We start from the raw sequence: 72,089 nt of genomic DNA, 5'->3' as shown, positions 1-72,089 counted from the left end.
GAAAGGAAACTACAGTTGTGTTTAAAGGGAACTGCAGTTGCGCGGAATAGAGGCCATTTCATCCGTTTGTAAATGCAGTTGTGTTGAAAGGATACTGTAGTTGTGTTGAATGGATACTGCAGTTGTGTTGAATGGATACTGCAGTTATGTTGAACGGATGAATGACCTCTGTTCCGCATAACTGCAGTTTCCTTTCAACACAACTGCAATATCTTTTCAACACAACTGGAGTATCCGTTCAACACAATTGCAGTATCAGCCATAACCACGGTCCACCATATAATTTGCGATCTAGTGGTGTGTTTTTTGGTAATGCGTACCTAATGGTGAATATTTGTGTTGTGCATTTCCTAATTTTGAGTGATATATTTTATTTCCTTCTTCATCGATCTTGGGGAAAAGGAATCGTCTACCAGTTGGTAGACATCAAGTAAGTGGCTTGATGAGGATAACTAAGCTGACACGCCGAAGTTGGCTGTTGGCACAACAGGGTGGTGCCTTACCGCACCATAGGTGGACGTGCGGTAGCGTTCGTGGTGGTGCTTTAGGATTCCAATGTACTGCACCCCATATCATGAAAAGCTTGCCGACAGACCACTGCCGTCCCATTCTTGAGTGAGCTGGAGCACATCCATCTTATCTACTGAACTAGCTAGAAGCTATCGCTTCGGGTCTAAGCACTAAAAGAAAAAGACCGGGAAACGCGGCAACATTGGAACCACGGGACCCCTATTAGTAAAGGGAAAACAGAAGTGTGCTCCTGCGCACAAGCGGAAAAAGCCCTTTCCCTTATTAAGAATAATAAATAAGGTAAGCTTTATAGCTCCAACCTAGTAAAGGGGTTTTGATGCCCTTTGTATAGGTTGGGTTGCTGGATACGGGATTCTCGTAGTAGGTTGGACCAAGATCCAGCCGAGAGAGGGTAGTCTTTAGAAAAAACAGGTTGGGAAAGCAAGAGAGCGCTTGGCGTTTTCTTATCTTCTTCCCGCCCTAGGAGTAGCACAAAAAGAGGGATTAGCATTATTGACCCAATGATAAACCACTAACACCTTCCTCGTTGGGGCTTTGCGCACTGGGAAAACGCTCTAGCGAAGGGAAACCGGCCACTAGTTACAAAGCTCCAATAAGGTATCGAAATGGCTATCACAGTCAGGTGTGAACAAATTACCCCTATTTGTAAAGTAACCCCTATTTAGGGAGTTGAGGCGAAAAATAGTTTGATGAACCGTTCCATTCGCCACGCACCAGCCCCATTTACTTGCTTATCGTATAGGCTGTAAGTACACTATGTCCTACAAGTAGGCTGCTTTTTCCAGAACGCAGTCCGAGATAATCGTAATCGTGTATATATATAAATATATCTTTGATGCTGTCATTTCGAAATGTCCGCTTCAACCACGGTTTCACCCCCTCCCCCCCAAAGAGCAAAGTTGTCTTGATTAGCACAGATGAGGAAGCGAGAGCAAGAAAACAAATAATAAACCTAACACCAACAAAGAAACTCTTTCCAAAGAATGTATAGGTTGTTCTAATCTAATAGGCGCAAAGAGAAGCGCTTTTGCTACTGAGAACGCGAACGACCAGAGCGAAGGAACGTAACAAGCAACACTTTATAATAGAGGCTACCGCAAAAGAACAAGCAACGGCGGGAAACAAGCAAGGGCTAACACGAAAGAATAAGCAACGACTTCTAGTTTAGAATAGCGCTACTTAGCTATTCATATAGTTCTTGTTGAAGCCGTTGTGCGTGAGTAAAGTGACGCTACACATCTTCCTTGGTGAAATAAATAGAAGCCGTTGCGCTAACGCGTATCTGTTTTCTTGGTCCGCGAAGCTATATTCTCATAGCGAGGCGCTTTGAGTTAGCGAAGCGCTGTAGTAGCGCCGAAGCCCTATGTGTGTGCTATAATACTGAGTCAAGGACGCTCCGCCTTATCTATAGAAGCAGTCAACTTAGTTATGAACGAATTAGCTCCTTGGTAATGGCTTAATCTGTTAGGAACATATTGTAATAGGTTTTGATGATACCAAATGTAATCCACAATCCCCTAAGTCTCGATATATAGGAAATACTTGTAAGTTCGACAAGTAAACTAAGAGCGAAAATACAAAAGGGTAATTGAGCTCAACTCGGGAAATATTTAAGCTTAAGGTAAACCTGTTTGAACATCTTAGAAGTTTCGTGTTGTAAGTTTATAGATAGATCAGAAGAAGGCACGAGACATTACTGGAGGAATAAAGGTTTGCGAGACATCAACTAAGTCTCGACACATAAGCAGAGTTCGAGAGATGGAATCTCTCGAGACATCAATCTAGTTCGAGACATAGGATCGAGACATCAAGTAGTCGAGACATCATGTTTTGTCTCGATGAACCGGTACTTCTCCAAAGGATTGAATGGCAGTTAACACGCATGGATGAAATAATCTAAGTTTGGAGAAGAAGAATATCATGGAGATAAAATATTAAGGAGGTGCCGAAAGAATATTATGGAACATAGAACAGCTGGAAGTGGATGCCACGTCAGAACTCCACAACAAACGGATATAATGTGCACCAATCCAAAGTCGGTCTTATTCCCTAAAACGAGGAACAATGGGAATTTAAAAAGAGTAACTTTTGCCAAAAGAAGTAAGTGGAGCATGGACTCAAGATAGTGGAATATGGGATATTCACTACAGAACAAAAGGCTCAAGTTACTAGACCACCACTCCATGAAACATACTAAAAATATGCAAGTCCCATGATCAGCATGGGAGACAGATTTCAAACGGAATAATTTTCCCTCCAACGGAATTATTTCTCAACTCTCATATATAAGGACGTGAAGACACAAGTTCGGAAGAGGTGCGAGAATTCTAAGCTATCATAAGAGGTGTCTAATTCATACGTTCAAAGTGCAAGTGCTTAATCTGGAATATCATCCTTGATATTCACAAGTGCGAGAAAACACATCTTAGTGTTTTGAGAGAGTTACAAAGCTTCAACTACTACACATCTAGAAGGTGACCAAAGCTGCTCTACAAGGAAGATCATTCAACGAAAGCTTTTGGTCAGATTGGAGATTGTTACATTCAACCTGTGACAACCGGAACAACCTTGTCTCGGAGAAGGCAAGAAGAGGCGGAGTAACTTGGGAGCTGTCTTGTGAAGATCTTGAGGCTTGAAGTGGGCTTGGTGATCAAAGCTCAAGTGCTCGAGAGGTGGAGTAACAAGAAGCGGGGCGAAAAACCTGAGGCTTGAGGCGGGCTTCGTGATCAAAGCTCAAGCGCTCGATATTGTACTAAAAAGGGAAGTTTTAGTGCAATCCTTCTAGGGAGTTTCTAGAAGAAGAGTGGACGTAGGCGGGTTGGCCGAACCACTTAAAAATCTCTCTCGCATTTACTTTCTGTTTTTATCTCTCGCTAACCTATCTCTCGATCTGCACTGCATATAATAACACCTCTCGAACTAACTCAAACTCGTGCTAATTAAAAAGGGGATAATATTTCCGCTGCGCATAAAACTTTGTCTTCATCTTGTGAGGTATAGGACCTAAACATCCTAAGTCCAATACACACGAGAGGTCGAAGAAGATTTGCAAAATCTTATACAAGTCTATTCACCCCCCCTCTAGACTTGTACCCCATCCCCTTGGGACCAACAATTGGTATCAGAGCAAGTTCTCTGATCGATATAAACCTTTGTTTATATTGCCTAGAGATCCTACTTTGAAAAATCTTTTAAAAAGTTTTCAAAGCACAAGATAATTTTCAATATGGACAGCATGTTGTCGAGACATCTTCTTTTTGATCTTAGCAGGTTTGATGACTGGAAAACACGCATGCTTGCGTATCTATCAGCCCTCCATGATGAGATGGCCGAGGTTATATCAACTGGACCAGTCAAAATCCTGATGGTCAACACCGCCGCAGAGCAAACAAAAGACACACCAAAGTACGTCCTAAAACCTAGGGAAGAATGGACGAGTGATGATAGGAAAAGAAACAACCTTGACAACATTGCCAAGGATATCTTCTTCAGGGTAATAGATGAAACCATCTTCCCATGAGTAAGAAAATGCACCACTGCAAAAGAGGTATGGGACACTTTGATGTTGATTGGTGAAGGTGACGAACAGGAAAAGGAGAACAAGCTAACTGTGGCGATGAAGAAGTTCGAGGACTTCAAGATGAAGCCAGGAGAGAGCATCGACAACATGGAATCTCGGTTCATGAAGCTGTCAACCGAGATTAGTGATCTCAAGAAGGAGATCCCACAAAAGGAGCTAAACCTGAAGGTCTTACGAGGCCTTACCAAGGAGTGGGAGATGAAGGTGATCACAATGCGCGATCACAGGGATTTGAAGAACACCACAACCGACCAACTATTTAGAGATCTCAAAGCCTTCGAATTTGAGATGTTCCCGAGAAATGAGGACGTGGTGGACAGACAGAATGTGGCACTAGTTGTTGATCAACCATCCACCTCCTCAAGGTCAGATCCTAATCCCACAAATCTCTTATCTGACGAACAATTTGCTCTTTTTATGAGAAAATTCAGGAAATTCATGAAGAAGACACCGGAGAGCAATACAAGTTCACCTTCCTCCTCAAGAAGAAAAAATGAAGGATATTCATCCAGAAGAACGGAGGAAGAAAACCAAGGTCTATGCTACAACTGCAGAAGACCGGGACATTTTAAGACTCACTCGCGCAGGGAGAAGCCAACACAAGGAGGCAACACAAGGAGGCTTCAAAAGCTCATCAAAGACTCACTCGCGCAGGAAGGCGCTTGTGGCTGAAGAACTTGAGAAGGCAATCGAGGAGTCCGAGACATCAAGCTCTAGCGAGAGCAGCAGCAGGATGAGAGGGGGCTCATCTGCTTATACACTACAGAAGAGGAGGATCAATGCTTAATGGCTATTAACAATGAGGTAACCTCTACTTCTACATCTCGCTGCTCTATCTCTACTTCTCAATGCTCTTCTTTTAGAAGCAATGAGGATCCCTTTGAGACCATGGAATTACTCAAGAGGGACCTCAGCATCGCTAATAGCACTCATGCTAAAGTAATGGAAGAAAACAACAGACTAATTGCTGAAAGAGAGATGCTTAAGAATGTCTCGAAAGAGAACTCAGAGCTAACTCTTAAAGTAAGCAACTTAGAAGCTGAGATCATCCAACTTAAGGAAGAGTGCAAAGCTCGAGAGACAAGAGAGCTTAATCTTAGAGAGGTTATTGCATCGTTTACTAATTCCTCCAAAGCTGTGGAGAAAATGGTAAATGATCATAGACCTACAAATGATAGAACCGGGCTAGGGTTCCGTCAGAACTGTCTCTCGAGAGATAAGCAGACCGACGGTTTGGGAACTTCAAGTAATGGAGGATCTCAACCCAAACCGAATAAGGGTCATAAAGGACCAACAGGAAAGAGCAAAGTAGCTATACACAAACCGTCCCTATACACCAGCAATGGAAAGTATAGGAAAGCTACGAAGAATTGCCGGGTTAACAATATCGAGAGATCACCTAGCTATCTCTCGCAAGGCCATTCCGAGTACAAGAGAAGCTACATTCCATACAATGCGCCTCAAGGCAAATATGGAAGGTCTGAGATCCATAGAGATAGGAACTCATGGATGGAGGAAGGCAGATACTACCCATCCGATGAGAATTGGTCACAAGAATATGAACCGTAGAACAAACCTCAGTTTCAAAGGTACCACGTGACCAAACAGGCTATCGATAAGCACCAAGGATAGCTTATTTTAGGGGTCATTTAAGGGCTATAATTATATGGTTTAGTACCCATTTCATAAGAATATCATGCGTTTAGACTCTAATGTGACCAAAACCGCTAACAAGAGCTTGGAAGATGCTTTTAAGCTATTTTGCAGCCAAACGGAGGACCTAAGGCCAAAACGGAGAAGAAAATGGAGAAACCATGAAGCAGGAGCCTCCCACGCAGCCTCACACGCGTGTGGAGAGGTGTGGAAACATTCCAGTAACCCCCCACGACCTCCACCACGCGTGTGGAAGAAACGCGGAAAAGAGTCTTCAGGGCTTGACGCGTCGAGCCCCTGGCTCGATGCGTCGAGAATCTGCCGTATGATTTTCCGAGAAATTCCTTGAGGGCTCGACGCGTCGAGAGCCCTGATCCTAACCTAAAATTCTGCTGCGGGGAAAAATTACTATGTTGCCCCTATTTCATTTTCCCTATATAAGGCTCCTTATTTCAGACCTTTGGGGCAATTAGTTTTAGATAGTAGATAGCTTAGGTAGGGGAGGAGATTCCCAATAGTTTTAGATCCAATTTTCCTTTCCAAATTCTAATTAGAGTAGATTTAGATTAGGTTGAAGATGAAGATGTAGATCCAAACTTCCTTGGGTATAAATTCTCTCCTTTCAATTTAAAGTTTGATCTTTTATATTATTGCTTTGATTATATTGCTTCTATTTAATGTTTATCATGTTAGAGTAGAGTAGAAAGGGGATTGGTGGCCCCATGGTAGATCTATGTGGATGTTTAATATTATTGCTAGATTAAATGTGAGCTTTGTGATTGTTGGACGATGATCTTGTGTGGATGATGTTTATTATTGCTTTGTGCCTAAGTGTGCACCTTAGGTAGCAAACTCAAAGGAAGTGAGTGTGTGCGCGATAGCGGCCACTCACGAGCCTAGATCACCCACATCTCCGCTCTTAGTCCGAAAGGACAAGATCCGAGAGGAGTGGTAGACAAAGTGTTCGATGAAATGCCCCAACCGAATGAGGATGTGGGAGTCCAAAGTGTGACGCCACTTGGTGATGTGCTATGAACTCCCTAGTCTATTCCACATCTCTAGCTCAGGAAACCATATAAGGATAGTCCACATAGAGAAGCCTAAGGCCCCGATCTCCGTCTTTACCTTTATTTTTACCACAACCATTCTCAACCTTCCCCTCTTTTACCAATGAATCCAACCCTTAGCAAATCTTGTAACTCTTTTCCTTCAACCTCTTAGATCCAACACACTAATTCGATTCCCATTCGCCATCCTTGAGAGACACGACACTCGGGGAGTCTTGACTCTTTGTTTTATCACCCTTCACCTTCACTCCCACTAAATTACATCCTTCAAAATGGCGCCGTTGCCGGGGATGGTAAACAGTTTCGAATAGTGTTGACATCTTTGAAGTAGAATTTTAAGAGTTCTTGAATTGCTTTATTTTTTTTTGTTATATTTTCTTATTTATGTTATTTGCTTGAAGAAGTGAGCTTTCTTTGTCTTGAATATTTTATTGCTCACTTGCAACTACTTCTAGTTGCATATATTTGTTGTTGGCTAAGCTTTGTGCAGGAAATTCTTGTTAAAATTCATTTGAAAGCTTGCCAATGTATGCTCCAATGAATCCCTATGGTTACCCACACCATGAGGGAAATCCTTTGAACTATACTCCACCCCAACCATATCCAAATTATCCCCATTCCACCCATACTTATATTCCACCAACATATCACTATCCACCTCAAAACCCTTACCCATTTCCATATCACTACTTACCGCACCCAATTTCTTATCCATCGTATATACATAACCATCACCCACCACCATACACACACCCTATCCCACCGAATCAAAACAAATTTCCCCCACAATACTCCACTTATCAAAACGACTCGGTAAGCTCTAAAGAAATATTTCAAAACATAGAGAGTAAGCTTGCACTAATGATGAGAACAATTGACCCAAGCTATACTCCCGAGCCATTTTCGTTCCATAATTCCCACCCAAACAACCATTACCCATCTCCATCACAAATTCTTAAAGGAAACAATCCTACACATTACCTTGAAACACCACCTTCCAATCTGTATTTTACCATACCCGATCCTTGTGATTACATCCCACCGGCCAAGGACGGAATCAAAATCCTTAAAGAGAAAATAGAAGTGTTCACAAGAATGGCCAAGGAGGATACGGCTAACTTGAAAGCTGAAATTAGGAGCGGATTAAAGGATTATCTCGCTACTCTCCGGGAAGAAGGACTTCCATTGGAGGAGATCGAAACAAAAATGCTAGCCATGATGGAGGAGTTCATGAGGACAAGTTCATCACGGATAGGTAATCCACTTGAAGAAAATCTCCCAATTTTGGAAGCTAATCCAAGGATGGATGCACAAAACGCTGGAAAGGAAGTAAGTAATGAAGGGATGGTAGATTGTTATGCTCCGGTGCTAGAAAAAGTTTCGATTTTCGAATTGGAAAATCCAAAGGAGGTCGAGATGGAGAGCGATAATGAGAACATCGAAGTGGTATGAGAAGATAAAGAGCCTACACATGGTAACATTCCTAAACCTTCTTGCATTACTTCCTTCGAAGATCCATGTTCTTTTGATAGATTTACTTTTGACACTCGAGTGGATGACTCCCTTTTACGATGCAACAATGATTTATATTCTCATGATACTGAATGTTTTTATTTCCGGGAGGATGATTCCATAGGCTTTGTTGACAATTTTATCAATGAGTGCGAAAGACTTGATAAAGATACTCATGCTCCTTGTAAAGATGACTCCCTACGTGTTAATGTTTCTACTACTTATGACTATGATTGCTTTAATTTTTGGGAGGATGACTCTATAGTAAATTGTGATATATTGGTTGGAAATCATAGGGATTCTAGTTTGTTTGAAGATGAATATGATAGTTTTAAATTCTTGGAAAATGAATCCTATGATTTGGGACAAGATGAGTTGATAGGTGAGGGGGATATTACTTCGTTATATTCTGAAAAAGAAAAGGGTGATTCTTTTAGAGAATTAGAGTGGGGAAATGAGAATAGAGAGTGTGAGAAAGAGATGATGGATAAGGAAGGAATTTTCACGTTTGAATTGTTCGAGGGAATTGAGGGGGGTGATATGACCTCCAGTGAAGGGATATGGTCTCAACCTTATGATCAAATTGATAAGACCATCAGGGGTGGAAGAGAGCATGACAAAATAGGGGAAGATCACACTACCTTTGAGGAATCAAGGGGAGTGTTTGAGGCCATGAACATTCCAATTATACACCTTGTTCTTCCTTTATTTGCGTGGGAATTCAAGAATGTCCTATACCTTGGGACATTTCTTGAAGCTAAGGTTCACGGGACGCTTGGTAAGGTCCCAAAATCTGTGTGTTTCGAAGGATAGAGCACACAACGTCTGGCCAGGAGACGTTAAACCATGGCGCACTTGGGAGGCAATCCCAATGTTATCCTTAGCTTAGAATTTTACTTCTTGTTTACTTTTTATTTTCCTTCGTTTATTAGTAATTTTCTTTTTAGAATAGCCTTGCTTGAGCTGACAATGCAGGTGATTTTGGTGCTAAGCCATGACAAATGAGCTAAACCGAATCAAACATGGAAGGCAAGAGCCAGGAGACAAGGAAGGAGATCAGCACTGCTGACCACGCCTGCTCACACGCGTGGTGGCAGGCGTGGAAACTTTCCAGTGCTGATCCACGAGGGCCAACACGCGTGTGAGTCGCGTGGACAGGTCCTGGACAGACTTTCGTGCTTTATTTTCTTTTCATCCAATTTTTCATAAGTCTCCCAGGTCTGGCCGTGCCAATAATCACAACTTTTAAGCAAATACCAAAGGCGAGAGGATGATGAGCCGACATCTCAAAGAAATAGATGGGCAACAAACCGAAGATAAGGCTGTAGACGCATCGTATGGTATATCTTTATAACCTTTCTTCCAATTTTTATGAACATATTTGCCTTGGTTCACAAAGGATGAGTCGCATGATTTTGTTATAATGGGTATAATATTTTTAGAAAACTTATTTGAAGCCCATAGCACACTTTTTAAGTGTGGAAAGATGCTTTAATGCACAATCTTTTAAAACCCAAATCCTTTTTCCTCTATTCCTAATGGAAACATCGAGGACGATGTTCACTTTTAAGTGTGGAAAGGATTTATGTTTCTTGAAATAGTTGTTTAATTGAGTGATAAGGTATAGGAACTAGAGGGCGTGTCATTGCCAATACTATCTAGGAAGGCTCCTAACCTTGTGCCAAATTTGAATGTCTTAAATATGCTTTGGAAGTTACACTTTGCACCAATTTGCACAATTCGACCCAAAATTGAAAATTTTTATGTGTGCTTGCATGCTCTTCACCTTGTATTTTGTAATTCGACCCAATACTATCTAGGAAGGCTCCTAACCTTGTATTTTGTATTTTGTCTTAAATATGCTTTGGAAGTTACCCCTTGAGTTTTAGAAAGATAAAAATTGCGAAGCCCGGAAATTGAATTAATCTTAGCAGGACATGGGGCAAAAGGAGAGCCTTAAAGTGAGCATTGAGTGAAAAAATCCCTACTCCCTAGAAAAAGGCATGAGGGGTTGATATGGTAAAACATGAATAAAGGCTTTAAAAAAGGCCACTCCCAGAGATAAAATTTGAGGAAAGCCTTCTCGCTAGGAAGTGTTCAACCATAGTCTTCAAACGCTATATCTGGAGTCGGTTGTTCACTTAAAATGTCCCTAGGAGAAGAGAAAATTGAGAGGAGGTGAGCCGCCTCGCTAGGATTCGGGCACCCACTGCACTGTCTTCGAAAAAGCATGGATCTCCATGTGAAGTCGGGTAGCTCGACGATGTTATCCTAGGAGGTGAGAAAATAGAGTGATCGCCCAAGCCATGGCGATTAGCGGTCCATGTCCCTGCCCTCACTTATATTACGTAAAGGGGCTTTGGCGTTAGGATGGAAATTGGCCAGGGGGTGAGCATCGTTCCCACTAGTCGGATCGGCTGGAGGCCCCTAGAAAATACAAGGTGAAACCCTATTGTCTTTTGCATGCTTGAAAGGTGTAAAACTTTTTATGTTATATCTATCTCCTGAGACTTAACTTCCTTAGCATATTTCTTACATTTGGTCGGCATGAGTTTAGAGGTCTTGGTAGATAGTGTAGGGAATTTCACCCACTCAACTCCGAACACCTACACATCGCTTGATCAATTGACAATGAGAGAACAAACTATCCTTGGTGCTTAGATGATTAAAGTTTAGATAAGTATGCTTGCTTGAGGACAAGCAAGGTTTAAGTGTGAAAAATTTGATAAGAACCAAGGATAGCTTATTTTAGGGGTCATTTAAGGGCTATAATTATATGGTTTAGTACCCATTTCATAAGAATATCATGCGTTTAGACTCTAATGTGACCAAAACCGCTAACAAGAGCTTGGAAGATGCTTTTAAGCTATTTTGCAGCCAAACGGAGGACCTAAGGCCAAAACGGAGAAGAAAATGGAGAAACCATGAAGCAGGAGCCTCCCACGCAGCCGAACACGCGTGTGGAGGGGCGTGGAAACATTCCAGTAACCCCCCACGACCTCCACCACGCGTGTGGAAGAAACGCGGAAAAGAGTCTTCAGGGCTCGACGCGTTGAGCCCCTGGCTCGACGCGTCGAGAATGTGCCGTATGATTTTCTGAGAAATTCCTTGAGGGCTGGACGCGGCTCGACGCGTCGAGAGCCCTGGTCCTAACCTAAAATTCTGCTGCGGGGAAAAATTACTATGTTGCCCCTATTTCATTTTCCCTATATAAGGCTCCTTATTTCAGACCTTTGGGGCAATTAGTTTTAGGTAGTAGATAGCTTAGGTAGGGGAGGAGACTCCCAATAGTTTTAGATCCAACTTTCCTTTCCAAATTCTAATTAGAGTAGTTTTAGATTAGGTTGAAGATGAAGATGTAGATCCAAACTTCCTTTGGGTATAAATTCTCTCCTTTCAATTTAAAGTTTGATCTTTTATATTATTGCTTTGATTATATTGCTTCTATTTAATGTTTAGCATGTTAGAGTAGAGTAGAAAGGGGATTGGTGGCCCCATGGTAGATCTATGTGGATGTTTAATATTATTGCTAGATTAAATGTGAGCTTTGTGATTGTTGGACGATGATCTTGTGTGGATGATGTTTATTATTGGTTTGTGCCTAAGTGTGCACCTTAGGTAGCAAACTCAAAGGAAGTGAGTGTGTGCGCGATAGCGGCCACTCACGAGCCTAGATCACCCACATCTCCGCTCTTAGTCCGAAAGGACAAGATCCGAGAGGAGTGGTAGACAAAGTGTTCGATGAAATGCCCCAACCGAATGAGGATGTGGGAGTCCAAAGTGTGACGCCACTTGGTGATGTGCTATGAACTCCCTAGTCTATTCCACATCTCTAGCTCACGAAACCATACAAGGATAGTCCACATAGAGAAGCCTAAGGCCCCGATCTCCGTCTTTACCTTTATTTTTACCACAACCATTCTCAACCTTCCCCTCTTTTACCAATGAATCCAACCCTTAGCAAATCTTGTAACTCTTTTCCCTCAACCTCTTAGATGCCAACACACTAATTCGATCCCCATTCGCCATCCTTGAGAGACACGACACTCGGGGAGTCTTGACTCTTCGTTTTATCACCCTTCACCTTCACTCCCACTAAATTACATCCTTCAGCTATGAAGGGCATGGTGCGTATGTTTGAGGTCAGGCCTCAACCTAAGCTGATTTATACACCTAAGAGGCCTAGAGTCTTTGCTAGCATTCCTTATGATTATTAATCGTATAATGGCTACATTGCACCTAGGCCTGGAATAATGGGTCCAAGGTATAAATGGATGCCTAAACTCACTAACCAACCAGGACCCAAAGTTTGGGTACCTAAATCTGCTTGATTTGCATGCAGGACAGCAGGGACATATGGTTCATTGACAGTGGATGTTCAAGACATATGACGGGAAATCTAACACTGCTAGAGAACATCCATCCTATCGAAGGTCCCCTGGTAACATTCGGAGACAACGAGAAGAAAAGATGCACAAAGGCTGTTGGTGAGATCCATAAGAATGAGTTGGTGATCAAGGAGGTATCCTACGTTGAAGGACTCAAGTTCAACCTCCTTAGCACAAGCCAATTCTGTGACAAGGGCTACAAAGTTATCTTCACCAAAGACAAGTGTCAGATCATACAAGAGGAATCTCTCGAAGTCGTCCTGGAAGCAGCAAGGAAAGGAAACATGTACATAGTGGATTGGAGATCTGCCAAACCATCTCTATGTATGCTAGCAAGGAGCAAAGAGGACTTATGCTGGGATTGGCATAGTAAGCTTAGTCACCTGAACTTCAAAACTATCAACAAGCTTACTAAGAGGAACCTTGTGGAAGGACTGCCCAAAGTTACGTTTCGAAAGGACAAGATTTGTGAGGCATGTCAACGCTGCAAACAGATCAAATCCTCTTTCAAAACCAAAGCCGAGACATCATCTACTAGACCATTAAGTCTTCTTCATATGGACTTATTTGGCCCGGTGGATCCACCCAGCATGAGAGGAAGAAAGTATACTCTTGTGGTAGTAGATGACTACACAAGATTCACATGGACCGTGTTCTTAACCAAGAAAAGCGAGACAAAAGTTGCCCTACCAAACCTTTTGAAGCAAGTTCAAGTTGAAAAGGATGTCTCGATACTCAAAATTCGGTCAGATTGGGGAGGAGAGTTCGTTAACCAAGTGATCGAGAGCTACTGCAACGAGAACGGGATTCATCATTAGTTGTCAACTGCTCGAACACCTCAACAGAACGGCGTTGCTGAAAGGAGGAACAGAACTCTCAAGGAAGCTGCAAGGACCATGCTCTCACAAGCCAATATATCTCAGGGATTTTGGGCTGAAGCAGTCAACACAGCATGCTACACCCAAAATCTGTCCTTGATCGTGAAAGGAGCTGGTAAGACTCCGTACGAGTTGTGGAACGGGAGGAAACCGAATGTAAGCTACTTCCACACATTCGGATGCAAATGTTATATCCACAACAATGGAAAGACTCAGTTAAGGGCCTTTGACGAAAAGGCAGACGATGGAGTATTTCTGGGATACTCATCGACAAGTAAAGCATTCAGAGTCTTCAGCAAGCGAAGATTGGTGGTTGAAGAATCCATACATGTCTCTTTTGATGATAGAGCATCGACAGATCAACCATCAAAGTCAATAGAAGCAGCTGAAAANCTCTAAGGAAGTTCAGCCGGAAACGATCGAGAGATCAGACTTACCTCTCGATGGGAAGCAGTCGATAGTTCGAGACGTAGCAGAACTCCAGTCAGAATCAGATGATGAAGACACTACAAAGAAGAATGCTACTGACTCAGTTGATCCAATCCAGATCATAGATGATCCTCCCACATCACAACCAACTACCGAGGAGTCAACTGAGGAGGCACAACCCGATCTAAGATGGCTTAGAAGCATCCCGCTGATCAAGTGATTGGAGATGTACGTGACAAGATTTGGACCAGATCAGCATACAGAGAAAGCATGATCGCTTGCTTTCTATCTCAAATAGAGTCTAAGGTGATTGATGAGGCTCTAAGTGATCCAGATTGGGTGTAAGCCATGCAAGAGGAACTTCATCAGTTTGAAAGAAACGACGTTTGGGAACTAGTTCCGAGACCTCATCATCAGAACGTCATTGGAACAAAGTGGGTCTTCAGAAACAAGATGAATGAGGATGGAGTCATTGTTAGGAACAAGGCCAGACTTGTTGCCAAAGGTTACTGTCAGGAGGAAGGAATAGATTTTGACGAAACCTTCGCTCCGGTGGCACATCTCGAAGCCATTCGCATCTTTCTCGCATATGCTGCCTTCAAAGACTTCAAAGTGTATCAAATGGATGTCAAGAGCGCTTTTCTGAACGGACTTCTTGAAGAAGAGGTGTACGTTGAACAACCTCCGGGTTTCTTGATGGACGTGGGAGCTGACAAAGTATACAAGTTGAAGAAGGCACTTTACGGCTTGAAACAAGCTCCGAGAGCTTGGTATGACACTTTATCCTCTTTTCTACTTCAGTGTGGGTTCACCAAAGGCCTAGTGGACAAAACATTGTTTAGAATTAAGGATGGGGATCATATCCTATTGGTGCAAATCTATGTGGACGATATCATCTTTGGGAGCACCAATCCAGTCTTGTGCGAGAAGTTCTCCAGTTTGATGAAAGGGAAGTTCGAAATGAGCATGATGGGGGAACTCAACTACTTCCTTGGACTACAAGTGAGACAGCTTAAGGAAGGTATTTTCATCAACCAGGAGAAATACACTAAGGATCTGCTCAGGAAATACATCAACCAGGAGAAATACACTAAGGATCTGCTCAGGAAATACAATATAGAAGGGAAATACACTAAGGATCTGCTCAGGAAATACAATATAGAAGGGAAATCCACTAAGGATCTGCTCAGGAAATACAATATAGAAGGGAAATCCTCAGTCAAAGTGCTCAGGAAATACAATATAGAAGGGAAATCCTCAGTCAAAGTGCGTATGGGAACCTCTCTACGCATCGACGTGGACAGTGAGGGTCGAGAGGTCGATCAGACTACGTATCGAGGTATCATCGAATCTCTTCTTTATTTAACTGCTAGTAGACCAGATATATCCTTTGCAGTAGGTGTATGTGCTAGATTTTAGGCAAGTCCTAAGGAAAGTCACCTCAATGCATCTAAAAAGATTCTTAGATATCTCAAGGGTACGCAAAGTGTTGGACTTTGGTATTCGAGAGGTGGATCTTTCGAACTTATGGGATATTCAGATGCGGACTTTGCCGGTTGAAAAATTGATCGAAAGAGCACATCTGGGACATGTCAGTTTCTAGGTGGAAGACTTGTCTCATGGTTTAGCAAGAAACAGCATTCGATAGCTACAAGTANGGTTTAGCAAGAAACAGCATTCGATAGCTACAAGTACCGCTGAGGTAGAATATGTAGCAGCTGGAAGTTGTTGTGCTCAGATCTTATGGATGAAGCAACAATTACTGGATTATGGTGTTGAATGTAAAGAGGTTAAGATTATGTGTGACAACACTAGTGCCATAGCTATTACTCAAAATCCAGTGTTACATTCAAGGACAAAACACATTGATATCAAGTATCACTTCATTCGAGACCATGTTGAGAAAAAGGATATAACTTTGGAATACGTTGCAACAGAGGAGCAACTAGCGGATATTTTCACAAAGGCGTTATGTGAAAATAGATTCTCTCAACTAAGGTTAGAATTGGGAATGATAGAATTGGTTTGAACGGTCAAATCTTATCTCCTTGTATTTAGTGCCATGAACTGTTTCGCATGTGAGGGGCAGTTTCATCAACTTTATGNGCCTTGAAGTTACACAGCATTGAATGGTCATTCATTTAGCATCTCGTGACTCAACAGTACCTAAGTTTTTGGGCTATAAATAGAGGTGTTTCCTTAGCAGTTTATGTCATCAACTTCTTCATGGAGAAGAAGAAAGGAAAAGATGATGTACCATTCTGGTATAGAGGAAGGAAATCGGCAGTTAAGTCCAAAGACTTTCAAGGAGAAAATTATCCAGAATCAACTAAGGGTGAACAGATTGCGGAGCTTCCTGATAATCCAAGCAAGCATCCTATTCCCATCCAAGGTGAATGGATCCCCAAATGCGAGGAGATCCACAACGGTGGGATACTGGAATCAGGAGAAGAGTCTCGTATAAGTGGGACTCTTACAGCTGCACATTCCGGAAAAAGATATCCCTCAACCAAATGGAGAACCAAGGGAAAGGGAGAAGGAGCCTGTGAGGAGTGCAGCAGCGGAGAGGTAGAAAATAACAAGAAGAATTAGCCACCTCTAGTTCTGTAACTAGAATAAATAGGACTTTAGATGGCTAGTTCTTGCTCTGACATTAGATTCCTATATGGCTATCCAAGGCCAAACAAAAGTTTCTAGGGAATCTAATAGTATATTGGTTCATATGTAATGTATCTGGAAATCACTAAATGAACTTAAGGAAATGTTCCAAGTGATATCTTTTCGATGAATCAATCTTGTTCTTTTTGCAATCTGTGTTCGAAAGGTAGTTCGAGAGATACTCATTCAGTTTGCCTATATACGATATGTCTCGAAGAAGGGACTCATTCAGTTTGCCTATATACGATATGTCTCGAAGAAGGGGAGTTCTCAGTTTGCCTATATACGATATGTCTCGAAGAAGGGGAGTTCAAGAGATCACTTCGAAAGATAACAAACTGATTCCATATGTATCTCAAAAATGGAGGAATAAGGAGGGTTAGGGATCAATCACTCAGGGGGAAGATCCTTAACCACTTGAACATGTTGCCATGGGTTCAACCGAAGATCCTTAACCACTTGAACATGTTGCCATGGGTTCAACCAAAGATCCTTAACCACTTGAACATGTTGCCATGGGTTCAACCAGATCAAGACGGAGGAATAAGGAGGTTTAGGGATCAATCACACAAGGGGAAGATCCTTAAACTAGTACAGCCGAATGTTCACCTTCGAGAGGTGAACCTGATGTGTTCAACGGATATATGTGGAACGGCTAATTTAGAAATTACTGTTAGCCACGTGGTCTTCGGTTACTGACGGGTTTCCAAGTTTTAAGGGCACTATCTTGTTTAGTGGGAGCATGCTTATAAAGTTATCTTATCTTATAACCCCACTTTTAAATCTTAAACCGTCACATACTTCCCAAAAATACCCTTATCATATCTTATACACATAACCGTTATAGAAGGGTATTTCTGACCTTTCATTTTGTTTAAATTAACCGGGATCCTAATTCTGGTTAAACTCTCAACCCTACCCATATATCCGACCCGAATCCACAAAGTATAAAAGCCAAACACATCTTCCTTACCCGGATTCAAGCTCAAACCGAATACCCAAAATCCCCAAAATTCCAAACATTGTACTCATTCCCTCCAAAACATCAAGCTTTCAACAATGGTGTCCGAATCATCCTCATCAACCTCATCTTCTGAAGCTTACCAAAGAGAGTTGAACCGCATTCGAACTCTCATCAAGCAAGTTAAGGCGGGGAGCATCCTTGACAGAGAAGGTTTCGTCAATCACTCGACGAACCCAAAGCAGGCAGAGAAGGTCCTCAAGAAGTTCGAGAAGGCCGGGCTCCTGAAGTACATGACGCATGACTACCGAACCATCCACGACCTCGACTACACCGAATGGTTCGCAAATGCCAAGGTCTCAAAGGGCAAAATTGAGAGCCGGTTCAACGAGATTGATATCACGACTTCGGTGGGCGACCTTAGGGCTGCATTCGATTTTGCTGCATCAGAGGAGGCAGTCAAGAACCTCTCGGATTACAGTCTGGACAAGCAGGCGTTTTGGGACAAAATCCGATTGGAGAATGCACCTACCAGCGCAACCTCTGCCCTCCGCAAGTACCATTTGAAGGAGAGGTTCGCTATTGCAGCTGATCTTATCATGAAGTTCGTCCTCAGCAAGGTGTCCGGAACCGATGAGATCAATTTGGACATTCTCAAGATCCTCCATGCCATCTGGAACAATGTTCAAATGGACTGGGCTCACATCATCTTTAACTTCCTAAAGCAGCAAGTGCAAAGCTCAGTCTCCAATGCCAACCAGTCGATTCACAAAAAGGTTGGTTTCGATTTCATTGTTCAGTTTTTGTTAAGTTTGAAGGGTTTGCAATTGAGGGAAGGGAGGGAGATTCATCGAAATACCTATATGGGTAGGACGAAATCTCAAGCTCCAAAGTCTAAGGGTGTAAAGATTGCACCCCCTCCCTCAAAGCCTAAGGGAAAGGGCAAACGGAAAGCCCAATCTGTAGAGGAGGATTTTGATGATGCACCACTGGGTGTAATAATTAAGAGGGTTGTTCTACCAAAGAAGGCCAAGAAAACCAAGTCTGATGTTGTCACCAAGACTCGAGAGGTGACACCCTCTGTCATTCCAGTACCATTCGAGGATAGGGCACAGGCCCAGGGGGAACCTCAGGCTTCAATGGCTGTTGAGGTTGAGAGAGTGCCCCCTACCAGGTCCATCTCCGGTGAGATATTTGTTGATTTGCATGATGATGATGGTGCTGGTGCTGGTGCTGCTGATGAGTCTGTGAATATGTCTCGAGATGAGGCTCGAGAGTTTGAAGGCGCTGGGATCAGTGATCCAGTGCAGGGAGATGTTGAGGAACCACGAGAGGTGGTTCGAGAGATGATAGTTTCAGCAGAGGAGGTTCAAAACGTCGCTTGCAGTCTGGAACCACTTGAGACCTCTATTCCGGAGACTGCTGCTGATGATCAGGGCACTGTGGTCAGGGACCCAGTGCAAAGTGCTAAAAATGTGGAATTGACAATAAATGAGTCCGCTCAGATTGAAGGTTCTATAGCCAGAGTGATAGCGGATGTGGAGCCAGATGACGATCTCTCTAATCAGAACCGAGAAATCAGCAAGCAGAATGTGCAGGATGCACAAGTTATGGAAGATCAATCTGCGGAGCAGATTGATGTGGAACAAGTAGAAGCTACTCAGTTGGGCTCCCGAGCTGAAACAGAGATAATTTTGGATGATCTCTCCAGAGTACTTCGATGGATCAATTGGAGAACAGGTCCTTTTCATCAACTAATAGCTCAGGCAGCAGAAATGGAGGCTGAGGAGATCTTTGCACTGAATTGGTTAAACCTTACTGAGATCCCAGCCAACGAGCTGCAAGAGCTAGCCCATGAAATGCATATGACCAAGAGGAATCTTGGACGACATGACAAAGGAAAGGGCATAGCTGCTGATGTAACACCCCAATTTTCAACTCTTACATTTATTACAAAATCCGTAATAAAACGCTGTGGAAGCTTACATCTTATCAGCAGAAAACTGGGTGCTACCGCCACACCTAGAGTTCATTCTATCACCTCTTTGACAACCTCCACTCTAAGTGCACAAGCTAAACTTACAACATCAATATACAACATCAACATCAAGCTTAATACATATGGAAATAATTCTTCCAGGGTGTCTATGCTAGGATAGAGTAGACCTAAACCTGTACCTCCATCCTATTCAGAGCTCATCGGGCTACAAGGGCCCACGCTACACTGCATCTGATAAGGAAAACACATCGAAGTGTAGTTAGCACGACGGCTAATTAAGGGAATCCGTTGTCACTTAAAAGTAGACAAAGGTTTGAAAACACAAATAATTTGGAAGTTCGTAAAGTTTTTACCCATGATTGGAAAACCTACCTGCAACCAAATGATTCATAGATAGTATAGTAGCGTATATACGTTAAATCATGTAAAGCTTTTCTCAAATAAGAATAATGGCATAACTGCCGCTCAAAATCATTTCCACGTCTTTCAGACGAATTTGCAAACATTCTCATTTCCAGGAATTCCATCATTTTCACGTTACACGCGTGAATTTTCACAACCATACTTGACATTTTCACAATATCCCATTTCTCAGACATCACTCGACTAGTTTCTTGGAACTAGTATCGCATATCTCATCATAGTCATTGGTTCAACCATTACTTGTGAAAACTCGACTTAGTTTCATTTCAAAGTATGAGGCCTTATAGGAAATGTTGAATATTCCTTGTCGTTGACCGATTGAACCTGGAACATGGGCTTGCGGTCATTACCCAAGTTCTCTTCTCGGTCCCTTGGACGATGGTTCATTAGAATGGCCCCTAGTGTGGCCCCGCCTAGGTCCATTAAAATGACACCAACCCGGAGACGACGGAGTCAATACGCTTAAGTGTGCACACCCCCACAGTCTAGCCATACATGAGTGACGTAGAGACTCGGCGAATAGACTTCGCCCAAGTACGAATACAACCGTACATATGTCAATGACAATCTTCGGTAATTATAGCCCGAGGTAAAAAGACAACAAGGTCCTCGTAACTCCTTGAAACTAAGGTTTTATTCATTTTAGACATCATTTTCTCATCAATCAAGTAAGGTACACACTCACTAAAAATGGTATTTGCCTCAAAAATAAGGTTTTGGCAACCTGTTCACCAAAATAGCATACGTTCTTCAACGTAAGTTTTCATAAACATTTTTACTTGCCCAAAGGCTTTTCAAGCATAGCTCAAGTACGAGCAAAATTTGGAAGAAAGCACAGCTGAACACGAGCTGGTCACACCTCGGACACTTATATATTCTACTAATACTTCATGTGTCCATTCCCAATACTTACTCCTTATCATGGATTTCAATCCATCTTACAATCCAATCATCATCGGTGATCCATAATCATGGTTCCACCATTAACTAATAATAGATAGCTGTCCTTTTCACTATCGTCATCAACAACTTCCACTATCATCAACACCATTATAACTTAAGGAAATCACACATCCATAATCGATACTTAGTCACCCATAATCCAACAATTGACCTTAATCACTCTTAAGCATTAATTATTGTCATTAGTAACTACTAACCTTGTAATCCATCATCGACAACAAGTCAACAACATTATAACATCATTATTAAGTCATCGAAAGCATTAACACCATTAGATTGTAACTTGAGGTAAAGTCATTACCTAACCATAATCCAAAGTCGTTCAACAACTATTTCCTCAAAATTCACCACATACAATCTTTATCTCAATATTTCCATATAACAATTTCCTTAATAAACATCGTAATATCATCACCACTCAAAATTCCTTTAAACCATAGTATCTTTACCAAAGAGATATTTTAAATCCTCAAGTAAACACCAACAATCCCCAAATCAAAAGAATCACTTCCAAGTTCTTAAAATAATAACCAAAGAGAGAATTCCAACCTCTCCAAATAAATTCTAAAAGAGTAATTCCAATCTTTCAACATAACCACCAAATAGAGAGTATTGCCCATAACAAAGATCTCACAATAATCACCAAAGATAATCCTTCAAATAATTAGTCCCACCTTGATAATATATTAATTACCATTCCGCCTATTCATCCAGTCATTAAACCTTAATAACTATTATCAGTCCTTAATCACTATAATTAGAGCTTAATCACCTCCTGAACTCCATTGTTAATCCATCATTAATTACTAAGTCCTTAATTAAGCTCTAATTACTATCTATGATCATTACAATCATCAGTAATATCCATCCTAACTTTATCACCATTTCATAACCCATGTATCAACATGTTATAACATCATCATCATTCTCATAACCTCTTAGGTTCATTACAACCCCATCATCTAAACATCAATAATAATAATCAAAGTTTATACAATTTGATCTTACTCTCGAACCTACTGGACTCCACTGGACGCGCAGTGGACGCGCGTCCAGGGCCGCGTCCAGGGCCGCGTCCAACACGTTCCGCCTATTCTGGACAGTAATTCAGCTTGGCGCAGTCCGAAAGATTGAGCCGGTAAAAATAGTTCCCGAACTCTTTTTCACTTGAAACTTTTATGGTAGAACCCCAACTCATAGTACTTGATGTCCATAAAAAGTTTTGGTCATTTTGGTTCGTGAATAAACACAGAAAATTCCATTTTTGCCCTTGGCAGTGTGCTGTCCGGAATTTTTCTCTCTCTGGACCAGTTTTGGAGAAAAATTCGAAAACCATACTTATACTACTCCGATCATTATGAAATTTTATATGCGGGTTCTACACTTATAGAACTACATGTCTAAAAAAAATAGGATCAAAATACCTTACCAATTTTTCCCAATAAATCTCGGAAGTTACTGCCAGAAATCTATCTTGATTTTTCAATATTTTCATAAGTAAGCCTATATGGACATAATCATAACATATACAAGCATATACATCCATATATTTCAACGAAACAATCAATTATCCAATTTCAAGTGACTAAACCAACTTAAGGGATTCCTTACCTCGACCGGGTTTCTAATCCTCGTAGAAGACTTTTGGAGTTGATTCCTCCAATTTCACCTTAAAATCCTAGGATCAAAATCAACACCATAACACAATATTTTAAGAAACTAAGCTTAGATTCAAGATCTAGGAAGGGATATAAAGCTTTTTACCGAATAAAATCGAAGTCTTACCGAACAAAATTGACACTTGAGAAGGATTTTGGCTATGGAAATTGATGGAAGAAAATGGTGAAGAAGATGAAAAGATCACCCTCTCTCTCTCTCTCTCTTTTCTCACGAAATGGGAATGGGAAATGAAGACATGAAATTTCTTCATTCTTATCTCAACATATAAATATCCCTTATAAGATAAGATTAAGGGAAAAATAATAAAATAATAAAATATCTCCAACCTTATCAGTTGGGGTCCAAACAGATAAAGTTTCGGTGGAAAATAATCCAGATAGAATAATTTCCGAAACTAAAAATTTATTCCAGACTAACCCTCAAAATTGGGCTAGGTTCGGTACACCGCGAAATTTAGCGATGTACGATCAAAATAAATTTTCGCTGCTATGAGCTGATTTAATTAAATAGGAAATTCAAGAATAATAGTATGGTGTCTAATAATTCATTTCCTAGGACAAACGGGTCCGAACACCCGCTCCTAAAATTTTTACGGTTCGTGACCGGTACGTAGGTTCGCAGCTTAATAAAAACTATACTCACTTATAAAAATTCTTTTGAAATATCTGAAGATCATAACTTAGGAATGTCAACGCCTTAGGATAATGTTAATAAAATACGGGGTATTACAGCTGATGCACAAGAAGACGAGTCTGAAGTGGATCTTGAATTGGATGCAAAGTTTAGAGAGGATATCAGGCTCGCTACTGCTTTATCCTTGGGACATCAAGTCGAAGATACGAGAGGACCAGGAGAGACCTCAGGAGTTGCGAGAGATGAAACCGACAAGCCAATAGCAACAACAGCAATTCCATTGTCCCAAGTGAATGTCTCTGCTCTGGACACACAGGTAGCAGCTTCGAGAGGTGAATTCGAGACCTCTGAAGCACTGGAGGCAGATTCAAATTCTATTCTACTTCTGCCAGCTCCTGAGTCCACACCCTTATCTGATAATGACGAGGCACAAACAGTTCGAGAGGGTGAAATTCCGTTGCTCACACTGCCGGGCTTCTCAATGTACATGGAGCAGGCATCTCCATTCCTGCTACCAGATGACACGGCATCCACCTTTGCAGCCAGAATGTTTGATAGGCAAAGGTGGAGTGCACCAGCTGCTCCCGAGTTCATAGAGATTCCTGACTGTCCTGAGCAGTCTAAGATGCAGCCTAATGAGCAACAAGAGCAGACAACATCAAATCCTGCTAGTTCGAGAGGTGACGAGGAAGAAGATGTGCCCATCAATGGTGGAAACCGGGAAGCACCTGTCGATGCACAGCCTCCCTCCTCAAATCCAATCCCTCCGGCAGATGATCAAGTTCCCAGCTCTAGTTCGAGAGGTAACACTGAGGAGGATCTTCAATTGGATGGAAACCGGGAAGCATCCAACACGGAAGTTCCTTCCTTAGCTGATCCAATCCCACTAGAAGCTGAAGCTGAGGTTCCAGGTTCGAGAGGTGATGAGCGAGAAGTGATCCATCCCTCAGGTGGAAACCGGGAAGCGCCTGGCATGGAGCTACCTTCAAGCTCTGATCCGAGTGTTCCTGCTGACCCTCAGGTGCACAATCGAGAGGTGGACTCACAGTTGCAATCTATGGGTGGAAATCTGGAAGCACCCAAGTCCCCTCCTACTAAAGGTACTTCTCAGCCTTCTTCTCCTACTTCTGATTATGATCGACAGGCCGAAGAAGCTTTCATTGGCGAGGTGCGCAAATTCATGACCGATCAATCTCAGAAGATGGCTCAAATTGAACACACACTTACTATTGTTCACAACGCATCACTGCCTGCTGCTGGATCAAGTGAATCCCAAACCAATCATGAGGAACTTCTCGAACAAGTGGTATGGGCTGAAGATGCAGCAAGACGAGCCACAAATGAGGCTGCAGAAGCCCGAGCAGAAGCTGCTGGAGCAAGGGCAGAAGCTGTTGGAGCAAGGGCAGAAGTTGTAGAACTAATTGTTGAACTTCGAGCCTTCCAAAACTCCAATGAACTTCGACAGGACCTGATCAAAGCCCTACTCGATGACCTGTCGAACCAAGTACCTGCTCAGCTTCAATCGCTCTTTGAAGGTATGTCCACTCTCCTTTCCCGTTTGAATGATGCCAACAAGGGGGAAAATCAGGGGAATAATCAGGGAACAAGAGGGACATCAACCGGCAAGAAAAGGGCAGCAGTGAACCCTTAACCACTGGACCTCCTCCCAAAGTCCCAAAGATAACTAGCAAGGCAATAGAGGAAGCCAAGAGGCAGGAGGAGCTAAGGGTTCAGCGCACACTGGAAATGGAAAAGAGAAGAGAAGAAGACAGAGAAAGGAGAAAAAAGAGGCAAGAACAACAAACGGCAAAGGAGAAGAAAGATGAGCAATTTATGACAGACTACAAAATGGGAATCAAGGAAGACTCTACAGAGTTTCTAAATGGAATCATTGTAAGTCTTCTCAACAAAGCTAGCCTTTCTTCTCACAGTGGCCTCACTGCAAGTGAATGCATCGAATGGTGGAGAGATGGGGTAATCGAAGGAAGGTTCATAAGCGAGGCCTTCATTAACTATCTACATCTTGATGTCTCGGACGATTACATTAAGATGGTAGATGACAAAAACCCCGCCAAGACACGAGCAACTATCAATGAGAAGAGGAAAGCGGACAAGCAGTAAGCTCCCGTTGTCATATATGCATTCTTAAATTTTTTTTTTCTTCTCATGTTGTTCTTTGCTTTCTGTTATCTTTTCTGCTAAGTTCTTTCATTGTAAAACATTCCCTTGGTTTTAATATATGAATATCTTTTACTGGGGGTGTTGTGTGAGTTTGGTCTTCATTTTAGCAGATTAGTCTCTTTGTCAAACTTACCGTATGCGCTGAAAATAAAATCAAAGTTAATTTTTTTTTTCTTTTTCTTGAAAATCAGCCATATAAGTAAGTATAGTGTTGGCATCATCAAAAAGGGGGAAATTGTTAGGAACATATTGTAATAGGTTTTGATGATACCAAATGTAATCCACAATCCCCTAAGTCTCGATAGATAGGAAATACTTGTAAGTTCGACAAGTAAACTAAGAGCGAAAATACAACCGGGTAATTGAGCTCAACTCGGGAAATATTTAAGCTTAAGGTAAACCTGTTTGAACATCTTAGAAGTTTCGTGTTGTAAACTTATAGATAGATCAGAAGAAGGCACGAGACATTACTGGAGGAATAAGGGTCTGCGAGACATCAACTAAATCTCGAGACATAAGCAGAGTTCGAGAGATGGAATCTCTCGAGACATCAATCCAGTTCGAGACATAGGATCGAGACATCAAGTAGTCGAGACATCATGTTTTGTCTCGATGAACCGGTACTTCTCCAAAGGATTGAATGGCAGTTAACACGCATGGATGAAGTAATCTAAGTTTGGAGAAGAAGAATATCATGGAGATAAAATATTAAGGAGGTGCCGAAAGAATATTATGGAACATAGAGCAGCTGGAAGTGGATGCCACGTCAGAACTCCACAACAAACGGATAGAATGTGCATCAATCCAAAGTCGGTCTTATTCCCTAAAACGAGGAACAATGGGAATATAAAAAGAGTAACTTTTGCCGAAAGAAGTAAGTGGAGCATGGACTCAAGATAGTGGAATATGGGATATTCACTACAAGACAAAAGGCTCAAGTTACTAGACCACCACTCCATGAAACATGCTAAAAATATGCAAGTCCCATGATCAGCATGGGAGACAGATTTCAAACGGAATAATTTTCCCTCCAACGGAATTATTCTTCAACTCTCATATATAAGGACGTGAAGACACAAGTTCGGAAGAGGTTCGAGAATTCTAAGCTATCATAAGAGGTGTCTAATTCATACGTTCAAAGTGCAAGTGCTTAATCTGGAATATCATCCTTGATATTCACAAGTGCGAGAAAACACATCTTAGTGTTTTGAGAGAGTTACAAAGCTTCAACTACTACACATCTAGAAGGTGACCAAAGCTGCTCTACAAGGAAGATCATTCAACGAAAGCTTTTGGTCAGATTGGAGATTGTTACATTCAACCTGTGACAACCGGAACAACCTTGTCTCGGAGAAGGCAAGAAGAGGCGGAGTAACCTGGGAGCTGTCTTGTGAAGATCCTGAGGCTTGAGGCGGGCTTGGTGATCAAAGCTCAAGTGCTCGAGAGGTGGAGTAACAAGAAGCGGGGCGAAAAACCTGAGGCTTGAGGCGGGCTTCGTGATCAAAGCTCAAGCGCTCGATATTGTACTAAAAAGGGAAGTTTTAGTGCAATCCTTCTAGGGAGTTTCTAGAAGAAGAGTGGACGTAGGCGGGTTGGCCGAACCACTTAAAAATCTCTCTCGCATTTACTTTCTGTTTTTATCTCTCGCTAACCTATCTCTCGATCTGCACTGCATACAATAACACCTCTCGAACTAACTCAAACTCGTGCTAATTAAAAAAGGGATAATATTTCTGCTGCGCATAAAACTTCGTCTTCATCTTGTGAGGTATAGGACCTAAACATCCTAAGTCCAATACACACGAGAGGTCGAAGAAGATTTACAAAATCTTATACAAGTCTATTCACCCCCCTCTAGACTTGTACCCCATCCCCTTGGGACCAACATAATCTATAGATAGAAAACCCTATGATGGGAAACTACCATGTTAGGTTTGTAGAGAGATGTGACGGGTTATATAATAGGGGAAGCAGATGCAAGCTTTGCTTAAATTGACTTATTCAATCAGTAGCCCAACGACAACATTATATTATATATTAATAAACTCCGATCGGTACAGCTAGCTTGTCTTAATCATATTGCAGTTGTATACAGGTAGCAAAATGCAAGCACTGACTAATTAAGGCTATATGCCTAGGTCAATGCATCCAATGTTTTTTTTTTTAATTTTAAAAATCATCCTATTGTTATATCAATATAATACATTTACAATTAACTAGTATTTACTTATTAACTTGAGTGTGTGGTTCAATGAGAGGAACTCATCTATTTTTAATTAAAGATTAAGAGTTCAATTTTTAATTTTGGGTATGGAGCGGTTGAAATTGTACTATCCCTTTAACTTAAGGGGTTAATTTGGCATTTTTACTTGAAATTTTAATGAATAGATTAATTTCTGAAAAAAAAAATAAAAATCTATTGTTGAACTCTTAACCAAAGGAAGGTGGGTGCTAAGAAATGCATATATACCTAATTTCAAGAATGGAGAAGTGGAGCCCGCATGGACATCTGTTGGTTACAGAGGTGAAATTTGAGAACAAAGACCAGTCCCAGTCCTATCATTTTAATGGTCTGGGGCATTAAAAAAAGGCCTTATATGAACTTAACATATAGTTTTATACCTAAAGTTTAAATTATTTAAAAGAAAAAAAATACTATTGCATGCTTATATAACTTAGAAATAATATTCACAAGTTTTTAACAATTTTACATACACAATAATAAATTAATAATCATGATGATGCTTTCAAAGACTAAGAATCGAGTCTCACCAACGACAGTGTAGGAGCAACCCTTCACCTGAGTCTCACCAACGACACCAGTGTACGTGTAACCTCTCAAAAGTGAGTGGGGATTTAACCCCTCACTTGAGTCTCACCAACGACACTCGTGTATGAACAGCCTCTCAAAAGCGAGTGGGAGATTTAACCCCTCAATTGAATCTCACCAAGGACACTAGTGTACGGGCAACCTCTTAAAAGTGAGGAGGAATTTTACCCCTCACTTGAGTCTCACTCTTCCAGATGCCCTATTGGGCTGTGATTTAACTTTTTGGGATTGAATCTCATCGGCTTCCGTGTAGAAACCTTTTATGCTATTTGTCCCTTATCTTTCTCTGCCTCTTTTACTTTTAAATTAATTGAATTATAAAATATTATTTCCTATATAGTTTTTAACCAAATAATGAAATAAGCTTGTTATTCATTACGAAAATTCAATGGAATATATTATTTTCGTTGTTTATCATTCTCACCAATTCTTGGACCCATACTATTGTCATCCACCATTCTCATTACAATAAAATTAAAGAGTAAATGTCCAAAATGGTCATCGAACTATGACTTTTTCTTAATTTAGTGTCTTGACTTTTAATTGCACCCAATGTAGTTCCCAGACTATTCAATTTTAAGCCAAAAAGATCTTCGTTAGCTTTGGCGTGAACCTAACATTAAACACAAGGGCGAAATGGACAATTTAACATCTTTGTTTTTGAAACCATTTGACCAGTCAATTTTTTCCCCAAATTCTCGACCATCTTTCTCCAAATCTGGGTTCTCTTCTCCCTCATCCACTCCTCGCCGGCCACCACCATCTGTTGCCCCACCGCCACGAGAGTCATAACCTCGACAGAGCAAATTAATGACCTTGGATCCCAAAAAAGTGCTGCATGGATTTTGGATACTGAACAAGGTAAAGTGGAGTCCTTGAGTCCATGTTTACTTTAAGGAAAGATGGACTCAAGGAGTCCATCTTTCAGTTGCCCAAAGAACAATAACACGGCTTTCATTTTTCAGTTGCCCAAAGAACAATAACACGGCTTTGTTTTTGCTTTGTTTTTATTAATACAATTATTTGTTTTTATTAATACAATTATCTATCCAAAAAATCACATCTTTGTTTTTTATAATTTAGATTTTTTTTGCTTGTTCACATATTATAAGAGATGATGAGTCCGTTTTTTTTTTTTTTTTGCAAATCACCGCGTCACGTTGTTAACATTTCTAAAAAAATAGTTTTCATGTACACGTCGAAAAACCTTATCTATTTCCAATATTATGTGCGTGCATCCGACAACGTTATTAACTTGTGGTCTAAATCCTATGCAGTGTGATAGGAATTGTAAAGTCCAAACTCACAGGATCCAATAACAATAACAAACTATGTAAACTTAATAATAAAGCGCATTAATTAATTCAGAAATTAACACAACACAATTGCACGTTTGATTTGAAGTTCCAGAATGTGGTCTCATAGTCAAATTTAATAATTCGTTAGCAACTATCATACAGTACATAATAGACAATCACCATCGGCTGATGACTTCATCCGTGCCTAAATAAAAATTAGCATTAGTTAATTGCACAATATAAAAGCGTAGACAATTCATATAAAATGTTTTACCTTTGGTGTCGGGATCCGGTTCCACAAAGCGGTGGGCGGCGTTGTCTTGTAGGCCTCCTTGTTGGCTGTTGCAGTTCTTGCTCTTCTTGAACATTTGACTGCGACCATTGAGACTGTATGCTTTCAACGCCGCCATGCACGGATGAGGATCCAAATAGGTAGTCGTGGATGGGGTGTTGAAGAGGATTTGAATCGAAGTACGGTCTCGAGTCTTAAACATGGAATAGACCCTAACTTACTTGCAATGTCAACCCGGGCTGTGTAGGATCATACACCGCACTTAATGGGGTGTAATAATCGTCATGCCCAGATTGGCCATACGCTGCGAATCCATACCCCACAGACTGGTGGGGAGTTGATGAGAACTGGCCAAATCCAGAAGACATTAGCGGGTCGAATGTGGTATTTTCCGGAACATAACCGCTACTGCCTTCGCCCCAATCATGCGTCGCGCTACTATGGCCATGTTCAAATGTGGTGAACCCAGGATCATCGCCATAAGCACGTTGCGGGGCGACCACAATAGCTAATGCATTGTGTCATCAATGTTGAATCTTTTTAATTTTTTTTTATCAAAAGAGTAAGATGGACTGATGTAGTTCATCTTACCCTCTTTAAAAACAAGTAAAAAAAATTAAGTCCATCTTGTTGAATATTAAGTCCATCTTCTTGAATATTTTTAAATTTTTTTTAATCAGAGAGTAAGATGGACTGATGTAGTCCATCTTACCCTCTAACAAAAAAAAATAAAAAATTGAGTCCTTCTCGGACATTCTCGGACATGGACTTAAAAAAAATGGATATATAAAATTAGAGTAAGATGGATTGATGTAGTCCATCTTACCCTTTAACAAAAAAAAAAAAATTAAGTCCTTCACTCCTTTACTGACACGGACTGAGTTGGACTTAAATAAAGAGTAAGATGGACTGATGTAGTCCATCTTACCCTCTAACAAAAAAATTAAGTCCTTCACGGACTTAAATAAAGTCTGACTAAGAGTCAGACTTTCGTGAAGGGCTTAAATAAAGATTGACCCACATGTGTTATTTTTATTGTAAAAATACTCCAAATCTCACTATAAAAACTACTAACTTCATCATTTCCTTCATATCTTTCATTTATTTGCAAACTTCATTTATTTGCACTATTCTACATCCAACAAATTCATACCAAGTGTTCTTCATATTTAGACATTACAATGGCAATTTTTGTAAGTTTTAAGAAAGACTTCATTCTTGATAATCAAGGTTATCAAACACACCGTTATTTTGCAATAACTATAGTCGGAAGAAAAATATTGTTTGCAACTGTAAGGCATACAATAGAACATCAATATGTATGTTCTCCAGCTCCGTCTTGGATAAATTATTTGAAAATGTTACGTACAACAGTGCCAGAAGCTATGTTGTTTGAAGAATACGAGGATGCTGAACGATATGCTCAAGATATTCTAATTCGTTTACAAGCTATTAATTACCAATCACGTAAGCTATCCTTATAGTTTTCCACATTTTGCATTTATTTTTCTTTTGTAACTACATTTATCCTCATATGGCTTTTATTTTTTTAAAGCTTGTGCCCAAAGACATTTGCCTGATGTTACTACATGCACTATTACATGGTTTTCAATTACAATTACATCACAAATAACAATGGTAATTATATCTATGTATTTGTTACATTAATTGCTTTAATTTTATCAAATATTTATGGATATTATTTCTTATACATTTCTTTATAATTGTGATGTAGAAAATTTCAAATTGCATGCATCGACATTTAATGCAACATTTAACAACAAGCGCGATTTTGCTTCATGCCCCCACATACGGAATAGAAGTATCCCTTGAAAACATGTGCTTCACTACCAGAGCTTCTGATTTCATGACAGATCATGATTTAAATCTTGGAGATGTTGTTGTATTTAGACATATTGGCTTTTTTACTTTTGAAACATTTCTCTACTCCGCCAACGGCAATAAAAAAAAGGGAGCGCAATCGTCAGGACCAATACTTAACTTCCCGTCTTTGTGAGAGCGGTATCATCACGTAATAAATTATCATATACAAATTATATATTTTACTACAAATATTAACTCTTCTTTTTCATTTTGTGCTAGACCAAATACGGGTCAATGCAAGGTCCGCTCTACCACCATCTTTTTCATTTAATCAAATAAATGCATGGCATTCTCTCTATGTTAAATTGTCTACATGATCCGCGGTAAGTAACATTATACATTGTACCTTATACTTCTTTCAACATTATTTTTATTTCACTAATTTTTTTTTCACATTTGTAGCTTTCGAGATTATCTCGATTCCTTAGTATCACAGACGTGTTCAGTGAGCCTCTTAAAATTATAGTAGGACATAGAAAAATTGAAATCAACTTTCAACCGGTATGGTTCACCGAACAGTGGGAAGAAATTACGTCGCATTTTCAAATAGCACGAATAGATGATGTGATCTTATTCAATGTAGCAGACAATGTTATACAAATGTTGGTTATTAGTAACTGTCATGTTGAAAATATTTATCCGTGGTCGGTTAAATATTACATTCGTGACAATCTGTATGGTGAACTTAACCATTTAAATAACACCGGATGAAGTTTTCATCAATTTATGTTTATCATTATTATTATTTAATAATTTTTTATCTTTTTAAATAAGTTACTAAATTATTAATCATCTATCAATAATTATAAATATATTTAAAATCAATATTAATTAATAATTAATCATGTCTAATCAATAATTAATAATTAATCATGTCTAATAATTATAGATATATTCAAAATCATGTCTAATCATTATTTTCATGGTTCTCGATTCATTTCAATAATGCACAGCAAAAAAAAATTTGTCCATAATCATATCTAATTAATAATTAAAAACTCAAAGTAAAAAAAAAAAAAACTCAAAGTCAAAGTCCCAAAAAAACAAAACAACTCAAAGCAAAGATGGACTCCAGGAATTTCACACAAGAGAAAAACAAATATGGACTCCCGGTATGCCTAAAAACAAAAACAGTGAATGAATTTCACAAAGGGAAAGATGGACTCCCGAATGTCACTTTACCTTTTCTAGTATCCAATCCCCATGCAAGAGAATGTGGGATCCAAGGTTAAAATTGGCCCCTCTCGGGGAAAGCACCCCCGCCACGACTGCAGGTCCGGCAAGGTCTACGTCTATAAAACTCTACGGATGTTCAACTACGAGTTGGATCCCTAGAAGGCGATGGGATGCAAGGTGGTCGCTAATGGCGGATTTGGGCTGCCGGAAAAGGGGCTGGAGAGCGTGGTTCCCGAGAATCTCCTCCCGGCTTGGTACTGGACGGATATGTACTTAGTGGAACTGATTTATCACGAGAGAATGTTGAATCACCAGTCTAGAACGTAACCATGGATCCGGAGGAGGCCACCGGATCCTTCATCCCGTTTTACGCCAAAGGAGGCCACCGAATTCTTCATCCTGGATTAACCAAACGCCTCTCAAGCAAACGCATGTTATTAGTGAAAAAGAAAAAGCCAAAGAAAGAAGATAAAGCCGTAGACTAATTTATTATGCTCTCATCCCCCTCTAAGATGAAAAGATCAAGTATTTCACTTTCTTTGATCCTCACTCGCTTCAATTCTTGTTCAAGTTTCCGTCTATTTGCGTATCGGGGATTGGTACACGTACTGGTATCTTAAACTCCAAGAAATTTGCATAATTCTCTTAAATCATGCCCTTAATTCCCTTGACTATGCTGAATCGTGTTCATTTCTTTGTCTGCGCAGGGGAAAAGGTTTTTGTCTTGATATGGCTTTGGTTCTTGTTTTCCGGTTAGGAATAGAGAAGCACTTAAATTACCCATTTTGTCCCTCTTTTTAACACTCAATTTTTGCCACATCTAACGGCTGATCAATTTGGCTTACAATTGAATAGTCTAGGGACCAAATTGGGTGTAATTAAAAGTTAAGGCACTAAATTAAGAAAAGGTCATAGTCGGAGGACCATTTTGGACATTTATTCAAAATTAAATTATTAATTTATTACAATAAGATTTTGTGCTCTAGTGGGGGTGAGTTCGAGCCTCAGTGCAGGCGATGTGTTACAATAGTACTAAAAAAAACAGTAAGACTTTCTGTTGCTCATTAATACTCAATAATCATTATCCCTCATTAGTATTAGTTCAAAAGAAAGAAAAAAAAAATCTGCCGAATTTTGTCACAAAATCTTGAATTTCTCCATTCCTGTGTCAATACATTGCAATGGAAGCTCTGGCGGCGATCATTGGTTCAGCTCTAATTGAACCTTTTAAAGTTATATTTGGATCCATGTATGCTGCAATGAAGAATCGTTTTAAGATCCATATAAATTACAATCATCTTGAGAGAGACATAACACTTGTATTGGCTCTCAAGTCTCGCTTGAGAAGTGGGCTAGATGATGAGCAGCTGCAGCATCTGTTACCGACAACTCAAGTTCAAGATTGGTTAAGCAAAGTTGAAGAATTGGAGAACAATTTCAATTCTTTGCGGTCAACTGTGACAGGAAGTGGCATTACAAGTGATGCCGCCTCTTGTTCACTGCACTGCAAATTGAGCAACAACATAGCCAAACAGATTGTGAAAGCAAAACAGCTCATTGAAGAAGGCAAATCCTTTGAGAACATGATAGTGGGTGTTATTCCTGTGGCAAGGCCAGTTCAGTATATGGAGGTGACATCAATCCAAGGTCAACCCACAGCATCTACAAATTTGGCCAAGATGATGGATCTGTTGAAAAGTGAAGAGTATAAGAGGATTGGCGTTTGGGGCATGGGAGGTGTGGGCAAGACTACTCTTGTCAAGAATTTGAATAATCAGTTCACCAACGAGCCAATCTTCAACATCGTAATATGGGTTGTAGTATCTCGAAACGCAACAGTAGAAAGCGTCCAATCAAAAATTGCTGAACGATTGCATATGATGAATAAAGAAGTGAGTAAGGAAAGTATGGCCAGTCTTTTGTACAACAAACTTAAAGGCGAAAGATTTCTTCTAATTCTGGATGATATATGGGAAGAAATCAATCTCGATGTTGTAGGGATTCCTCGACCTAATGAACACACTGGCAGTAAAATCATACTAACCACTCGAGATTTTAATGTTTGTCAACAAATGTTGACTGATATTGACTTTGAAATGGGTAGCTTGCATCCTGAGGAAGCATGGAAGTTGTTTCGTGAAACTGTGGAGGAGGAAGTGGTGGATGATGACCACATTAAGCCCATGGCAGAAGCCATTGTTGAAGAGTGCGATGGATTACCCCTTGCACTAATTATTGTAGGGTCATCATTGAGGAAAAAGAGAGAGATTAGGTTGTGGGAATGCGCATTACATGCCTTGCAAAAATCAGAGCCGTCTCGTATTAGAGGTGTTGAAGAGAAAGTCTACAAACCCCTCAAGTGGAGCTATGATTCCTTACAAGGTCAGCAATTGAAATCATGCTTTTTGTTTTTCTGTCTATTCCCAGAGGACTTTGAAATTGATACGTATAAACTAGTCCAATATTGGGTAGCTGAAGGTTTAATTGATGAGCAGCAAAACTTTGAGCAACAACAGAATGAAGTTGTACGTATTGTTGACTACTTAAAAGACTCTTGTTTGTTGGAAAGAAGTCATCAACGTTTAAATCATGTAAAGATGCATGATGTAGTTCGTGATGTTGGGATATGGATAGCAAAATCCTTAGAGGAAGGGTGTAAAGCTATTAACAAAGCTGGAATTAGCGAGACCCAATTATCAGAACAGCTATTCAATTGTTTTGAGGGAGTGAAGAGAGTGTCGTTTATGGCGAGCAATATAGAATTTCTCCCAAACTGCAGCATACAATGTGCAGAAGCATTCACTTTATTTTTGCAAGGTAACCAGAGACTTTTGGAAGTTCCAAACACATTTTTACAAGGATTCCAAATGTTAAGAATTTTGGAGTTGAGTGACACCAAAATACATTTCCTGCCACACTCACTTCTTCAACTTGGTGAACTTCGAGCTCTCTTTTTAGAAAATTGTGGTGAACTGTTTGAGTTACCATCCTTGGCCACACTTGGAATGTTGCAAGTGCTTAATTGCTCTGGTTCTGCTATCACTAAATTGCCAGAAGACTTTGAAAAGCTAACGAACCTACGACAGTTAGATTTATCTCACACTTATAAGTTGGTGAAAATTTCTAGTGAGAAACTTTCTAACTTATGTAGTTTGGAGTTTCTAAACATGAAGGGCAGTGCTACCAAATGGGGAATGAGGAAAGTAAATGACGAATATGTACCATTTGAGAAGTTGCTCTGTTTAAATCAATTAATTTCCTTTCAGATTGACTTGGAAGACATTTCTCATGCCACTACGGAACATGTTTCTTGGCTCAGGAGAATTAACAGCTTCTTTGTTACTGTGACTCATGATCATAACAGATCATATGCACCATATCTATCCAATACGAAGAGTGTGTTCTTCTCTGACTTTCTTTTCTCAGGAGATGAATCAATTGGATGGCTGTTAGTACATGCATTTTCCTGTGAAATTGCGGACTGTGATGGAGTTGATCTCATGCTTTACAACATGGTTAGAAGCAGCGTTACCCTTGGTCCATTTGTTAACTTGAAGAGCATATTAATAAGTGGCTGTTGCATCTCTGTCAAGCTGTCGTCTCAAGGGTGTGTTACGGAATGTGACTTGCTTCCTAACTTAGAGGACCTTCGTTTTTATGACTTGACCGAATTAGAAAGCATTTCAGATTTCAGCAATTTTCTTGGACTGCGTTTCACCAAGCTTAGATCCATAACCGTTTTTGGTTGTTATCATTTGGAAAATGTATTCACAATGGATGGAACTCTTCACAAACTTGCAAAACTGGAATCAATCAAGATATGTGGATGTAAGAAGTTGTCAGAAGTATTCAAAAACACATCCACAAACAACTTTGTGCCAATGTTGAAATCCTTATATTTGGACGGACTTCCTACACTAGAAGAAATATGCATAGCAGATGAATCATGGAACAGTCTAGAGCATCTTACAGTGCAGGAATGCAGTATGTTGCTGAAGTTGCCTCTTAGTGTCCAAAGTGCAGAGAATATTCAGTCAATAAGCGGAGAACAAAATTGGTGGAATAAACTGCATTGGGATAATGAAAATCTGAAGATGCACTTACACCCACTTTTTACAACCACGTGATTAAAGGGGATGAAGTTAAAGATGCAAATGCTTCAAATTTTGTCTTCAGCATGGCTCAAGTAAGATTTTATGCAATAACTTCAGCATGGAAATTATTTATAATAGAATATGTAATATTTTGATGTAATATTTTTACATCTCTTTAAGAGTATTACATTTTTCTTTATAAGTATTAAAACAATTTATTCCTAATTAGTATATATTACATTTTTAAGTATAAGTATTAAATTTTTATATTGACCATATCCGACCCCGTCTCAGGGATAAGCATGAGATGGTTTTACACAAATGTGACCTTCCTTTTATTGGATACAATCTCATTTTTCTTGAGGCTTTATTTGATGTTGTATTAAAAAGGCAAAAAAAAAAAAATAGAAAAAGAAAAAAGAAGCAAATCTAAGTACTATTATGAAGGTTTATATTTATATATATATAGTCCATCATTTCACATGAGTCTGGGTGAAGAGATATGGGTCATTGAATGTTCACACAAACTCATGTGAAATGGCGGACTATATATATATATATATATATTTATTTATTTATTTATTTATTTATTTATTTATCTCTCTAATATCTATTTTTTTATGTTTTTATTTACAAGGATCAAACACAAAATTTTAAAAAGTTACTACGTATTATGTTTCAATCTCTTGAACCACATGTTGTTGGCATAATGATGATGTTTGACATCCAATGGTTCTTAATCACCAAGTACATGCTATACAAATTAAAAGCGAAACTTCAACTGTGGGACTGATATTATTTTTTAGGTTAAATATATTTTTTAAACTTGTGGATATACAAATCATTATATTGATGATATTTACAGTGTAGGCACTCTAATTAACAGATTCTTTTGTTAACAAGAGTGCAGGTTGGGTTGCAATTGCTAAGTCAGATCCAATCATCAAAGTCGACAAGTGTATAAGATTTGGATAAGTGTTTGATTACTGTATAGTTGGTGTTTTTATTTTTCAAATTTTATGTTTATGTTTATGTTTATGTGTGTGGTGTATTGTATCAGACAGTTGATATTAATGGTATGGAATATGTATATAGCTATGGGTGTCTTGGTATTTGCGGCTGTTACTATGTTTTGTGTATTAAACTTTTTAAAATTAATATGTATGCAATAGTTTGTGTTTATGGGTTAGTTACTCTTTATTTGATTATTGATTATATATGCATATTGTACTTTGATTTAATTAGTGATATATAAACTACTGATTATGTATTCAACATATTCTTAAAATTTTCATGGTTATTTGGTAACCATCATTTATCAATATGACAGCAACGATGATGGATTTCTCATTAGTGTAAATCCTTACTACTTTTATGTGCATATTTAATATTAAATTGATATGATTTAATTTTGTGTTAATTGGAAGCAAAGTATATACTTATTTGATTCCTTTGTGTCATTAAGGCGATGTGAAGAAATTGATTGTAAAATAATGTAAATTAGAACTCAATTGGATGAATTTTGATGTCATATTGACACAAAGGCTTGTTTTAGGAGTCGTGAGAGGTTAATGAAGTAAAAAAGAGCTAATCGAGAGTAGAATCTAAGAAATATTTCAATTTTCCCATTTTAGTGGTTTTTTTTTTTTCTATGTTGAATTTGTAGTACTATATGACAGACAGGAATGTGCAAATTTTGTGCATCTTGCAAGTATCACCACCCATGGCAGTTCATTAAAGGTCTGTTGATGATTTCACACTAATCCTTGCCTTTGTAGATTCATTTTTCTTGTGTTCTTACTCTTGTAATTTTAGATTACTCAATCCAGTTCTGCACTTCTAACAAACTGAAGAAAAAGCTCTACTAATAATGATTTTGGTTGAACTGGTGCAGCTTGGAGCTGAGGTTTCTACATATAGACAGGAGGGTTGATGTTGAAAGCATGCCAGGTCGTCTTATTGATGGATTAAAGGTGAAAATTAAACAATTGTTGCCTGCTTTTGATTTCTTCATTCACTGTTTCTTAATTTCTTCATTAGGTGAAAAGTTAAAATAACTCTTTTACTTTTGACTATCAGAGAGTAGATGTCTGCAATCCTATCATGCTGCTAGATGAGATTTACAAAACAGATTCTAATTACACATACAACACTATTCTTCCATTTCTAGTGTTTTGAGTGTTCTTTTAAAAATTTGTGATGTGATTTCAAGTTGGGCTTTAGATATGCATTGCATTTTAAATTAGTTTAATAATTTCAATTGTCACATTTCTGTTTTGGTGCAGCCCCCGGATATGGTGATACAGAGACAACATATAGAATTCTTCAATGCAAGGCTTAAGCTATAATATTTCATGGTTTCTTAATTCTTTAAAAGAAGAAAAGTTACTGGAAGCACTCAAAGATAAGGAGAATGATATTTATTCTCTTTGGATGACACTAAAATTTTAGACCTGGTTTGGTATATATATATATCAATTGAAACTTTACATTTATGAATATTTTTTGAAATATCTTTGCTCGCTACTTCATTTAGCTTGATTTCTACATGATCTTTGGTCAATCGTCCGCCGCGAAGACCACCAATGGGAATTGGCTAAAATTGCCTCCAACAAAAAAAAAAAAATCAAAAGTTGGTATAAATTGCAGCTGACTGCAAAGGTTTGGTTAGGTTACTTCTCCAAAATAATTGTGCAGTAGTACAGTGTTGATAGAATTGGAGTAAAGTATTGATAGAATTAAAATATTAACGGTGTTGATTATATTGGTTGGAAAATCCATATTAATATGTCAAATTTTTGGCTAAAATTGCATCCAAAAAAGAAAAGGAATAAGGGTCAAATAAACCATGATTTCTTCCCGGCCAAACTCACAGTCCAGAAAAGCTTGCACTGCAGTCACTGCGAGCTCCATCATCCATCTGTTCTGAACTCATGCTAGATTTTCCAACACTCGATTCAAGGGTATATGATGATAATGATGATAATAAGGGTAACTATGAATCATATGTTTCTCTGATCTGTTCCTCCAACTGCAAAAGCTCGTCATCAAACATGCTCAAGCTTTTGTTCAGAGAACTGTGTGGTCACCATGTTTACTCTCATCTGCCTTAATTTTGCCAACATCATCAAACATAAAAGAAAATTTTCAGTATAAATACAGCCTCTAGTTGCTCAATTTCCTGTTTCATATGTAATAAGTACTCATAGTTGTATTTCAATTCATAAATTATGGAAGAAAAACCCATTGTTAAATCAAATACTTAGTACCAGTGTACCACTACATGAGGCATCCATTTCTTTAATGTTTATCTCAGAAGTGGTCAACAATAATTGTAACGAGATTGTTCTATCAATCCGACCAATAATGAAGTTTAGAAATGTTCTGTAGCTCTTGCGGCAGTGGCTCCATAATGCAATGCGGAGTTTGCCGGAGCATTGGCCTTCGAAGAACATCGTGATAGTTGTTAACTCCGATGTAGCAATGTGGAACAGGGACGAGACAGAGGAAGGCCGGAAAAGAAGAAGAAAGCTACGTGACAAGGTAATTAAAAAAATATAAGGCATCCAACTAGTATGGTAACCAAATGATAACTTGTAAAACTTGGAAATGCGAAGAATTGCTTGATATTGGTTAGTATAGGGATCTAATTACTTTTTTTTTTTTTAAGTCCTGGCTCAATAGCAGTCTTGTGTGCACTTCGATGACCTATTTCACCTTTATTCCAAAAAAAAAAAAAATCAAAAGTTTGTATAAATTGCAGCGGACTGCAAAGGTTTGGTTAGATTACTTCTCTAAAATAATTGTGTATATTTTTTGAATGAAGTATTGATAGATTTGCAATAGTGTTGATAAAATTGGAGTACAATATTGATAGAATTGAAATATTGACGGTGCTGATTATATTAGTTGGAATTTATAGGAAAATCCATATTAATATGTCAAATTTTAAAAATTGGAAAAAACATAGTAATATTAGGAGATAACACAAGTTTACATATGAAAATACCTTGTAAATTAAAAGAATTTAAAGAATAATTAAGTTATAAAATAGCAGTATGGCTATTAACATTAAAATAAAAAATTGATCAAATTATAAAAGGAAGAAAAACCTGCATAATAGGACATAGTAAAGGAAGTGAAATAGAAGAAATGGTAACCATATTATAATAATGAAATTTTAAATCAAGATATAACCAAAATTATGAACGAAAGAATTAAAAATTGGCAACATAAACATTCGGAAGAAATTTAAAAACAATCTGCAAAATTTTCTGTACAAAGAAGACTCATTGTTACTATAAAAGATGAAAATCCAAAAAACTTAAAGGTCCGTTTGGAAAGCAGGAAAACGACTTCTGGAAAATGAATCATTTTCCAGAAAATATTTTTCTTTTTGGTGTTTGGCTGCACAACAAAAAACTGTCTTTGTGTGTTTAGTTCATTTTCCAGAAAATGAAAAGGAAAATGAGCAGAATTGTATACTTCAACATTTTAATTGTTATATACCAAAAAAATATATTTTTATTGTTTTGTTTAGAATATACCAACTTTTATTTCAAATTCCATGCAACATAAGTTTGGGTTGTATTCCATCATAATGCCTTTAATTTGCTCTCTATAATCTATCTTCCTAGTACTGTAACTATTGTCACATTATGAAAACTTGAAACCACAATTACATGTTAAAAACAATATAAAGAAAATAACAAAAAAGTCTTCAAATTACAACATAATCTTAACATCTAACATTACCACGTCTTCATACAACATAACTAACTACAAAGACATACATAAAAAAATCATTTTCCGGTTTTCCAAACACACCTTAAAAGAAAAAGATATTAATCCATTTTTATAAGATAGCTCAAAAAAGACTATTTATGGCATGAGATTCCCACACTATTGATAGAGAGATCACACCATTATGGCTGGATAGCCAAAATATTAGGGTTGTATAACCAAAGCCACATAACTCATCAGTTGAAAATTTAATTAAAAAAAAAAAAGAAATGACAAACTATCCAAAGTTGTAACCAATGAAAGCAAGAATACAGGAAGAATATAAGAAATAATGTTGAAAACATTATGGCATGAGATTCCCACACTATTGATAGAGAGATCACACCATTATGTCTGGATAGCCAAAATATTAGGGTTGTATAACCAAAGCCACATAACTCATCAGTTGAAAATTTAATAAAAAAAAAAAAGAAATGACAAACTATCCAAAGTTGTAACCAATGAAAGCAAGAATACAGGAAGAATATAAGAAATAATGTTGAAAACAGAAGACGACAAAAGCGGACAAGCAATAGCAAAGAAATGCCTCGAAAGATAATAAGAGCTATCATTCATATTAAAAAAGATGTCAACAAACCTTATTAAGAATGCCACATGGAAGAAGAGTACCACATTCTTCATAAGCATAAGCAATACCAAAGACTTAAAATGCACCCCATTTCTTTAATTTGCTATATTAAGCCGACATGTCTGTGTGCATATTTCGACCGTGAGGTCCTGTGTTCCTGTCTTTTCACTGCGGGGTCAAGGTGAGACTCATGGCGTGAGTCCCACCATGAACACGCGACTAGTATGCTTTCCTAATTGGTCACTTTGGCATGAAATGAAAGTATAAATATTATAAGGCAATTAATTTTAGATCACTTTTGAATTTTAGCTTCTCTAGCTTTTCCTTGAGAGAAAACCTCTCCAAACATTTCATTCTTTTAATCAATCAACATTTGATGAAGATTTGATGATTATTCCAACTTGTAATCAAGATCAATTATTGTAATTTCTTGTGAGATTGTTTTTTGGCTTGCATTTCTTGTGGATTATTCCAAGTTTTAAGCCTTTTGATCTTAATTAAAAAATATTTGGTTTTTTATGTTTCACTCGTGTTCCAGATGTAAAACGAGAGAAGCTAGATCCAAAGGTAGAATATGACATTTTTGTTCGTTATAGTAATGTCACAAAGGGTTATGACGGAATACACAATTTGCAACAGAAATGTTAGCGACGAAATCACGACAATAATTATTTCCGTCGTTATATTTCACGACAGAAATATGCAACGGAATATGACTTTTGTGATGGAATATTATTTCACACGATGGCGATAGAAATAAACATTTCCGTTGCCAAAACCACGACAGAATGATTTCCGTCGCCTACTTTGCGAGTGAAAATTCCGTCACCATTTTCCGTCGCCACCACACGCGACGGATTATTTCCGTCACGAAATGAAATACGACAAGCCTGGAGGCTACGGAATGAATTCCGTCGCGAAAATGTAAAATTCCGTCGCAAAACGTGATTTGTGACGGAATTTTGCGTTTTCGTGACGGAAAAATTCCGTCGTGAATCGCGTTTTTTCTTGTAGTGACGTCAAGTTTGATAAAATTGCTAGATGGAATTGGGACAAAAATATCAAAGAAGAATCAAAATAGTTTCTTGAAGATGAAAGAATTAATAATATTCTTGTAAGAGGTACAATGTCACTTGCTGAAATTTATGAAAGGTGCAATGTAGCAGTACTTGAACCCACAGGCGGTGCAGGGTATGATGATGCTACTAAAGACCCAAAATGGATTGCTGCAATGGAGGAGGAGATGAGAATGATTGAGGAAAACAAAACCTATCAACTTGTGGATCAGCTGGAACATAAGATGACCATTGGTGTGAAGTAGGTTTACCGAACCAAACTTAATGTTGATGGCTCTGTTAACTAGAGTAAATCAATGCTGGTTGTGAAGGGTTATGCTCAACTATATGGTGTTGACTATTCAGAAATGTTTGCACTTGTGGCAAAGTTCGATACTATAAGGTTTTTCTTAGTATTTATAGCACAAAAACAATGGTGGATTTATCAACTTGATGTATAGTTAGCTTTCTTAAATGGCTATCTAGAGGAAGAAATTTTTGTAGAGCAACCTGAAGGTTTCACAACAAATTCAAGTTAGGTTTACATGGTTAGAAAGGCATTGTACGGCCTAAAGCGGCCCCAAGGGCCTGATATAGCATAATTGATGAAGAATTGTGAAACATGGGGTTCAACAAAAACAAGAGTGAATTAACCTTGTATATTAAAGTTGACGATGATCTAATTGGTATTATTTCACTATATGTTGATGACTTGTTTGTGACAGGAAGCAATGTGAAGCTAATCAATGAGTTTAAGACTCAAATGACGCAAGCTTTTAAAATGGCAGATCTAGGATAAATGATTTTTTTTCCTAGGCATGGAGGTTCAACAAACTTAAAATGGAATTTATATTGGACAACAAAAATATGCTAGGGAGGTGTTGACGAAATTCAACACTTCAACATGGAAAGCTGCAAGTCAGTAAGTACTCCTTTTTCTCAAAATGAAAAATTCAGTAAAGATACTCATGACCCCCCATATGGGAGAGCCACTACTCTGCTATTTGGTTATGATATAATTAAGTAAATCTGGCATGTATATTTTGAATGAATTAATTGTAATTGATTTATTTTGGATTGCTGAAATTAATTTGGCATTAAGCGAGGTTTTTTGTTTTCATCGAAAAACTTTTGTTACACACTGCTGCCTGAGCGTATTGGATTTATGGGCCATTTTCTGTCTCCGATTCGTCTCTTTTTCGGTGACCGCCACTAAGCGGCGAAGAAACGAGGAGACTAGAGGAGAGACGTTGGCTTTGGGCTGGGGCTACGGTGCCGCGCCAGAGACCACTCTCTTCACTATCTGGACGGCGTTGGTTCTCCTGGTAACGACGACGGCGACGCGAGTTGGAGTTGCAAGCGGCAGTTGTAGGCGTCGCGTAGAGGACGGAAGGCGGAGGCATCCGGTGACGTCGCTGCGTGTTCTTCTCCGATAGGCGACTCCGGCGACGGGCTGCAACTGCTCCATTTCCGATAGGCGACTCCGGCGGAGGCATCGCGAACGAGGGCGAGGCGCGACGAGGAAAGATGGCGAAGGCGGGCTTGATTTTTGGCGTAGTCGGCTGTCCTCTTCTTCCTCCTTCAAGTCGTGCCGTTGCTGCCTGCAATAGCGCTGGTTTCTTTCAGTTAGCAGCTAGGTCTGGTTAGAAGATGATGATGGATTAAATGTTTGGGCCGGGTCAGGCCCATTTGGGGCAGACCTGGTCTAATAAAATTTTGGGCATGTTTTGGTTTATTTGGGTCTGCTTCAAATTTCCATCATTATACTAGTTATCACACGCGCGCTGCGCGATTAAACCAATGTCCAATGCATTCCAATGTCATTATCAAACACTATAGATTGAACCCGAGTTCGTTGCATTTAGATATAACATTTACAATGATGTTGGTGGTGAATGAGAGTATCTTCATAATAACAATAATACTAATAATGATAAAAATAAAATAAAATATAAAATAATAATAATAATAATAACAACAACAACAACAATAATAATAATAATAATAAAGGGAGAAAAATTTTACTATTAACTTACTGTTTCATCCTCATGTACGATGAGCATATACTTTTTTCAGGTGTTCCAATAGCGTCTTTTGGTTCGTTTTTCTTAATGACATGAATTGTATAACTCCAGCCCACAGTTTGTGTGTCAATATCAATTAACTTTACTGCATTTGTCATTACTATTATCCTTGTGTCATGGAAAATATGTTCATGATGGACCTTGTGTCATGGAAAATATGTTCATGATGGATCTTAGCGGTGCAGCATGCCTGACTCGGTCCGCCTGACCTACGCCCACATCCCACCTAGGACTGGACTCGGCTTTCGCCTCGCCATCGATTCGAACCCGTGACCTCGGCTCTGATACCAATTGATGGATCTTAGCGCTGCACTATGCTTACTTCCTAGGTTGTCACCCATCCCGTGACTGCCGGAAGTCAAGCACGCTTAACCGCAGAATTCCTTGGCTATCTGGTTGCCATATCCTACTTAAAACCAATTGGTGATAGGTAGGTGGACATTAACCATTTAACCACATCCCTCTATGGCAAGCCACAACGCCACGTCTCGAATCGAGCAGGGGCTGAACTCGGCCAACCTTGCCGATGCCCAACAATCCCTGACCGACGCCCAACAGTTCATAAAGGATGTTATGAAATAATATAATGGGAACCACAACATAAATTCAAAAACCATAGATTAGGAAGTTAGGAGTAACTAAAATGTGTAGATTATAGAGGAATATAATGAGAACCACTACATTACATACAAGGATACAAGTATAGATGAACAAATTATACAATAGATATATTTACATAACGATAATGAAGTTATACTAATTAATGAGTATACCATCATTGATTTTTTTTTATTTTAAAAAAACTATAATCATTATGAGTACAAATACAAATAATAGAATTAGCATGATCATATTTTGACAATCATACCTATAGAATGCCAAGTAGATGCTGTGTTGCAGAATATGTTAGGTTTAGTTTTGGGTGAATACCAGTGAGAATGGGAGGGGTTTATATACTGTTGTTTTGGGTAGATAATGGTTTACTTAGGAATCTATACAAAATTGTATTATAGAATCTTATTAAGACTTAATATTCTAATTTTGAGTTAGGAATCTATACAGAATTGTATTATATAATATTGCCAATTTGTTTGAAAACTACAATAAAGAAACAAATTGCCTAAAGAATTTAATGTTAAAGTTCCGTTATATTTAACGGAAAATTTAGTAAAATTATAAAAGATTATGATATATTAGGAATTTAATTGGAGGTTGTACAATAAGAAGAACACAAAGTACAATATGTTATAGCAGACTATTACACCAACATTTTTTTAGTTCCAGTTAAGGGTCTAACATTATTGGCTCTTATTATAAGTGTAGATTTAGACTTCTTCTAGTTTAATTTTTCAGATTAATTCCTCCTTAATTCATTATTAAATTATTATTCAATTTCAGGCAAATATTAAGTATTTAATTTGCTATTTGAATCTTAATTTAATATTAAGGTTATATTAAATTGCCTCAAGTATTGCAATTTATTTAAGGATATATGGGTTAATAATACATTAATATGCAAATTCAAGCATGCTATGTATATTTGTCAAATATTTTATTATTATTTTAATTATACATTCATTAAAGCATGCATTAAGGTTGAATTTAGCATATTATTATCTCATAGTATATATCATTCAATTTTGGATCCCACTGTTATTGATTGATATTTTAATAATAGTTATAGCTTCAATTCTTTTAGATTTATAACATGGTTATTAAGTTTTAATTATTACTAACTACCATGTTTTGTTAATGGTATTTATCGTTGGTAATAATATTAAGTTTGGATCTATTTCAGTACTAGATCATTTTTCATCCATGTTTTAGCTCACTTGGACCATTAAGAATTATAGGTCTAATTTGAGCATATAAGTGCTATAATTATTGTCTTGGCCTGTTTTTCGAGACATTAAGGATTTAAGAATTTAATTATTATTTTGGCCATTAAGAATTATAACTATTGTTTAAGTTTGTTATGTTTTTCAATTTATCAATAGTTTTCAGGGCCTTAATAATAATATTAATTCTTTAATGGTAATATAGTTATTACCTCAACTTCAATCTCCTTAAAGTATTATAATAGTCATGTTAATTATTACATGGTAAATTGAGATTAGTGTATGCCATCCTTTAATTACAGTTTTGCCTTTATTTTAATTATTATTAATTGGCATTATTAATTATTGTTATCAAGTTTAGGGGCTAGTCTCATTTATTACCTTTTCATAATAATTATTGTTTCATAATAATTTGCCATATTTGGTACATTAGTAAAATTACCCATGCCAACTCATTTTATTACATGACTATTAATGTTGGTAATAAAGTCCTACCAATAAATCTTTTACGTACCATTGGACGCTGCATTGAGGTTACTGATACCAACAATGAAGATGGGAAAATTATGGAGTTTTTTTCTTCTCTTATATATGGATCGTCATCGTTGCTAGCACAATGGGAAGATGCGGTTTGCATCATTAAGGCATGCCATTATTTATCATGTATTGTTATTATTGGTAATTAATGCTACAACTTCAGTTAATTGCTAATTTGGACTAGTCACATATTTTATCTTTAAAAATAAGGAAACATTAAGAAGGTGTATTACATACAATAATTTGGTTTTCATTATTAAATATTAATGGTGATTATAATGTTGCTTATTACCATTAAATATTTTAATTAATGATACCATTAATATTAATATGGTATTCAGTTACGATTCCTGAATTGTTTCCAATTAAGTTCATGTGACAATGTTCCAGTTAAGAAAATATTATGGATATTATCATTTTCTTGACATTATTGTTTTTAAGATTTCAAATTTTATCAAGTTTTCAAAATTATATCCGAAAATATTTCTAAAGTTAGCGCTTATAACCATTATCTTTCCTCATCTAGTCTCCATTTAATAATATTATTATGGCTATTTTATTGCTTTTGGATTATTTTCAATTTTGTCATTAATGATAATAATATTATTAATTGGGTTATGGAGAGTGATTTTGAATCAATTCAGTAATTTTAGAAAAATATATTTGCTAGGCAATTGACTATTGCAATTTATGCCATAATTCATTTAGTTTTTTTTTTTTTTTTGCCCATATTTTGTTAAGTATGAATAAGGAATATTTAGTGTAAATTCACTAACTATAGTTGGTTCATACTGTTCAGATAGTTTTATGCATTCCGTCACATTAAATGCATAATATTAAGTTTAATTATGCAATTTGGGTTTGTGAGATTTTGTTTTACAAATGACAGTATATACTTTTTTGGTTAGTTGGTTCATACTCTTCAGATAGTTTTATGCATTCAGTCAAATTAAATGCATAATATTAAGTTTAGTGATGCAATTTGGGTTTGTGAGATTTTGTTTTACAAATGACAATATATACTTTTTTGGTTAGATAATATTATTTGAATTTGTAAATTCGGTATATTTCTCATAACTTTAGTGTGATGCATTAAAACATTTTGTAATGGGCTTAAAGTTTGAAAATTTCAAAGTATATATTCATTAATTTGTTGTACACCGCAAAATATTTTGTTTTAAATTATGCAATTTTATTATTATGCCTTTAGCAATGCATAAATTTAGGATGAAATTATATTAATTCCTTATTAAGTTGGACTTATGCATAAACTTTAGTTACGGTAGTGCCTGAATTTAAGTACATTTGGACCGTTAATTTAGTTCACCATTTTTTAAAAAGATTTATTCATAGGTGAACTATTCAATTTTGGATTATACCCTACAGTTATGTTTATACCCCAAACAGTTATACATTATGTATATATAAATAGGGGAGGCATGCTAGTTTTATGCCCATAACTTAAGAATATCTTGGGCCACTAGTCTCCTTAAGGAGTTGGTCTTTAGTGAAGTTTTGTTTTACCAACTTTCCTGGGGTATATACATTTCTCCAGTGGCGGATCTAGCATGGGGGCAGCTACCCCCACTGCCCAACCACATATATATAGTATATATATAGGATATATCAAAATGTAATCAATGGTTAGCATAGCTTAAATGGTAAGTCTCCGTGTAGGCTCAGATGAAATGGTCCAGTGTTCGAACCACAGTGCGGGCTTAGATGAATTTCTTTCAAAACTTTAATTATTAATAATGAGGGTTCTAATTGAATTTGTAATAATGTGGCTTTTTTTCCTTTTTTTTTCCCCAATTTCTTAATATCAAAAGTTAGAATTTTAATTGAATTTTCTATTTGTAATATTGTGATTTTTTTTTTCATTTCTTAATATTAATAGTAAGATGAGTGAAAATTTGTTTTTGACATTTTTTTTAAATATTAATAGTGAGAATTCTAATTGAATTTTTTATTTGTAACATTGTGAATTCTTTTTTTTTTTTAAATATTAATAGTGAGATGAGTGATTTATAATGTGTTTTCCAGTCAAACTATTTTATCTGATTAATTACGGAGTATGTTTTATATTTTATTTTAAATATTTTTATCTTGATGTATTTCGGCTTTTCATCTCTAGTTAACAATATTTATGACTCGATCTCTAAGTGTTTCATTTTTTAAAAAAGAATATCTCGTTAGTTATCTTTCGCCCCCACTGAGAAAATTTTCTGGATCCGCCACTGCATTTCCCATTATGCTTTGGTATAATTTGTCAAAATTTTAATTATTCCTTGCAAAGTGATTTGATTTTGAGTCATTAAAGAATAACCATATATAGCATATTTAATTTACTGAAGTCTCTTAAGGTTTCAATCTTGGTTAATTAAGGAATAACCACAACATATTCAACTACTTAAGATTATCAAGTTTTGATATTATAATTTTAATTTAGTTGGGGAGTAGCCACAACATCTTTAATCATATTACATTATATATCTTTATCTTAATCACATAAAGACTACGCAAGGATTTGATAACTGTCTAGTGATCCTATAATTTTAATTTAGTTGGGGAGTAGCTACTCCTATAAATGTCTTTCCGCTATAAAGAGATACACTACACTTATAAATGTCTTTCCGCTACACCTGTAGAAGTGTAGCGGAAAGTATTTTTTTTAATTAAAAAAACGACTTTCCGCTACACCCGCTCGAGTGGGTGTAGTGGAAAGTCATACTTTAAAAAAAAAATTATATTTATACTCTCCATATACGGAGGAAACTAAAACACACAAATTATATCAAAATACACTATAATACCAAAAAAAAAAAAAAAAAAAAAAAAAACATATAGCTAAACAATGATCTTCTAAACAATGATCTTTGTAACACTCCGAGAAGTCTTCCCCAAGCCTGCCAGATGGTTGGCTCTAATTGATCACCTTTAGGAGCTGAACAACTGAGGGTAGGGTATGTCTCGAATCTTGAGGTGCTCGGTGAACTTTCTGCAAAGTTTTAGAGCAAGTCTACTTTTCGATCTTCAGGAAGCTGCCAGAGAAGAGAGTTTAGAACAAACTTCAGAAACTAACCTTCAGAACATGTTAGAATACCAAATGTAACTTCCAATATACGTATCAATAAAACCAATTGAATCTAAAACAAACCGTATAAAGAAGTACCACCATGAAGAGTAGTAAAAAATATTTCCAGATGCTGATACCTTTAATAGAGTACTCAAGTGTTTGTCCAAATGTGTGTGATAGAGAAAGAGAGTGCAGACATATAATAAATACTCTAGAAAATCCATTATTAGCCGTTAGCACAATGTACTCCTGAAGGATGAACAAAAGATATATAGCCCAACCTTGTAAACATGCCGCCAATTTTTCCCCGTGTCATTGATGCGCTTCCAAATTACAGCCATAATCATTTGGTATTCATTGCTGAGAATAATTAAGCTCTGAAACAGTAAAAACCAAGAAGAAAGAAAAATTGAATGAATGAAAATTACCGAAGACTGACTTTTAACTTACTAGTTTCTTGTAGCTTGTGCAATATCAGAAGGATGCAGAGCCGGTCCAAACATTTTAGAGGCCCTGGGCAAAATTAAAAAAAATGGGCCCTAAAAATAATAATATCAAATAACATGAAATACTATTAGAAAATTTTTAACATTTTCAAAATTTATTTATAGCTCTTCTTTGTGATTTTATTAGATGCTCTACTTGTTTTTTTTTTTCTTTTTTTCACAATACATAAATGCTTTTTAGGTAACTTTATATAAAACAATTTTTTTTAAAAAAAAGAAAAGAACAAAAGCACATAAACATTTTTAAAAAGTTTCCCTCGGTCTTCAGTTGTATCAGTATCACAAACAACCTAGCTCCACAACTACGACTTTTTTGTTCATATCTTCTTCCACTTTCTATACCTGTAAATATAATGGATTAGACAAAATTGTGGACACGATTTCTTCAACAACGGGAGGGACGGATGCCCCAAACGACAATGAGCATCTACCGGAGTGACAGCACCCGAACAAGCAACCGACTTCGACCTCGCGGTGTCAAGAATGTAGAGACCCCTAGACTCACGCCCCTCACCAATAACCCTCTTTGTCATAAGATCCTGAAACAGACAATGATCAGGGACGAACGTAACAAAACAGTTTAAGGCACCGGTAAGCTGGCTGACCAAAATCAAATTGAACGAGAAATTATGGAGGTGCAAGACAGATTGTAAGGGGAGCGTGGGGATTGGCGTAATGGAGACAAACCCAAGTACATGGGAGGTGGATTCATCTGCTAAGGTGACAGGGGAACTATGTGGAGAAGAAGAAATGGAGAAAAATAAACTCGAATTACCTGTCATATGGCCTGTGGCACCCGAGTCTATAACCCATTTGGATGAGGACGAGAGAAGACAAGAGGTCGTGTTACCTGAGTCAGCAATAGCAGTGACTGAAGAGGATGAATGTTTCAAAGAGTTTTGGTATTGAGAAAACTTGGAAAACTCATGACCATGATTGTCTTGGAAGGCGCCTCAAGTGTAGATGCAACATTGGCAGAAGAATTCCTACGATCCTTTTGCAACTTCCTACAGTCCCTCCTTATATGCCCTGACTTTTGACAATAGTGACACACAATGGTGGAAGTACGCCCCTGAGAATATCCATTGTTCCCATTGTGAGGATGACAATTAACAAGAGCACTACTAGGTGGGATGGGAACTTTGGGTATCTTGGATTGCTCGGATCGAATCAAGCGAGGCAAGACATCAGCTAGGGTAGGGATTTCAGATGTACTAAGAATTGTGGACCTAGCTGTGTCAAACTCAAAAGGAAGACCTGCCAAAAAACTCATAACAGCCAATTGTTCACGTTGCTTTTGCTGCTTTTTAACGTCAGCAGTCAATGGCATGAGTTTATTAAGGGCCTCATATGTTTTCTTAAATTCCATAAAGTAAGCAGTGAGAGACAAATTGTGCTTCTCAGCACGATAAAAAGACTTGCAAACATCATACATACGAGTGATATTCCCCTTCCCAAAGTACAAGTATTCCAAATAATCCATCAATTCTTTAACAGAAGAACAATGACTAATGAACCCAAGAATACTCTCATCTATAGAATTACAGATTTGTAAGAGCAAACGTGCATCATCCCGCACCCAATTAGCATCCACTTTGGTCTCAGTGAGGTGGTCTTTTCTATCCAAACTAGTGAGATAAAGCTTAATGATCAGAGACCACTCTAAGTAATTAGAATCATTAAGCTTACAGTCCGTGATTTTGGAATTCACAAGAACAATATCAGTAACAACAATCAACTTATTCTCAGCCATACCCACAAAAAATTGAGCCCAAATAGATCAGAAAACAGTCAAAAAAGGGTGACTGGAGGGCGTACGAGACAACCTGATTGAAGAACCGCAATAACCGAAGCAACATTGGTCAAACCAAGACCAGATCCGAGATCCCTGGAGCAAGGCGAGCCCGGAGACGTCGGCCGGGAAACTTTCCGGCGGCCGGAGACGGCGCACGCGCCGGCGCGTGGAGGAGCGTGGTGGTAGTGACGGCGAGGCGTGACTTTACGCGCAGGGCAGATCGGCGGCGGAATTTGCAGGGAAGGTCGTCGGACACCGGCATGCCGTCGTGGATGGGTGGTGACGACAGCGAGGGAAAAAAAAATCCGTTTACAACCTAGGCTGTGATACCATGTTCAAAGGATTTAAGTAAAATACCTTGACTGACAGCTCTATGTCTCACAAGGTTTTGAGGAGAGTACATCATCCTATATATATGATTTTGGAGGACATACGGTATGGTCACAGGTTTCCATATACCACTACCTCATATATTTATGTATATATAGTTAACATTTAAATATCTATAAGGAAATTATTATACTTTCCTTTTGAAATAGTCTTTTCCACTTATAAATACAAATTTCTAATCCTTTTAAAATAAAAAAACATTTGACACACCTCAACCAATTTATCCCTAGCCTCCCCCATCATTTCTTTCTCGACATCAGTAGGGCTTCTCCACCATGTATCTTCCCCATCACTTTTTTTTTTTTTTTTTTTTTTNTTTTTTTTTTTTTTTTTTTTTGTATTAGTAGGTTGACGAACCAGAGCTGCCTTGCTAGAATGGATTCTATTTTCGTTGCCTCATCAATCAAATAATCAAAAGCTCTCAAATCTCACCAGCAATAGTAGAAGACAATACAGAGCGCTTAGACTCATCTCTTTACGTTCTTTCCGTATGAATTTTCTACCTTTTTCTAACTATATTCCCCTGTACTTAAATATTTTTTTGCACTTTATATCTCTTGGTATGAACTCGAAGATACTTAAGGAGGTTTTGCTTCAACAAAAGGTAAATGAGGAGGAAGAGGCTCGGTAACAGAACCCTAATGGTTTAATTTATGGAAGAGCGTAGAGATGCGATCGAGGATGATGTCGACGGTGATTTTGATAATTTTGTAGGGTTTTATTTAACCCGTAGTCAGTATGTTGACTTCGAGGTTTGTACATGCCATTCAAGTTTCTATGTTTTTCTTATACAAAGCTATAATTGTAAATTTATATTAGGCAATTATATTAATATAATTAATTATTAAGTCAAGTATAATTTATTTTGTAATGTGGACACATTATTTTTAATAATTTCGATTAATAATATTATATCTTATTTATTATATATTATTAGTACAAAATAAATCATGCACGCCTTAATACTTAATTTTTAATATTATTGCCTAATAATTATTTATTGGAATTCTCTTCACCTTTTTCAGTGTAATATTATTGACACAAAATAAATTATAATTACTTTAATATATAATTATTTTTTAATTTAATTTCTTATTATTTATTAATGGTAATTATTCTGTTAATTTTCACTTTTTTGTGTAATTATTATGATAATTTTATGGTACTATATTTCAAAATTGTGGCGATTTCATTAATTATTATGCTAATTTATGGTAATATATTTTAATATTAGAATAGAAAAAAATATTCTAATTGATATAGTTAATGAAATTAGTATGGTAATTGTCACAATATTTGGTAATTATAATTAATATAATTAACTTCATTGAGAAATATAATATTTCTTCCGTGGCAATATTTTTGGAAATTTCATTAAATTATAATCATTAAAATATAAAACATAATTAAGGAAATGAAATTATAAAATTAACAAAATATGTGTTCATAAATATTTTTTAAAAAAATTTAAATACATACAGATGCACTACATTAATCATACAAAATTTAAATGCTAATTTTTTAATTTCTAAATGTAAATTTTTAATTATATATCTATCAATATAAATTATAATTAAATGAAATTATATTATAAAATTTTTCTATATACAGATTAATAAATATTATGTGTATATATAATGTATTATACAATCACATAAGAAAATGCGTCCTATTATAGTTTAAACTTACTCATACAAAATTTAAAATTTACATTTTTTTTAATTTCTAAATGTAAATTTTTAATTATAAATCTATCAATATAGATTATAATTAATGAAATTATATTATAAAATTTTTCTCTATACATATAAATAAACACTATTTTTTTTTGGTGATGATATAAATAAACACTATGTGTATATATAATGTATTATACAATCATATAAGGAAATGCGTCCTATTATAGTTTAAACTTACTCATACAAAATTTGAAATTTACATTTTTTTTATTAATTTCTAAGTATAAAAATTTTAGTTATTATTCATATTTTTAGAATTATATATATATATATATAATTAGGAATAAATTAACTTAATTATGTGAATATTTTCTATAAAATTAGAGATTATATTAACCATACAAGATTTAAATTTAAATTTGTATGTTATGAAAATGGATACTTGACCAAATATATAAAAGTCAAACTATATTATTATATTGTATATTTAACATCTTTTTATTTTTTTTTCTATTCTTTAAATTTAAATTCATAATAACAAAATTTTTTATATATTCATTGAAAATATAAAAAGATCCTATTGGAAATGGAAACGAAATTTAGGCAAATTTGAAAAGGAAAGAGATAATACTAATTGATTGAAAATTATTTAAAAAAAATTAATTAGACTTTCATTTTGAAAACTTTAAATTATTTAAACTTTAAAAAGATTAATCAAACATGGATTGTTAAATTTTTTTATAATAATTACAATTAATTCATTCAAATATGGTGGAAGAAGAAAAATTAAATGTGATATGGAGAAAATGAATATAGTTAAATTTATAAAAGTATAATTGCACATATATTAGTATAATTGAGTAATAATAATTGCCTAATAATTATAATGGTAATTAAGCTAAACATTGGTCGTTTAATTTATTTTTATAATAATTATAATTAAATTATTTCTCATTTTCCCATATTTGTTTTAGTAATAATATAATATAATTACATAAGTCATATTACATATCGATCTTTTAAAGATAATTTTAGACAAAGAAATCATATATTGTTCAATTAATTGAGTAATACTTTTGCACTAATCTTATAATCAAATAAATGTATACGTTCAATATTAGAATTTTATAAAACATAATCGATCTAACCAATTTCATCAATTGCGTTATATAATATTCGATGTTATAATTTATATAATTGTATATCAATCTAAATATTCTTAAATTATTATAACAAATAAATTTCGTGTAACGCACGGACTAAAATACTAGTTTATTATTATAATTATTATTATTTTGTTAAAGATACAACTTTATAAAACATAATCGATCTAACCAATTTCATCAATTGCGTTATATAATATTCGATGTTACAATTTATATAATTGTATATCAATCTAAATATTCTTAAATTATTATAACAAATACATTTCGTGCAACGCACGGACGAAAATACTAGTTTATTATTATAATTATTATTATTTTGTTAAAGATACAACGTTGATTTTATTTTTTTTTTTAAACAACATCATAAAAACTGATATCATATTGTGCCTTCCATGGGAAATAACCATGCTATCTTACCATTCTTATTTCCTTCCAGTACGACAAATGATACTTTCTTATTGGGTCTTGCGCTAAATGTGTACTCCTTTATTGGGTCTTACAGATAGTTTCTTATTAACCATTTCACTAATAATGATTTCTCAAAATTTTCTTACTATCATCTTAAATAAAAACTCTTACATATCAGACCATCTTGCAGTAATGGCAGTTGCTCTGTAGTTGATGGAACTTCAGAGACCATTTTTCAAACCCTCATGTCCCTTGGTCCTTCAAGATCAGAATGGGACTTTTGTTTCTACAAGGGAAGTGTGATCGAACATCTTGATGGCCATACTGATATAGTTCATAAGCTTCTGCTCCGTGCTTGGCTGCCTTGATAATTTTTTTGTCAAATTTAAGGCGAGCAATTTTTCTTCTTAAAGTGTGTATTTTTGTGCTTAAGGTGTGAGGGTTGTGTGCTTAATGTGAATAGTTGTTGAAACTTAAGGTGCGTCAACTTGAAATTTAAGGTGCGTGAGTTGTTGAAACTTAATATGCCCCTTACATGCGTGGTTTGTGTGCTTAATGTGTGCCTTTTTAATGCTTAATGTGTGTGGTTTGTGTACTTAAGGTGCGCCATTTTAATACTTAAAGTGCGTGGTTTGTGTTCTTAAGGTGATTTGTTTATGTGCTTAAGGGGCGTGGTTTGTGTACTTAATTAAGGTGCACCATTTAAAAACTTTAGGTGTGTGGTTTGCATGTGTTTTAAGGTGTTTTGTTTGTGTGCTTAAGATGCGTGCTTTGTATACTCAAGGTGCATCATTTTAATGCTTAAGCTGTGTAATTGCACAAGCGCACGGGAAGCTATACCCACCCCTGAACCCTTCCTCTATATATATATATATATATATATATATATGGTAAATTGACTTATCCAAATAGTAGTCCAACAACAACAATATATTACTACATTCGTCCCATTTTCTGTGTCTAATTCGGTTAACTGAAGTTATATTTAATTCAATTTTTCATAATGTTAGGTTTAGTATTAGTATATAAAATGTATATATTAAGAAACTACATTAAAAGTACCATTAAACACAAAAAATTGAATTTAAAAATAATTAAAAAATATTTTAAAAAAAAAAAAGCAAACAAGAAGTAATTGGTTTGACCAATAAATAGTAAATAAGACATGTAAAATGGGACAGAGGGAGTACTAAACTCTGACCCATTTATAGTATATATTATTCTAACATTATTTTAACACATAACGAACATTATTTTACCCTATAAATTTTATTATTCTAATACATAATATACATTATTTTAACATATAATATACACATTATTTAAACACATAATATTTTTTTAAAATAAAAGCACATAATATACATTATTCTAACTCTTTATTCTAACTCATAAAATTCAATACATAGTTTAAAGCTGTGTGGAACACAATAATTTGCCACTCCCATCGGTACAGCTAGCTTAATTGACTTATTCAAACAGTAGCCCAACTACAACAATATATTAATAAATTCCGATCGGTACAGCTAGCTTGTCTTAATCATATTGCAGCTCTGTACAGGTAGCAAAATGCAAGCACGGACTAATTAAGGCTACATGCATGGGTCAATGCAATTTTTTTTAAAATTTTTTAAAAATTATTCTATTGTTAGGCTTTTCTCAATAGTTAACGATTTTTGAAGAGATTTTGTAGGTGTAATTAGAAAAGAAAAAATGTGTGAAAAAAAAACAAAATTGAATAAAACATTTTTTTAAAAAGTTAAATTTACGCGCCCAAGCAGGCGCGAGGCACTGCGCCTCACGCACGTGAGGTGCAGTGTTTTCTGCCCAGTGAGCCCCACCCCAGCCTACCAAAATCCTAAATTTGTAGGAGAAAGAAAAGGCCTTACATTAATGAGTAATTCTATATGAACTCTCAAATCCTACTCCTATTTTATACTCTTTACATGCCTTGATTGCTTAATTTAGTAGAGGGTCATAATATTTATTTATTCCTTTTTTTATTTTTCCAATCAAATTTGAACACAAGTGAGAATAAAAGTTGGGAGTGATTTTGGAAATACATGGAGTATTTTTGTATATCAAATTATCAATACATTTCACCTTCCATGTGGGTTTCCCCCTTCCAAAGTAATAAAAAAAAAATATCAATACATTTACAACTAACTAGTATTTACATAGTAACTTGAGTATGTGGTTCAGTGGGAGGGGCTCATACTGTCTTTAATTAAAGGTTAAATGTTCAATTCTTAACTTTGGGGGTATGGAGCAGTCTTAAATTTGAAGGTCAGTTGCGCTAAGTGAAGGAGACAACGAACAATTTTACAAATTTAGGGAATCTAAATGGAGGTTTTTTTTTATATAAATTAGGTGACTCAATTCCCTAAGAGCAAGGATTGCAACATGATTATTGTGTGCAGTGTGTTGTTTATCAAAACAATGAAAAGCAAGAATTCTTTTGTGCAGCACCCACTCATGATCCACCCAATGAGGAATGACAAGTAACACCCAAATATGAATGTTCCCGCCAATGATCGCTGCAAATATATATCAGCACATATATTCACACGCCCAGAATGTGATTCAAAGCAAGAAATCAATTTCTTTTTGTTTCATCTTTATATAATTTATAAAGACGACGAGTAGCAGTTGTACAAGGTAAATCACATATTTGGGGATTTAATGCACTCCTGCAAAATTCTTTAAAACCAAGCTTCTGTCTAAAACTAAAAGATAAACCATCAATAACAATTATTTCAACAAACTTGCGTCTAGTTTGCTCATCTAAGTAATGAAATAAAGCATTTGATTTAGTTGTGTACCTGCTAATTTGTTGTTGTATTTGTGTATTTATCTCTTTGTCCGGATGCTTTGAGCTTATATGCTTCCGGTACGTTCCGTAGCCACCGGATTTTGACCATTGGTATTCCTTATCGCAATAATTACATTTTAATTTATTGTAATTCTTCCATCAGGGTGTTCAATTTTCTTCATGTATATCCTGAAAAGATCATATTTTTGTTTAGATGGTTGAACTTCTTCGGGTTCATCGTCTTGGTCCTACGAAAATTATGAGAAAGTAGCATTGTTAGAATAAAAAAGAATAATGAAAGGGTTGAGAGCCAAAAGAGTTATGTTGAGGTCCATTTATGGCTAGTTGAGGGTTTAGATTTAAGTTTTGGTAGTACGACTGTTGTAAAAATTTGTGGTATTGATATTCGCTTGAAAATTCATGAACCAAATGCCGTGGAGGTTCAAAAGAATGAGATTTTCTTGAAAATCCATGAACCGAATAACGTGGAGGTTCTATAGAAGGAGATTTGTCACGATTTCCACGACTACCACTAGCTTGACCTTCATAAGAAAAAGATGCTCTACTTGAATTATCAATTTGAAAGTATCACTACAAGAAAAATCGTGAATCGCGACGGAAATAATTCCGGTGCGATATAGCGACGAAATCAACTTCCGTTGCAAATTAACGACGGAATTCACGGCGGCAATAAATTTCGTCGTGAATTTTGGCGCAAATAGAAAATTATACTCGCGAAATCTTGGCGGCAAAAAATTGCGACCGAATTTGCAACCCATTTTAGTTCTGTTGCGCAATAGTGACGAATTTTATTCCGTTGCTAAAAGTAGCAACTTATTTGAAGATGAATAAATATCGCGGTGGAATTAACAACGGAATTTATTCCGTCGCAATGTCGTTTTTATTTCTGCTACGTCCGCCACCATCGCCAAACATAGCCGAACGCCATCGCCGACCATCGCCGTCGACCAGAGTGCCCACCACCGACGCCAAAGGCCACATCCACCAACGACCACCAAACAGATCTTTCTGAAGCCTCTACTCGCGACCCTAACGCCACCGCCAAAACCTCTGGACTCCGATTTCGTGCTTCTCTGTAAGTTGTTTGAGTTCTTTGGTCTCTTGCTCGAAATTTCGAGGGTTTATATCAAAATGTCGTGAATGTGCTTCAGTTATATCCCTTTTTCATTTAGTGAATATGTAAACTCCCTTGTTTAAAATCTCATTAGTTTCCACTTGTGCCTATCTAATGCTTGAGCTATCTAGTTTCGACTTGCACAGATTGAAAAGTATGTGTTTAACATCCAAAGAAGTGATGCATTTTGGAAGTGTTTATCTAAACAAGAACAATAATTTGATCAAAGGTAAATTATTGTTGTTTTGGTACCTGTGTTAGTAGACGTAGATTATTTTGAGTCATATGGCTGCTAAACAATGTGGTGAAGATGTACAGACACATTTTGAACAATCTGTGCTGTCAAAATTGCCTCCAGGTTTCTAGTCTCATTTGAAGCAATCTTTCGTAAGCGAGGAAGATGACATGGGACCATGGTCAAGCCACAGGCTAATTCAGGTATGCAAAACCACCTTTCCCAATTGAACTTAATTGTAGCCTTTTGTATTTAAACTCAAATATTTGATAGTGCCTAGAGGACTATTCTTGATGGCACAATTTAACCAACAAGAAATACAAGTATGTTGGTTGACTGAACTCTTGCTTCTCAAGCTTTATATGCAAAGTGGACTTCTTATTTCATATTTTATATTGACAACACTATGAAACAGATAAGTAAGGTTGGGCCTTATGCTGAAACTTACTTCCTAGTTTTTAATGCTCTTTTTAACCTCTTCATTTGGATGTCGATTTTATTTAAACAATGCTTCATTTTTAGAATTATTGCATAATGTAATCTATACCATGGGAAATGAATTTTTGATTCAACTAGACCATTGTACACAAACAGACTCATGTCCTGTTATAACACAGATGCAGAATTGCAAAGGAAATAGAAGGCCAATAAAGATTATGAGAACTGACATTGGATAAAAGTGGGCAAAACTAATTTGGAAAATGTGTTATGGGTCAGTTGATAGAGCTCTGAATAGCATTCAAAATATGTGAGGTGTTTGTTGCAGACCAATGCTTTAACAAGAGCAAATTGTCATTTTGGTCCACTGACTACGGGGTATTGTTAATTGCAGTTCACGACTTTCAAAACTGTTAATTGCATACCATGACTATTCAATTTTTATCAATTTTGGTCACTCCGGCCAAATTGCCGGCCAAATATCGTCGGAAGTTAAAATAATGAGGGTATTTTAGTCATTCCACATATTTATCTTTTTCTCTGGCGAACCAATTTTTGCTCCTCCGTCGAACTTGCAAAAATCCGGCACGACCGACAATTAGGTCAGAGTGATCAAAATTGATAAAAATTGAATAGTCATGGTATGCAATTAATAGTTTTGAAAGTCGTGGACTGCAATTAACAATACCCCTATAGTCAGTGGACCAAAATGGCAATTTGCTCATTTTAACAATTACATAGTGTTTTTGGCACCCAGTGTCCTGCTTAACACTCTCACATGAATGATGAGAGTGGGTTCGAGCCTCAATGGAGGCAACTGTTGACTCTTTGTGCTTCAGTAGGTTGAGAAAGTAGCTATGAACAGATACTACATTGTAACAGAGTCAGTAGTACTAAAAAAAAAAACAATTACATAGTGTTAGATTACTATGATGTCTCATTGGATCTTAGTAGCATGTCTGTATTGTTTTCAGGTTTCTGGTATCCTTATAGGAATGCATTTAAAGTTGTTGATGAGATTGGTATACACCCTTCACAAACTGGATCAAATCTGCACAATATTCACAAGAGGGATTGGAGGTAAATTTTTACTACTATTCTCTCGATAGTTTGATGCTATTGCTATGCACCAAAATCTGAAAGTTATTAATTGTGGGCTTGTGAACCTTTCAATTCCTTCCTTTTCTATAGTTGTTTGTCATTCTTCTACATTATTATTATTTTTTCACTCTTGGGTTTGTTCTTACTATCTAAAGAGTTTGGAGCTAATAAATTTATCAATAAATATTTGACTAAATTTCTACTATATGAAGCATTAGTAATCAAATCTTTAGTGTAATGGCTCATATGGTGAAACCTTTAAATGCATTTGAATAGTAATATTTTTTTAATAATAATATTTTTTATCTGAATGTAGCCTCTTGTTATTATTAGTTTTTGATATATATATATATATATATATATATATATATATATATATATATTTTATAATATAAAGTTTGTACTCTGTAGTTTGGGTTATGATTTGCCAAATGATGATTACGAATGACCTTAATTCTGTTTTTGTGTTTGTTTTGTATATTGAACTATTTGAAGTGTTCAAAGGAGTTAATAAGTCAGGGACTAAACAAATGCATGCATACGGATAAAATCTCCAGCACATTTTTTATTAATTTTATATAGAAGAATAAAAAATTTCAATTAATGATTAACATAGCAATTCAACTGAAATTTGCAAAGAAATGTTAATGGTTTTATAGGAAACAAAAGAAGATGAAGAGACCAAAAAGTTATTTACTTCTAAGGTGCTATGTTGTAGTGTTTTGCTGGCCAATGCAAAACTAAGTATGTACATTTTCTATTTCTCTTCTTTGAATTTGTGTGTGTGTTATGCTGGCCAATGCAAAAAGTTAGTTGTTACTTAGTGGTTTAGTACTTACCTTGTTCACTTGTTACTTGTCTAATCACATTCTTTTGTTTTTTTTCCTCGTTTTCATTTTTGTAGGTTGAAAATTTTGGGACGTTTAAATTATGACCTCAACATCTCGACCGCTCGACAATGCTAATTTCGCAAATTTACAAGAATTTAGAATTTGAAGGCTACTATTATATTGATGTATAGATTTTGAATTGACTATTATTACTTAATAAATATGGATTGATAATGTATTATTACTTGAAAGTAATGTGAATTGATAATATTTTAGAATTAATAGTGTTTTAGTATATCATTGTAGTTTTATATTAATATTTTAAAAGCTCATGAAAATAATAATTTTAAATAAATTTAAAAATAGCAAGAGGGAATATTTGTGGCAAAAATTGTGACGGAAAATAATTCTGTCGTATTTTTTTGCGACGGAATATTCGTCTTCAAAATGGTGCTAGAATTAGTGACGGAATTTTTTCCGTTGCCAAATCGCGACGGAATTTTTCCGTCGCAAACGAAAATACGATGAGCCGATAGGCGACAGAATGACCTGTTTCGCGACGAAATTTTTCCTTCGCGAATCACGATTTTTCTTGTCGTGTATAAAAAATTAAAAATGGTAGAAGTACAAATGTAGTCTGTAGAGATAAGTATTAACCATTGAAAATTCAGAGAAAGAAAGTATTGAGAATTGTAGTTGTAGACAAGTATTCAAATTTCGGAGAATGAAAAAATAAGAGGAGAATGAAAATATTGACTATTGAGAGAGAGCGAGAGAGTGAGATACTGAGAGTTTGAAAGTTGCGTAAAAAATATTTGTTGAACTCATTGATTTATAGACTAAAAGATAAAACATAGAAGAGTGATTGTTGAAGCATGAAGAAGAGTGTCGATTTTTTTTAATGACCGTTCTATTGCATTATGACAATCTGCAATATGAACAATCAGTTTTAAATAAAATGTTAGAGATTTTTAGAATCTCAAAAGTAGGTATGACCGCGGTTCAGTTCGAACCGTGCACTGTGCTAACCGAATCGGAACCAAAACTCATAAGATTTCGGTTAATGTTCTTGTATTTCGGAACCGAAGCCTCAAACCGTAAAAATAAAAAATAAAAGATAAAAATAAAAATTGTATATATTATATACTCCCTCTGTCCCATTTTACCTGTCTTATTTTCCTTTTTAGTTTGTCCCAAAATGTTGTCATCTTCCCAAAATTGAACATCACCATCATTCTACTTTTCCCAATTTACCCTTATGACTAATTTTGCATTCTTTATTGCTTTTATTTCTAAAAGTGAAAAAGTGAAAGGTATAATTGAAGAGCACATTACCTTTGCTTTAATTTCTTAAAAAGCAGGTAAAAAACAAATGAAACATCCATTTAAGAACGGAAGGAATATATATATACATTACCACTAGCCAGTAGACCACACCACGCCTGTGGCAGGTGGTGTGGTCTACTACTGGCAGTAGCCAGTAGACTGGCGCAAAGGGCAGCCCACGCCTGTCCTTTGCGCCAGTCAAAGACTCACTGAGTCTTAAAAACGAAGTAAATTCATGACGAAAATTAAGTGAAATATTTTGGTTGATTATCATTCCCATAAAAAAAATCATTCGCATCAAATCTTGGACCCATACTTTAACTGTTATCCACCATCCTCATTACAATAAAATTAAATTATTATAGTACGACTTTCTGTTGCTCATTAATACTCAATAGTCATCCCTCATTACTACGGAGTATTAGGCCCCCGTTTGGTTCGCGGAAAATATTTAAAAGGAAGTGGAAGTAAAATTTTATGGAGAAGTAGTTACCAAGAAGATAAATTCTATTGTTTGGTTGGTGAAAAAGAAGTTACTTGGAATATTAATTCCACTGTTTGGTTGGATTTAGAATAGTAAGGAGTAATAAGTAAAATGACCTATATACCCTTATTACTTAAAGGCTAAACCAGCAAGTCCACACACCATGGGTTGTTATGCCGTGGACCCAGGTCCACCTTGCAACATTACCAATGTTATGCATTTACACAATCAAAACTCTATATTCATAGGTCCTATACTCCATATTCACAACTTGAGAACTCCAAATTCACTCAATTACAGGGCTACAAGTTGCTAGAACTTCTTAACTCTATTACAGATTCACACATGCATAACTCTACATTCACGATTTCTATACTCCATATTCACAATTTGAAACCTCCACATTCACACATTTCTGGGCAACTCTACATTCACACAATCATAAATCTACATTCACAATTTCTATACTCTACATTCACACTTTGAAACCTCTACATTCACACATTTTTGGACAACTCTATATTCAGCAATATGTTTACTAATTAAAAAAAAAAAGAGACAAAAACGACGTAGTTTTGGACCCAGGTCCACCTTAAAATGACCTATATACCCTTATTACTTAAAGGCTAAACCAGCAAGTCCACACACCATAATTTGCCACACACGACACCTTATTATAATTATTATTACTAGTATTTTTGTCCGTGCGTTGCACGGAATGAATTTGTTATAATATTTTAAGAATATTTGGATCGATATACCATTATATAAATTATAACATCGAATATTATATAGTGCAATTGATGAAATTAGTTGGATTGATTATGTTTTCTGATGTTTTCTTTGGTTGAATGAGAGCAAATTTGATTCACGGATAAATTTTTGTATTATTTATTTAGATAATAAAATTAAAGATAAAATTATTTTTTAAAAAATATAATATTGAATATGTACATTTATTTGATTATAAGATTAGTGCAAAAGTATTCCTCAATTAATTGAATAATAACTTGTTTGTTTACAATTATCTTAAAAAGATCTATATTTTTTTATGTAGTATCTGTACATAGCTAACCGGGACACCGAGTGCCACTAGACCACAAGGTCATTGGCAAAAAAAAAAAATCTATATTTAATATAACTTAAGTAATTATATTATTACAAAAATAAATATAGAAAAATGAGAAATAATTTAACTTTAATTATTACGGAGTATAAAAATAAATTCAATGACCAATATTTAGCTTAATTACCATAATAATTATTAGGCAATTATTATTAGTCAATTACACTAAGTTAATTATTTTTCGTTAATAGGAATATCAATTCGTATATACAAAAATTATTATTATTATTATTATTATTATTATTATTATATATTAAATATGTTCGACCTTCTGTAGTGTTCATGTCACATGTGTACTAATTAATTTGATCAACGACATCTAAAGTTGGTGAGGGGATTGTTCAACCTTCTAGTTAATAAATATTAATTATTATGGAGTATTATTTATTAATATAATTAATAATTAATAAAATTAATTAATATTTAATTTATAAAATTATAATAATATAATTGCATATTATATTTCCAATGAAATATTAATATATTCATTTTATTTTTCCTAATACTTTAATTTCCTTTTGAATATATTCATTTCCTTTTTCCTTTATAAAAAGAATTATTGATTGTCATTCATTTTTCCATCATAATTTTTTCGTAATATTTCATTTGTTGGTTACTAATTCTTTTGTAGGGAAAACTATGCTATATTTCAAGTGAAATATCAATATATTCATTTCGTTTTTCCTAATATTTCATTTCCTTTTAAATATATTCATTTCATTTTTTCTTCATAAAAAGAATTAATATTGATCTTCATTCCTTTGTCCTTCATATTTTTTTCCTATTATTTCATTTGTTGGTTACTAATTTTTTCATATGGAAAGTTGTGTTATATTTCCAGTGAAATATTAATATATTCCTTTCGTTTTTCCTAATATTTCATTTCCTTATAAATATATTCATTTCCATTTTCCTTCATAACAAAATTAATATTCATTTCCATTCTTTTTTCCTTCATAATTTTTTCCTAATATTTTATTTGGTGGTTACTAATTTGTGTGTAGAGAAAGTTGTGTTATATTTCCAGTGAAATATGAATATATTCATTTCATTTTTCCTTCATATATTCATTTCCATTTCTTTTTCCTTCATAATTTTTTGCTAATATTTCATTTGGTGGTTACTAATTTAGGGAAAGCTATATTATATTTATAGTGAATTTTTATTATTAATCTTCTTTTTCATTTGGCCCGATTCCTATGCCAATTACTAGCATTAGTAACATAATATTAATAACAGATTCCCGTGTGTAATATTTATTTTCTTTTTCATTCATAAAAATATTTTAATATTCATTTCCATATAATTAATAAGTAATATAATTATAAAAATATAATTGCCAATTATGTTTCCAATGAAAGATTAATATATTCATTTTCTTTTTCCTTCGTAAATATTAATATTATTAATATAATTTTAATAATCTAATTGTCAAAATAAATTCAATTCCTTTTTTTGTTCAATTTTCAATCAAATATTAATATTAATTGACTTTTTCAAATGGCCTAAATTCCGTGCCGTTTAATTTTTAGTTAATTATTTTTTAATATTATTTTTTTGAACTATAATTTCACCTATGAACATGGCATGAATAAACGAATAAAACAACTACATATTCAAAGTAATGTAAAACCATGAAATGTTAATATTTAAACAAATTACACAAATTTAAAATTTGAAATCTTTAATGCCCAAAAACATAAAATGACAATGATTTCAACAAGAAAATATTCTATTAATTGCTTCTCAACTTTCACATCTCTTAACAAATCCATTATCCTTTGCATCACATTGCTTATTAGGCTCCAAATATCTACATTTGTAATTAAAGAANGGTGGTTACTAATTTGTGTGTAGAGAAAGTTGTGTTATATTTCTAGTGAAATATTAATATGTTGATTTCATTTTTCCTAATATTTCATTTCCTTTTGAATATATTTATTTCCTTTTTCCTTCATAAAAAGAATTAATATTATTTTACATTCATTTTTCCTTTATAATTTTTTTCCTAATCATTCATTTGGTGGTTACTAATTTTTTTTCGTAGGGAAAAGTTGTGTTATATTTCCATTGAAATATTAATATATTCATTTTATTTTTCATAATATTCCATTTTCGTTTTAGTATATTCATTTCCTTTTTCCTTCATCAAAAGAATTAATATTGCTTTCCATCCATTCCTTTTTCATTGGCCTGATTCCTTGCCAATTAGTAAGAAAATATTAATAGCAGATTCCTTGCCAATTAGTAATATTTATTTTCTTTTCGTTCATACAAATTTATTTTTAATTTCCATATGATTGAAAAGTAATATAATTATAAAAATATAATTGTTGAATATATTTTTAGTGAAATATTAATAAATTTATTTTTTTCTCATTCTAAATAATTAATATAATTATAATTATATTAATTATTTAGAATGAGAAAAAAATAAATTTATTAATATTTCACTGGAAATATAATCGAAAATTATATTATAATTATAATTATAATATAATTTTCGATTATATTTCCAGTGAAATATGAATATATTCATTTCATTTTTCCTTCATATATTCATTTCCATTTCTTTTTCCTTCATAATTTTTTGCTAATATTTCATTTGGTGGTTACTAATTTAGGGAAAGCTATATTATATTTATAGTGAATTTTTATTATTAATCTTCTTTTTCATTTGGCCCGATTCCTATGCCAATTACTAGCATTAGTAACATAATATTAATAACAGATTCCCGTGTGTAATATTTATTTTCTTTTTCATTCATAAAAATATTTTAATATTCATTTCCATATAATTAATAAGTAATATAATTATAAAAATATAATTGCCAATTATGTTTCCAATGAAAGATTAATATATTCATTTTCTTTTTCCTTCGTAAATATTAATATTATTAATATAATTTTAATAATCTAATTGTCAAAATAAATTCAATTCCTTTTTTTGTTCAATTTTCAATCAAATATTAATATTAATTGACTTTTTCAAATGGCCTAAATTCCGTGCCGTTTAATTTTTAGTTAATTATTTTTTAATATTATTTTTTTGAACTATAATTTCACCTATGAACATGGCATGAATAAACGAATAAAACAACTACATATTCAAAGTAATGTAAAACCATGAAATGTTAATATTTAAACAAATTACACAAATTTAAAATTTGAAATCTTTAATGCCCAAAAACATAAAATGACAATGATTTCAACAAGAAAATATTCTATTAATTGCTTCTCAACTTTCACATCTCTTAACAAATCCATTATCCTTTGCATCACATTGCTTATTAGGCTCCAAATATCTACATTTGTAATTAAAGAATCAAGATAGCTGGAAATATAAGATTTCAGATATAAACGAATAGTTAAAAAAAATCAATTAAAAAAGAATAGTTAATACTTAGAATAAAAGTTGTAGTTATTTGACAAATTAGCTTACCTTTCGACAATTGAAGCTACCAACAATTAACTCCCGCGCTTGTGATTGCAAAATATAAGAACCTGCAATGAATTTAACCAAAAAAAAAAAAAAAGATAAGATAAGAACAGTAAAAAAAAAAAAAAAATACAGAAAACGTGTCACACTTTTTTTGAGAAGGGTGGTTCTTCCTATGTACATTGATGCTTTCACAAACGAAAAACAACAGAACTAAGAGAGATTAAAATTGGTGGTGGTGGTTGACTGAGTTTTCTTCTTTTATTTATAGCCATAAAGAGAGAGATGCAGAGCTATTATTGGTAATTGGTAATTCATTTGATTGACATTCATATGTTTTCACCATTAACGTAATAATAACATATCTTTTGGTAATAATTGGTAATTGGTAATAAATAAATGGAATTGTAAACAAATAGGTATGTAATTGGTAATAAATAAATGGAATTGTAAACAAATAGGTATTTAATTGGTAATAAATAAATGGAATTGTAAACAAATAGGTATTGGAATATTAATAAATAAATGGAATTGTAAACAAATAGGTATTGGAATATGATATATATGGAATTCAATTATAATTAATAGAATTCCATACAATTATAACTAATATATTTTTATATATTATTATATAGATATAGATATAGATTATTATATTTTTATATATTATTATATAGATATAGATATAGATTATTATTTTTTTATATATTATTATATAGATATAGATATAGATTATTATTTTCTACCATAATAAATAAATAATATAGATATAGATTATTATTTTCTACCATAATAAATAAATAAATAAATCTATCTATACCATAAACATTTGTTAGTGGTATTACATTAATGCATGTATATGTATGAATCTATAAAATACAAATATACTATCATAATAATTAATTACCATAAACAATTTTCAGTGGTATTACATTATTGCACGTATATGTATTAAATATACTATCATAATAATTAATTAACATAAACAATTTTCAGTGGTATTACATTATTGCACGTATATGCATTAATCTATAAAATATAAATATACAATCATAATAATTAATTACTATAAACAATTTTCAGTGGTATTACATTAATGCACGTATATGTATTAATCTATAAAATATAAATATACTATCATAATAAATATGTATTAATCTATAAAATATAAATATACTATCATAATAATTATGTATTAATCTATAAAATATAAATATACTATCATAATAATTAATTACCAATCTATAAAATATAAATATACTATCATAATAATTAATTACCACAAAATAAAATATAAATATACTATCATAATAATTAATTACCACAAACAATTTTCAGTGGTATTACATTAATGCACGTATATGTATTAATCTATAAAATATAAATATACTATCATAATAATTAATTACCATAAACATTTTTCAGTGGTATTACACTATTACATTAATGCACATATATGTATTAATCTATAAAATACAAATATACTATCATAATAATTACCATAATTACTAATAAGGAATTACCATAATTACTAATAACTAATTACCAATCTATACTATATATAATATATTATGATTACCATAATTACTAATATTATGATAGAATAATATTAATTAATTATAATTAGAATAATAATTACCATATTACTAAAATGCCCCTACGTTTGGGCGGGAAATTTTGAAGGAGGATAATGCTTTTATATATAGTATAGATTTCAATTTCAATTTGGGGCCGGGGCCCAATTATTTCAATTAGGTTTTGACGTTTTGTTCATTCTCCATTTTAGTGTGGCGAAGCAGTCAGCAGAGCAGGAGACCAGAGGGCAGCAGAGATAGAGACCAGAGGGCAGAGGCAACGAGGTGGAGGCACGGACTCGCGATGAGGCGGCAGGAGACGAGGCGGCGACTGACGATTGGCGGAGGCGGAGGCGGCGACTGGCGGAGGCGGAGACATAACACTTGTATTGGCTCTTAAGTTTCATGCAAATTTTTTTTCCCGCAATCCGTTGTAATATCCATTTTTATAACTTATACAGTACATTATTCTAACACACACACATATATATATATATATATATATATATATATATATATATATTATCTTAACCTAGAAATTTTATTATTCAAACACATAATGTATAATATACAT

The 72,089-nt window shown here is 35.4% G+C and overlaps 1 protein-coding gene and 1 long non-coding RNA gene across 3 annotated transcripts; both read left to right on the top strand.

The window, feature by feature from the left end:
- Positions 1–34,197: 34,197 nt before the first annotated feature.
- On the top strand, positions 34,198–38,290 carry LOC116023478 (probable disease resistance protein At4g27220). The gene is made up of 2 exons (XM_031264481.1): positions 34,198–37,202; positions 38,014–38,290. Exon 1 carries the CDS (start codon positions 34,198–34,200, stop codon positions 37,141–37,143), a length of 2,946 nt encoding a protein of 981 aa, XP_031120341.1. The 3' UTR covers positions 37,144–37,202; positions 38,014–38,290.
- A 22,425-nt stretch (positions 38,291–60,715) lies between these two features.
- LOC116023792 lies at positions 60,716–63,848 on the top strand. 2 transcript variants are annotated; one of them, XR_004099423.1, is made up of 5 exons: positions 60,716–60,923; positions 61,109–61,191; positions 61,321–61,400; positions 62,610–62,715; positions 63,641–63,848. It is a non-coding gene; the product is annotated as an uncharacterized LOC116023792 (long non-coding RNA). The 2 variants fall into 2 exon arrangements; XR_004099422.1 differs by having other exon boundaries at positions 61,094–61,191.
- Positions 63,849–72,089: the final 8,241 nt, after the last annotated feature.

The sequence above is a fragment of the Ipomoea triloba genome, chromosome 6 (genome assembly GCF_003576645.1).
Source record: "Ipomoea triloba cultivar NCNSP0323 chromosome 6, ASM357664v1".
Taxonomy (NCBI): Eukaryota; Viridiplantae; Streptophyta; class Magnoliopsida; order Solanales; family Convolvulaceae; genus Ipomoea; species Ipomoea triloba.
Note: the sequence above shows the minus strand (reverse complement) of the source record. Positions and strands in the feature narration are given on the sequence as shown.

Bases quoted from the DNA above. Each gene is read 5' to 3' on its own strand.
- LOC116023478 (XM_031264481.1), top strand. From the start codon at position 34,198: ATGGAAGCTCTGGCGGCGATCATTGGTTCAGCTCTAATTGAACCTTTT.